Consider the following 72089-nt stretch of genomic DNA (forward strand, 5'->3'; position numbering starts at 1 on the left):
TAATGTAAGCTTAAAAACTCTCACGTATTATTTCTTTGTAAGAAATCCAATGTTTCTGATATTTCTCTCTCTGATCCACACATACCCATCACTTCCTAGTCTTCAAACTGTTGGTGAGTTTACCTGCTATATCACTGGGAGTGTTTTCTCCCATCTCCTCTCCATAAAATCACAGGCTCTTATGTTGCTCAAGAAGTTTTCTCAGGAAACCTTCCCAGATGAATCCCACGTACTATAGTTTTTTGTGCTTTCCTGATATGTTAATTGGCATAATTTGACTTTGTTGCATGTGTCTAAACTATTTTCTGTGCATTTTCTGATCTCAACAGCTGGATAGCTGCAACTTTTCTGAGGTCAAGAACCACAACTTCTCTTTCCTTGGTTTCTGACTCTTCTTGCCATTATAATGCCCAACATTCAGACCCTGGATAACTCTGACTGATTGGGAATGAGCAGGCCTAGCAAACTTAAGGGAGGTGGGGTCATTTCACACACCTGCTGTGGGTTACATTTGCTTTGAGGTGGAAGCACCGGTACTGTTTCTGAATTTTAAAATGAATCCAGCTGGTAAGATCACAGAATCTTGACAAGGATGGCTAGGCTCAGCCTTGAACCCTGTCAACATGGATGATATTTTTTATATGATCATTATGCATTAAGTGATTATTGAGGTGACTCTGAGGTTGAACTGGTGTTTCCATGTGGAAATGGGATGTGGATCTTTGACTTGCCATGAATTTCTTTTCGTGCACTCCTTCCTAAAGCGCTGAATGCCTGCATGTGGTTTGGAATGAATCCGCTAACTCCCTGAATGTTGCCTTGCACAGTGGATCCCAATCATTTGTATGCCACCATGGTTCAGACATGGTTTTCTTAGTAGTTACTAAGAATTCCCTCTTCACCAATCCTTACACCTCTCTGCTAATCTTATCTACCACTTACATTATTCTGTGACTATTTTGTGATCTCCCTCCAGCAGGTACCTTTTATGCCCCATTTCAGCCCCTGCCTCCAGTTCCAGGGGCTGCAGAGGTGACTAGCTACGCATGGGCCACGACCAGCCTCACGCAGGCACCATCTGGCAGCGCCCTGCTTTCCGCCTGTGCCTCAGACCTCTCGCCTTCTATTCTGGGACTTCCCTGTTGATGCTGAGGCACAGGAAGCTGTGGAGCCTCACTTGGGTTCCACACGTACACGCCTGGAACTATGGGGCAAACAATATCCTGTGAAGTGGATCTTTATCTAGAGACGGGAGCTGGTGGATGACTTCTTCCCCCCTTCTCTCCTGGATGAATGCTCCTGAGGCGGATTGTAAATGGCTCCTCTGAGGCCAAGCAGTCAGGTGCACTCCAGCTGCTGCGCCCTCCCATGGCCTCTCCCTCCTTCCATACCTCCCGAGCCTGTCCCTCACTGCTGCCCCATGGAGTGGCACTTTCTAATAAAGGAGAAATGACTAAGCTTTTGCTCTCAGATTCTGCTTTCTAGAGAATATCTTGTTTCCTCAAATCCCATTTCCCATTCCATCAGCAACAGAATCCATTCTTTTCTGTGTTATCTCTGTGAAAAAGGTGAGGTGGGCAATAGCCATCCACATGAGTACTCTTTTTTCCTTTCCCTGAAGGAAGTTTTAACTTCTGCAAAGACTTAGAGGTGCAGGACATTCTCAGAAAGTCATTCAAGCGCACATTTCAATTTAGATCTCACTGATCCCATGTTAGCATGGAGAGAGAGTTATCGAAGTCTGTGGCTGAGTGGTTCCTGCCCTTGCCTCTGTCTCTCCCGGAGGAGCCTGTCATTGGCTTGGGGGAGCCGCAGGCACCAGGCATTCCTCATTGCTCTCAGGAGGTGGAGACATCTCTCTCTAGGGTCAAGCTGATGCGAGGAGAAAAGCCCCTCCCCCACCCCATCCACACCAAAAAATTCCCCTTCAGAGGCTCAACAGGGAAAACCAGCACAAAAGGCACCTTGACTGTAGAGTGCCTACTCTAAATAATAATCAGAGGAAATCTTACCTATTACTTGTTTGACCAATCTTGATTTTGCTTTTTACTTTTTTAATTGTAAAAATAAAACATTACAGAAATTTAAGAAAAAGATACAAGATCAGCTCCAGTCACACTCACCTAATACAGTTCCAGGGACTTGCTGGGAGCAGCTGGTGTCAGTGACCTTCATGGTGCCGCTTGTGTCTAGCAGTTTCGGGGCTTGTCTGTGACTGCACTTCTCTCCCCTGCCCACTGAGTCTGGTGGCATTCCGCCATCACCCTGCTGAGCCCCAGTGCTGCTGTCATCCACTGTGCCTTGGGTGGAGCAGACCCTGGAGCACAGGTAGGGGCTAGTCTGGGTTCGAGGGTCCACTTGCCTTAAACGTGAAAGCCTCTGGGTGTAGGAGCGACTCCCTGCCACGGGGAGGAAATTAAATGTTTTCGATATGATCGTAAGACACATGGGCTTAGGCTTTACTTTTCTTAAATAACTGTAGAAAATAAAGCATAAAGAAGAAAATAAATGAGTGGTGATGTGCACCGTCTGGGGGATGGACACACTTGAAGCTCTGCCTGGGTGGAGGGGGGGCCAAGGGCGATATATGTAACCTAAACTTTTGTACCCCCATAATATGCTGAAATTAAAAAAAAAAGGAAAAGAATCCACAATACCACCATTTAGTATTTAGTGATAGTCATTCTTAATGCTTGAATATATTTTTGTCTATATATACACATAAAGTGTGTGCATCTCCCTCTTGAATTCTGTTCTACTAGATGCCCCCCCGCCTTATTAGTTGGAAACCTCCAGGGGCTTCCTTGAGCTCGAGCAGTTGGATCCTGCTTTTAACCGCCAGGCAGGAGCAGCACCAGACACTAAGGTGGCTCCTTCACTGGCCACTGCTCCGTGCTGCGTCACAGGGTTGCTCTTAAAGAGAGATTCTGTGCTATGAGCACGTGACTTTGGTACCCTCTGGAATATTACAGAGGGGCTTCACACTCTAGCTTCAAGTTCTCAGTCATGGATTCCCACAGCAGGAAATGACTAAGGTAGGACCCAGCTGGGGCATGTAGAGCCCCCTTCTAAGTCCTCAAGGACTTCATTTTGCATCTGAGCTAGTCTAGGCCTCAGAGTGATTTTATATTGTGACCTGGTTGCCCTTTGCTAATACTTGATCTTGCTTGGGGTCAAAGCATGGTTCTCTGACAAATCTCCCTAACTTGAACTTCAGCAGGGATGGGGCATTGCAGTATCTTCTACCCAAAAGGAGCTGGGGCGCTCTATGCTAATCAATCTCGTCATCCCCACAATCCTCCAGTCCCACATACCAGGGGGAGAGGGAGCTTTTACTAAACTTGACAAAAGATAGAGACCATTACGCTCTTTTTCTCCAGGGTTATGGATGATCACCTCCCTACATTTCTATTATTAAAAGGACCTCTTAAGCAGGGGTGTGTTGGGAAATGTTTAACAATTGCTTCTCTGAAAAAAAAATAAGCCCTGATTTGCCAATTTCTGTGATCTAAATACGCGTGCTTCCTTACTCTTATGGCCATTTTCAAGCTACCGATGTGATGTCACTGAACTGAGAGTTGGGAAGAGATGTGCACAGTTAGCACAATTGGCTCTTGCGAGTGGAACCAGCGCCAGGACACCACTGTCGCAAATGACTGGGCACCATAGAGATCTGCGTAGAGGGGATCTTAGGTCTTTGCCTACCAGGGAATTGCCAGAAGCATTTTCTAAGCAAGTAAATACATAAAGTATACCACACTATGCACTTAAAAACTGGAGCATACTGAAAAGTATATTCTCTGAACATTTCTGAAATAAAGCTTCTGATACCCAGGTTTTTGTACTTAATCAAACACCTTAGAGAACTGAATTTTTTTTGTGTGTTTAAATATTAGTTTAAAAAAACTGTGCCCATCACTTAAGGCATCTCCTTCCCAACCAACCCCATCATCGTCTCTGCCTGACCTACCTGTCTACCCTCTTCCCTCCCTCCCTTGTGCGGGCAGCACCAGAATCCACTCCCAGATCCCCAAGACTTGGATTTTATTCGTTGTTAAAAGCTATGCGATATTTCAGTGGAGAACCTCTTGTTATTTACTAAGCATTTAGGTCAGCAGTTGTAATCAATATCTGTAGCATCCGTTTCCTTTAGGGATCTCAGTTATATTTTGACACACATTTGCTTTAATATCAAAATTGAAAGTTTTTTCTCAAAAGATTATCTAGAGATTGTTTTTTAAACAAAGAAGTACTAACTTATACTATAATCAACCCCTTCCCCCCCCTTTTCAGTGGCTATTTTGAAAGATGATTGTTGGTACTGAGCTACTGTTCCCTCATGTCTCAGTAAGCCTCCTAGCACACAGAGAACCCCCCTGGGGACCTCCCTGCCATCACCGTGTTTCCCTTGTCTTCTGGAGATTTTGCCCATGGCTTTGTTAACACAGGTAGTAATGAGATGTAATTTGGTCAAAACAGGAAGCTTATAGGATCTGGGTATTTATTCAATATATTGTTATTCAGTGCTTACAATGTGCCAGGCACTATGTTAAGTGCTAAGATTTATCAGAAAACAAAACAGACAAAATTCCTGCCCTCGTGGAGTTTATATCTGAGTTAGGAGGGACAGAAAATGAAGGAACAAATGAATGAATGAGTGTGGCACAAATGAGGGCCCAGGGCCTGCTGTTGCAGCATTCAGTTTTTGCTTCAGGAAACAAAAGAGCCCTGGAGTCTTTCTGTTCTCCTGCTCAGACTCTTGAAGGGTGGTGTGTGGGGCCAGGGAGGCGGCAGAACAGTGCTCGGCTTTGAGGTTACCCTTCCCATCTCCCCTCAAGATGGCCTGAGCGGTTTGGGAACGTTGGCAGGCACCCTGGTCTGAAGGGTCTCTGGCAGGCTGGCCTCTCCCACCTCTGTCCTCCTCTCACCCTCCAACCCTGCTTTACCAGGTGAGCTGTTCACCTCGCATTAATGTAGCATACACAGGTGACAGCGGAGGGAAAGGTGGAAGGAGCCCTGGGTGGAACAAGAATTGGCTTTGTAATTGACTAGACAGTAAGACATCAGGCAGCTTGTTTACCTTCTATGAATCTATTTCCTTACCTAGAAAATGGGCTACTAAATTCACCTTCAAGATCATAGTGATGCTTACAATAGCCAATACATGAGAAAGTGCTATTATATGCAATCTATTTATGTTATTTTGATTATGAGCTAAACATTATGGTGATAGAAGTGAGTCAGTCTGGAAATTTGTCATTTGCTTTTGTTGGGATTCTTTCTCCCTCTGGCTATGTAAACAGGATTTTCATTACCATATTAGATACTGAAGTTACTTTCCAGTGGAGATTTAAATCGGTGATTAAAGAAGCATGTTAAGTGCCTGATGGAAGTATGGTACTTCTGTTTAAGTCTTAATGTCCTCGCAGAAGGCTGTTGGGATTTGACCTAATAGTGAGATTGCAGTGGGTGCTCCCTGTTTCTGGTTGCTGAAAGGAAGGGATGTGAAACTCTCAGGATGTCATGGCTCAGGCTGAGGTGGGATGAGCAGATGGCAGAATGTTCAGGTGCAAGAGCATTGGGAGAACAACTGCCTCAGTCAATGTGGACAGTGGCCTTACCACAAGTCTGAACCGCTCTGCCATCTTGCATTAAATTCCACTTTCTGGCATTTAAAAGAAAAGCCACTTCTTGAAGTTCTGAACTGCACTCACAAGATATACCTTCTTGTAACTTAATAGGAAACTTAATTTCTGGTGATTATTTGTCTGGTAACACAATTCTACTACCATTTCATAGGAAGCCTTTTTGGGTCACACTGAGAATATTTATTAATGCTCTAAAACTTCAAATTTATGGCAAGGGATTTGCATGTATGAAATTATCAGGTTTTAGTGTGAAATGTCAGTTCTTAGTATGCTCATGGCCGAAGAATGACCAGACACACCAAAGTAAGGCAAGCACGAAAATGAGGTTTATTGAGGAGAGAAAGATAGGATTATAGAGCAAGAGAAAGATATAGGTTTACAGAGCTTGGTACATATGCTACAGATGATGACCAGACCCATTGTCGCAGCAGAGGGAGAGCGGAGAGCAAAGGAAGGGCGCAAAAAGGGGTTGGTCATGGTCTCAGTCTTGTTTTATAGTGCCGGGACCAGGACTTCCCTATGGCTCAGACATCACCATGGAAGCACTTTGATTGGACAGTTGGGAGTTGCATTGCTATGCATGTGGGCTGTTCTAGGTCAATTTCCAGACCCTATGGTATCTATGCTGCTTGGCCTGTGGGCTAGAGAATCCTCTGCATTCTTTTGCAGCTGGTGCGCTAAGTTGATTGACAGATTCGTAGGGTGTTCCCTCCTCCCTCAGGTATGGCAGTTGCTTGGGAGATTAGGGTGGAGCAGAACCAAGGTGGGGGCCTGGGGCTCACCCCTGTCCTTCTTCCCAGGTGGGGCAATTGCACCAAAGCGACAGCACCTACTTTTGTCCCTAGGAGACCCAGAATCCCTTGCTCTCTACCTAACAAGATGAACATTTTTGAAATTTGGTAATTAAAAAACCTTTACAGCTGGGAAGGTGGGCTTGGGAAGGAGAGAGAGGGAGAGAGCAATTGGAAAAGTGTGGTCTAAACTGTTAGGAAATACTATCTGTACTCTTCAATACTATGTCTTTAAAGCGTGTGGCCATATTATGTTTAAAAATATTTGCCACATTCTTAACTATTAAATGTCAACTAAAGTTTAAAGCACTTTTTCTTTCTTTAATGATTATTTCGCTATTGTCTGAAGGAGCCTAAAGTCTTGCTGTAGTCCTAATAGCTTTTGGAAATAGCTTGGGGGTTCTATGAGAAAAGTGAAACACAGAGAGGATATATTATTTTCTTCTCATACAAAATGACAAGCCAGACATAATACAAGAAGTCAGCCTTTCTGACTGAACAGGTATCTGTTATGGCTTCCTAGAAAACGTGTGTACAATCAGTAGGCTGTACTCTCTTCTCAGTTTAGCTCTCTGGACAGCTTGCCCCTTTCTAGTCTGTTTTGAGATACTTTGGGGGTTCTCTTTCTCTCTCTTTCTCCCCCATTAGCACCACCCCTGCTTTATTCTTTTCATCAAAAATGGAACAGTTTGATTAGATCACCAAATGATACCTTTCTGTCAACACCAAAGTGACTCACAGGCAGTTTGTGAAAAGGAGGAACAGAGAAAAATGGCAGAGACTGGATAGTCTTCAGAGTTACTTAGTGGCAGCCTCCATGTAAACAAAACTATCAAAAAGCCCTCTGAGGATTTCCCAGGAGAAATGCTGGGAGAAAAACAAAAACAAAAAACAGCCTAGGTGTGGCCTGTAGGTTATCATGACTGTTTTTCATGCAATTTCTTTGCTTTTTCCTGAAAGGGTTGTCACTTGAGGGCAGAACAAGATTCATCATACCCTAAGTCCTTGGATCTATTAAGTTCTTGAATGACTATTTCATCCTTTCTCTTGTGCTAGCAGCCTCAACTTGAGTATGCAGGGCAAAGTGACCTGGGTCATTGCAAAGAGGAAATATTTTCTATGGTGTACCATTCCTTTTTCAAAATTGAAAACCTCACTCTATGGAAGAGATTCCAAATTGGCTTTTAATTTTACATGGAAATAGCTGGGGCAGCGACAACTTTAAGCAGGGATTACAGTCATGTGCACGTAACAGCTTTTTGTCTTTTCATTACCCTAGAAATTCAGGCTTTAGAGTGGAACACATCTGATGTTATCCTGAACTGGATTCACAATTCAGAAATGACTCAGAGCATGCACACTCGCACACACTCTCCTGAGATCCGGCGTGGCTTGCATTTGGAGGCTGTCCTGTGCACCACCACCCAGTGGGGAGGGCTGTTTTATTTTCTACAGTGACAGTTGAGTTCACTTAGCCAGCTCATTTGCACACCTCCTTCTTTCCTGTTGTTTTAAATTGCTTAGTTACTTGCTTTTAAGTAGCAGTCCAGCAGGTTGCTCACCTGCCACTTTTGTTTTGCCCATTAGGGCTCCCTGTCTTTCTGCCTGGTCAAGTCTGATTAGTTCTTGAACAATGCCGGCTTTTTGGCTGCTGCTGAGGGGTAACCTGCATGCTCCCTGCAGCGTATCTCCCGCCATGATGGCCAGCCATTGCAAGCACTAAGGGGGAGGAAGATGGAAGAGTACAGTGAACTTGGGAGTCCTCTGGGAGAGGAAGGGGCCAGCTGAATCTCTCCAGTGGAGTTACAACCTCATGCAAAACAAACGCTGGTTAGAGGTGAAAGGACTTGGTCAGGTTGGGGAGTGTCTGATTCCAGGCTGTGAAACAGGCCAAGAATGAGTTCATTTTTGGAACTGTGTTGGTTACGTTGAGTAGTAGAAATAAGTGATGAAATTTTCACTACTCCTTCCCCCTTCGTGACAGACACAGTTACACATCTCAAAACACACTGATTAGAGAAAGAGCCATTTTGTCTCTGCAAATCTATTATTGACATCACTCTCTGTCACCGTTGTAAATGGACTTATTTGGTCTCAAATCCCACTGCGAAATAGCAGAGTAGTGGGTTTTGTAATGTGGAAACAAGAAAATAGAACAAATTTTAAAAAACTTGGCTGGTTAACATCGGGTTACTTTTTTGTAGAGGTTGGAGCAGAGGGGACTTCCTTATGCTGGAATCTCCTCTTTTCAGGGAAAAAAAAAAAACTAGTCTATTTTGGGATCTATCTGCATCCTTAAAATTTCAGTTTGATCATGTGGCACTTGGTGTGAGTGACTCCATTTGGGTTTGGTCTGGTCTGCTGGGGCCTAGTACAGGCTGAGTCCAAAACAACGGCCTCCCATAATTTTGTTTAACAATTCCTCACTTTTGGTCAGGCTCTCATCTAGGTGATGGTGTCACCAAAACTTAGGGCATTAGCAGTACTCTCAGTTACCATAATTTTGAGTTTCCAGCCTCAGCACATCATTCATAGGTGTGGTATCCTCACGATCACACTTTTTTTTTTCCAGTTTTTTCATTCTAGTCAAAGGCAGACTATTTGACATTGGACAGATGGCTGCATGTAAACATTTAAAAGTTTTGGGAGAATACAGTGCTCCAGGGAGACTATTATGACTATCAGGAGGATAATTCCAGGAGTTCGGAGTATGTTCCTTAGCCAGAATCCCCATGAACCAAACCAATTAAAATTGAATAGGCCAAAGTGTGAGTCAGATGAGGAGTCTACCCATTTAAACCAATCAGCCTGTTCATTAATCTCCTGCAACTCAGTCTCTATAATACCCAGTGTATTCATCCACGTGCAAAAAGAAGTGTCAGCAACTGCATGGACTCCTCCCTATTCAGCTGCTAGGTAATCTAGAGAAATTTTATTATCCAGTACAATTTTAGCAACAGACTTTAAAGAAAGTCTATTGTGCAAAAATGGCCTTTGCAGTAGAATCTGCTATAAAGCCTATTTTGAGGGATAAATTTCTAATCATTGCCTCATTTACATTTATTCCAAGCCATGGAAAAAAGAACCTAACAAATCATGTCCATTCAGAATGGTTAATGCCTCCTGGTAATGTTCTTTTTGACCTATGACATAGGTTAAGATGAGTGGACCAATGTCCTGTTTTTGACTGATTGTGGAGCAACAAAGCTACCCTTAAAATTCCTATCCCACACTGGCCCTTCGTCTTCCACCCACCAAGGCATGAGGTTGTGCATGCATAAGGTTGGTCAGGAAATTCTCCACAAATAAAAGTATAGCTCTTGGGCATACAAGGCCCCTTCTCCAGTTCTATTGTTCATGGATACATTATTTTTGGAATGGTGGAATTAGCAGTTTCTAGTCAAGGATCTGAGGCAGTAGTGTTACAGGTTTAACACATTAACTACCATGTGAATTGTATTTAACTCACACTAGTTTTGAGCCCGGGGCCTCGTGAAGCATGTGCAACTCACATGTCTCTTTGCTTTGGGAGCTGCGTGGTGCATAGGCAACTCATGCAGCCATCTTGTAGCATACATGTTACATGATGGGTGGCCCCTGGGCAAAACCTTGCAGTTGGTTCGTGAAAATCTTATTTGTTGATGTTCTTATTGTTACAATTAATATCGACAATCTAATTGAGTATAACTCATGTACAGAAAACAATAAAAAATAACAAATTTTTCATTAAATTAGAAAGGATCATTTAGTTTTCAATGTTTTTATTCTATTTTCATAATAAAACACTGTGGCCCCAAGGAAAATTTTTTTTTCTAGTGTGGCAGTCAATGTGTTAAACAGTGCTGTAATACCCTGACATTATAAGTCAGTTTGTAAGAAACTTCATTTGGGCTTTTGGTGCAAACCTGTCTTGTGATATACTTGTTGGTTCTGAGTTTTGTATCCCATTACTGGGTTAAATTAAAAGAGAGAGTGAGAACAAGTCAGTCTAGAAATCTTGCCACTAGTACAATTTGAACAATAGTTATGTTAGGGGTGTTGCTAAAGTTGCCCTCTGGGGAAATGCAAGAATCCCTCAGGTCATGTGCTTGGTGTGACAGATCTAACACTCTGTCAAGTTACTCACAGAAGCTACTGATTGTGAAATTTTAATTAACAGCATTATCCTGCCGAGCAAAAGAGGTAGGCAAAAGCAAGGAAAAATTAAGAGAAGAGTTTCATGATGGCAGAGAAGTTTTGATCCGTAATTTGGGAAAACTGTCCACGCCTAGGATGCCATCAGCTTCTGGAGAGAAACTTCCCTGGTTAGCTTTACCTTAAGGTCTCCAACGGTGTACAGTTCCAAGAATCTGGAGGGGCCCTTCTGAGTTGTGAGGTTATGGACCCAAAGTTCAAGGTACCAAAGTTTTGCTGGAGTGTGGGTGGTAGGAAGAACTTCATAGAATCCCTTTCGATGGGGTTCAAGGGTAGTCTTTCTCTGATGCTGTTTCCAGAAGATGTAGTCTCCAGCTTCTAGACCAAAAGGGGTTTGATTGTCCTTCGTCAGTGGATCAAAAGATTCCTTTATTTGGTGAAAATATACTTTTGGCATAAAGCTTTGTAGCATTTAGTCATATCAGATTTTAGGAGAGCAGAAGATACATGAGGTTTTATTATTAGGGATATAGGCCTTTCAGTGACTATTTCATGAGGAGTCAACTTATATTTTTAGCAGAAGTGGATCTGATTGCTATCAATCCACAATATCTTTGACCAAGGCAATCCAATAGATTCAGTTAGCTTTGCCTAACATTATTGTAACTGTAATACCTTATTTAACTGTTTTACAACTTGCCCAGTAAAACAAGTACCTCTATTACTGGAGATTTATTCAGGAATGCCCCAGGAGGGAAACACATTTTCTAATAATCTTTTAGCTACTGTTGTAGCATCAGCCTTCCTGCATGGGAATGCTTCTATACAACCAGAAAACATACGTTGAAAATGGCAATTGAGTGACGTGTCTCTATAAAGGTTCAAGTGGGCCATCAGGTAGTAGAAACGTATGTGAAGTTTTGACTGTCTTCCCAGGCTATGGGTTTGACAAACCAAACATTGGGCATAAACTATTTTGGCAATTTTAGAGCAGTTACCATACCATTTTTTTTTTATAATTTGGATAATTTTATCTCTTCTATGATAAGTCATGGAGTACAGAGCTTTTAATAATGGAAGCTTTAAGGACTCAGGAAGAACCAGGGGCCTCTGCGTGAGTCCACGCTTAACATTGGATTTACATCCTTTAAAATATCAATTTTGTTTTTCCAATTCAGGTGCATAGCCCTTTTTATTAAATACGTTATCATAGGTAACTTGGATCAATCTCACGGAGTTCATTCAAATTGCATATCTTAACAATTTCAGTACTGGCTGACTTAGCATGAAAATCTGCAAAGGGACCATCAAAGATTTCAAAGGCAAATACAGAAGGTTACATAGTTGAGAACAAAAGAACTTAGCTCTTTTAATATTAAGAAGACTCAGTTTTCTTAAGTTAAACAAAGACATAATAGAAGATAACATGAAGCACAGGAAATTATCTTGGTAAAACATGCTATCTTTATTTCCGAGGCCAATTACCTAAAAGGTAAAGAAAAACTTTTTACTATTTCTTATTAAAAGCAGAGGCTAATATTTCAAGAAAACCTTGTTGTTTTAACAGAGAGGACCAAATTCCAGTTTGCGTTAGTGTACTTTTGATATATAGGCTCACTTAAAAACAAAAACCTTATAATTCCCTTCTAATTTTAGTCATTTTGATCATATATAAAATTTATTTCATGAGATTCATCTTCCACAAACTTTCTGTATTTTTATATCCCTTCAGTTATTTGTCCTATACTTTTTCTCTTTCTCATTTTGGAACAACCAATCTTTCTATTTTTGTACAAAAATTACTCTCCTTTTCCTTAACAAAAATATATTTTTCATGTAAGTTTCATTTACCAAAAAATCTTACCTTTTTATTTCCCTTATTATTTCTAGTTTTAATTACCATAATTGATTAGAATTTTTAACTATTCGTAACCTTAATTTCTAGTGAAAATGTAGGAATTAAGTAATTTTGAACTGTTTTATATCAGCATTTTTTAGAACATATTTTCTCATAACAGTTTTTATGCTTATCAATAGACTCAAATATATTTAGCTTCTCTGTACTGAATAAAAACAAGATGCCAAAGTATATAAACTTATGCTTAATAATTAATGTTTTAGTATTTTAACTTAGAATGAGTCAGATATTTTATGAGTATCTATTACCAATTTATTATGACTTTAAGACTTTAAGTTACTGAAAAAGGATCTCGAAACTACAAGTTCATCTGACAAGTTTTATCCCATTCCAGCAAGGGATTGAGTTAAGGACCCTTGCCTTTTCTGTACTGACCTGATCATTGCCCTAAGCAATCGTTAGCTAGGTTGCTTATTATAATTTCTGTCTCCTGAGTTTTAGAATTACTCCAAACTGGGGTAACTAGAGTAGACTGGTTTGGGGCCCTGTAATGTTGAGGGCCTTGCAGGGGTCCCTCTGGTCTGTTCAGCCTTTGGTAGATTTAGCCTTTGTTTTAACCTCACCACTATCTGCTTTACTTATCCCATTTTTAACAACCATCTATTTTTTTTTTTTACCATAAACTTGCACTTCCTAGGTAAAACAAGGTAGAAAATTTACATCTCAAAAGCACAGAGTTGAGACTTTAGGCCCAAATATTAATACCATGATTTGCCCAAACCAAGGAAAGAGGGTGTAGGTAAAGGCCCAGTTAAGACAGGATGGCCAAGAAAAAACACCTCGAACAAAGGTAAGGCTTGCTGTGCAGTTCGGGTTGTAACAGCATACATACCCGCCTGATATTTTCTTTCTGAGTTTTTGGCATAAACCCCATCGACAGAAGTATTTACTGAGGATTATCCAGTGGAGTATCTTGTAAATCAACACGAGGGGCCACTGATTGTAATACCACACACACAGTTGTAGTCTTCATCATTGTCCAGCAGAGGTAGTAGAGTAGCAGGGTTAAGTAAGTTGCAGTGTTTTAAATTTGGTTTAGAAGAAGACAAAATAATAATTTTATAAGATATGAGTCTACTTACTGAAAGATGCAGTTGGACTGAAATTTAATAGACTTTCCATAGCAGGTGGAACTTGCAAGAAAAGTTAATTCCCTACTAACTTCCCCTTTTTTATTATCCTCACAAAGAAAAGGTAATTGGACAAGAAGGTTAATAGACTCAGAATATTGAGGCAAAGATGGATATAGAGAAAGAGCAGTTGGGGCTATTCAGTCAGGGTACAGTCCTCTTTCGTCACATCCTTAGCTGTTGTTTAAGCTTTTCATCTGCCTTTTGCAAAGAATTTTTTAGGAAAGCAAATTTTGATCCATTTAATCCTTTAGATGCCTCACATACCAGTTAAAGAATGCATCCCATTGTTTCTGTGGGGTTTTTGATGCCTTCTTTTCTGAAGTGCCTCGCAAATAAATAATTTTATCCAAATTAAAACTTTTCCATTGTGGCCATTTTAATTCTGAGTTGTTTCTAGAGAGGTTAATGCCTTGTTCCAAAATGCACACATTCTGGGCTTATAATTTTAATACACAAAGTTAGCTGTAGTCCCAGAAGGTAGAATCCCGGACTTTTTGGATTGTGACAATCCAGTTTGATCCTGAACTCAATTTAGTTTCTGTCTAACCCAGTCAGAAACCTGAGGTCTCCTACCTGAGTCCAATTCAGTTAATTGTCAAATCCAGTCCAACTCAGGAGCCAGTCCAGTTTTTGCCAGTGATCCACCAGCCACCTCAAACCCCCAAATTCACATGCCCTCTCATAACATAAAACCCTTGATTCAAAAGCCAAAACAGACTGGGGCTCAATGCAAACAGAGCAGTATCTGATCCAAGAGGAAGACAGGGGACGTCAGAAGGGGTCAGTGGCACCTCTCCTGTGTTCCACAAGGGATCCCAGAAGTCAGGTCCCATCTGCTTCACTGAACTGTCAAAAGACAAAATTTACACCGAATTTAGTTTAAAGATCTTAATTAGCTTTTATTCATGATTCCAGAATGAAGTTCTGAATTCAGTCTGAAGCAAAAATTTGCTCAAACAAACTTGGGTGGATGGAAACACCATCTGTGGAATGTCAGAATCTGAGAGAGAACTTACTCATGGTCTCCGGTTGCTGTGAGTGATCAGTGGACGCAAAGGGCTGGGTAGGTAGCTCACTTGGTCAGTCATCGTTCCTTGGGGTCTTTGGAAGCTCTACTTGGAATCTCACTTCCGACACCAATCTGTTAAAAGAAACACTTTAGACAAATTAAATTGAGCAGAGTTTAATTGAGCAAGGAACGAGTCACAAACTGGGAAGTCCCCAGAACCAAAATAGGTCAGAGTGATTCTAGGGCCGCCGCACGGTCAGATGACATTTATGGACAGAAAAAGAAAAGTGATGTACAGAAACCAGAAGTGAGGTACGGAAACAGCTAGCTAGGGTGGTTACAGCTCAGCCTTTGCCTTAGTTGAAGGTGATTTGAACAGTTGGCCGCTTGTGATTGGCTGAGACTCAGCCACTTGTTACTAGAGTAGGTTATAGTCTGTTTACACATCAAGTTAGGTTACAGTTCACCGTGTATGAAGAAACTTTTAGGCCAAACTTACAATATCTGTGGAGGCAGCTTTAGGCTAAATGTAATTCAATTTAACACAATTCTTTTGATTATAGCCACCCTCGTGGGTGTGAGTTGGTATCTCACATGGTTTTGATTTGCAGTTTCCTAATGGCCAACGCTGGACAGTTCTCAGATAGCCTTGGCCAACCCAGCTTCTCTCTCCTCTTCTTGCTTGTAATTCTCAGAATAACTGTTGAATGCCCTGGGAATGCAACATCCTGAATTAGGGAGGAACTGCGTGAAATCCCTAAGCTTTGTTCCGGTCCCCATGAGGGAATGTAACATCTTGGGATAGGGAGAAACTGCCTGGGACAGCCTGGGGCCCTGGGGTCTTTTTGTCTCTCCCCTATGAACAGGATGCCCTTCAATGCTTTAGCCCAGTGATTCATATTCTCCTGAAGTATATAAGCCAGGGAGGGCTGGCTTTCAGGGTACCTCAGCTGTGACGCAAGAGGGACATGCTTAATCAAGACTTCATCCACCCTGGGTAGCTTTCCTGAGCCTTGAGGGACTGGTTCTTGATGAATGCCAGGCTTCTTTGGTCCCTTGTTGCCTCTCTGTAAATAATAAATCTACTTCATATAACTTGTTGCATCTGAGTGTGTTCTATCTTACTGAACTTGGGAAAGTGGTAAAACTGCAGCCCAGGATGCAGTAGGCAGAAGTGTTTGGACTTGGTTGGTTGGCATAGTGATGATCTCTGCTACCCTCCGTGCAGTAGGATTCATCCCTTGGGATTGGTAATTAGTAACCTGTTTCACAGCTAATGATGTTGAAGATCTTTTCGTGTACTTATTTAGCTACTTACATATCTTCTTTGGAAAAATGTCAATTCAAATCATTTGCACATTTTAAAATCAGGTTTTTTTAAATTACTGAGTTATGAGTTTTTCATATATTCTGTAAACAAATCTCTTATCATATACATGATTTGCAAATATTTTCTGAGTCTGTAGATTGCCTTTTCTTTTTTCTTTCTTTCTTTCTTTTTTTTTTTTGAGACAGAGTCTCACTCTGTTGCCCAGGCTAGAGTGCTATGGCGTCAGCCTAGCTCACAGCAACCTCAAACTCCTGGGCTCAAGCAATCCTCCTGCCTCAGTCTCCTGAGCAGATGGGACTACAGGCATGTGCCCCCATGCCTGGCTAATTTTTTCTATATATATTTTTAGTTGTCCAGCTAATTTCTTTTTATATTTTTTTAGTAGAAATGGGGTCTCCCTCTTGCTCAGACTGGTCTCGAACTCCTGACCTTGAGCAATCCTCCCGCCTCGGCCTCCCAGAGTGCTAGGATTACAGGCATGAGCCACCACGCCCAGCCGTGATTGCCTTTTCTTGATGGCATCATTTGAAGTGCAAAAGTTTTTAATTTTGATGAAGTCCAACTTATCAATCTTTTATTGCTTATGCTTTTGATATTGTATTTAAGAAATCATTGCCTAACCCCAAATCACTAAGATTTACTTTTATATTTTCTTCTAAGAGTTTTATAGTTTCAGCTTTTACATATAAGTCTATGATCCTCTTTGAGTTAAATTTTGTGTATGGTGTGAGGCAGAGGTCTAACTTTATTCTTTTGCATGTGAATATCCAGTTGTCCCAGCACCATCTGTTGAAAACACTGTTCTTTCCCCAATTGAGTTATCTTGGCTTCTTTGTCAAAAATAGGCTGATTGTAAATTTTAGGGCTCATTTCTGGGCCCATAATGCCATTCCATCAATCTTCAAGTGCCCTATTTCAGAAAAATCTTTTTATTAACTATGATATACATATAGAAAAGAGCATAAATTTTAAATGGATAATTTTGATGAATTTTGCAAAGTGAATGCAACTGTTTAGCCAGCACTCAGACTTAGAAATATGACATTACCAGCACCTCACACACCCCTTTATACCTCTCCTAGTCACTGCCCCTAATGGTAAACACCCTGTTAACCTTTATCACCACAAATTCGTTTCCCCCTTTTTTGAATCATATATAAATGGAACCATGTAGCATGTACTATTTCCTGTCTGGCCTTTTCTCCTTAACATTATGTTTGTGAGATCCATCCCTGTTGTTGCATGTAGCAATAGTCCATTCATTCTCACTGCTGTGTAGTATTCTATGGAATTCGAGTTTTTGTTTATCTATTCCAGTGTTGATGGACATTTGGGTTGTTTCAGGTTTTTGGCTTTTGAGAGTAGTGCTGCCATACATATACTTAAACTTGGCTTTTAGTGAGCATAAATATGTTTCAGCAAGGTATATATACCTAGGAGTGGAACTGCTAGGTCACACAGTCTGTGTATGTTCAGCTTTAATAGATGCTGTCAAACAGTTTTTCACAGTGATTGTATAAATTTACATGTAAATAAGATGCCATTAACAGAGTGAAAAGTTCACAGAGTGAAAGAAGATATTTTCAATACATGTATTTAGATCAGAATAAGCAAAGAACTCCTACAAATCAACAATGAAAAGACAAGAGAGTCCAATAGAAAAACAAGCACATGAGCTGAATAGACACTTTCACAGAGAGCAAATGACCAGTAAACATATGAAAAGGTGTGCAACTTTATTAGTCATCAGAGAAATGTAAATTAAAGCCACAATGTGATATACACACCCACCAGCATGATGAAGATGTTAGCAAGAAGGTGGAGCAACTAGAAACTGCAGTGTACTCTTTAGGTAGTTTAAATAGGCACCAATGGCATTTTAAAGCTTGCTGATTGATAGATTGATTGATTGATTATAGAGACAGGGTCTTGCTACATTGCCCAGGCTGGTCTTGAACTCCTGGACTCAAGCTATCCTCCTCCCTCGGCCTCCCAAAGTGCTGGGATTATAGGCATGAGCCACTGCACCTGGCCTAAAGTTTGCTAATTTATGACCATAAGATTATATTTTCTCTGATCACTATCACAAGATTGTGCAATCCTCCCACTCCCCTCCCCCCACACATCAAGTGTTTCATGACAAATATCAGAGTATTAAGTTGTATTCAGATCTAAAATTATATCCATTTGGAAAATTTTTATGGATTAAGGAACTGGGATAGTGTGGTCACCTAGCCTCCGCCTGGTGAGCATGCCCTTTTTCCTACTCTGCAATGCATTTCTTGGAAAATGACAGAGTCTGATTTTAAGTCCCCAGGTTGTGGTCTTATTTTCCATAGTAGGGACAAGCAATCTTAAAGCAAGTGGGTGTGCAAGCTACTTGGGGCAACACCACCAACCCAGACTTCAGTGCACAGCTTCAGACAACCCCGTGATTTCCACCTAGCTCTCTCTTTGCATGCGCTCCTGTGACTGACAGCATCGTTTCTGGTTTGGGATTGGGGTCTCAGCTCCTGTAATCAGGCTCTCACTTGCCTGCTGCCTGCTCTAGGCTCTGCCTTAGCTTCAGCTCTGCCTTGCCAGCATCATCATCATTTGTAGGTGACCCCAAAGTACTGGGCACAGGAAATCAAGGTGGAGACCAGGAGTGCTCATGTTGAGGTCTGAGTCAAATGTGTGGTGGGGTGAGAGAGCGGGGAGAGCTTAATCAGGGCATAGAGGTCAAGGCAGGTGACCGGGGGGAGGGGGGTGTCCATCTCGTTAATAGCACTTGCCTTAGAAAGGAGACAAACTGCGCAGCAGAGAGACAGAAGAGGGACCAAGTTCCAATGACAGTGTTGGAATTCCTCAGTCCATCCATGCTGAAAGCCAGGACTATCCCTAGCCTTGTCAATTACAGGAGTCAATAATTCCTTTTTATTTAAGCCAATTTGGTTTGGGTTTCTGCTGCCAAAATAAATCTAACCAATTCTACAGGCAAGGATTGAAATGTATCAGTGGTTTTCAAAATGATTTCTTGGGGCTTTAAGATTCAAGGACAGTGCCTGAGCTAGCACCATGAGCGGAAAAAGAGATTAGAATGGGCAGAACCGTGGGCCCCAACTCTTCTGGGGCCACATCGGCTTTGTGTTTGTCAGTTTTGCATGTTGGGATTCCACACAAAATTTCATGTGAAAACCAGATTTTTTATCCTAAAAATTTATAAACCACTGGGCAAGATAATTGAGGAACCACAAGAGGAAACACTGGGATGTGATTTTTTCTAGAATAGTCTATCTGATTTGCCTGTCCTGTAACAGACTTTAATGATACTTTTTCAATACTTAAAGACTTTTCTGATGATATTGGTGGTGATAGTAACTAATGTGATTTTTTGGATATCGTTTTATAAAATATAATATTTTAGTGATCTTTATCATTCAATGAACCCGTATGACCAATGCATGGGAAAGAGTCATCAAAGTACAAGATACAACAATGAATTTTAATGTAACAGATTTGAAAAGTTCCTTGATGTGGTTTTAGTTCTCACATTGCAACTAACCCTTAAGAAATTACCACTTGTGGAGTTTTGGTGTAGTATCAAAGAATAGCCTCAAAGCTATTACATTCCTCCTACCTTTTTCAACTTGATATCTATGTGAGGCCAATTTTTCTTCATATATTTCAACCTAAACAAGGTATCATAACAGGCTGAGTGCAGAGGCAGATATGAGAATACAGCTATCTCATATTAAGCTGGCCATTAAACAGATCTACTGAAATATAAAGTAATGCCACTCTTTTTATGAAATTTTCTTTGGGAAAAATCATAGTTTTTCATAAAATACTATTTTAAGTTAATACATAATAGGTTTTAGATGAGTTTAGATGAGTTAATAAATATTTAAACTTTTTTTCAGTTTTAATTCCTAATAGGATACATATTAATGGCTATAATTCAGATAATCAAAAGCTCTTTGAGGTCCTTGATAATTTTTAATTACATAAAGGGGTCCTGAGATCAAAAAGTTTGCAAACCACTGGTCTAGTGGGTAGCCAGGTACTTAACACATAAACGTACAAATAAGTATATAATTGTAGACCACGGAGAATGATATGAAGGGAAAGAGCAAGGAACTAATAGACATGAACCAGGAGACCCAGTGTAGATGGGGGATGGTGTCAGAGATGCCCCACGGAAGCAGCGGTTTTCAAGCTGAGATCTGAAGAAATAGAAAGGGGTGAAGATCATTGTGGGCAGCGGGAACAGCAGGAAAAAAACCCCTGAGATGGGGAGAAGCCTGGGTTGGGGGGATCATGGTGGTGGGAAGGAGAGTGGCCTGAGGTGAGCCTGGCGTGAGATGATAAAGCGAGGGCTAAGTCCTACAGGCTCTTGTGGGTCACCTGAAGATTTTGGCATTTTTGTTCTAAGTGCATAGAAATGACCATAATATGAATTACTCTAATATAATCAGAATCGAATTGTTAAAAGATAACTGATTGCTGTGTGGAAGAGGGATGGGAAGGGGACAAGCGGGAAGGTGAGGAGAGCCGCTGGACAGCTCCTGTAGTCCCGGTGAGACAGGCGGCAGTGCCTGCACCCGGGAGGCGCAGTGCCAGTGGGGCTCTCGGAGCGGACATTCATGACGCTGCCCCAGTGGAGTGGAAGAGAGGGGACTCCTAGGTCAGAGCAGTCCCGCCCACCATGCAGAGTGACACCAATCCCAAGTTTCACAACAATTAAATATCCATTACATCAATTTTATAAATATTTAAAGTGTGTGTGTGTGCGTGCGTGCGTGGGCAATTAAATTTACTTTGATAATTATGTTTGGTAATGAGATTGAAAAAGTCACTCTCATAGCACCACCTTGTGGACAGTAGTGAAAAGGGTTTTTTTTTTTTTTTTAATTGGGTTCAATCACTGAAACAATTTTTAAAAGATAGAAAGTTCTCCAGAAAGTTTACAAGTTACCAGCCACACCAAGTCCCTCTCGGAAGGAGATAAGATATGAATACATTTAGTAGAGTTAGAGATAAACTGGCTGTCCTGAAAATAACTGGTTAAATTCATTCAAACTTGATCCTCTCTGGTTGATTTTAACATAGTCATTGACTAAAAATACCTTTATTCAGATAGCCTCTGATAGCCAGTAAAAATATTTTTGTTTTTATGCCAAAATATGATTCTTCAATCCATTTACCATTTATTTTCGTGAGATCAGGGTAAGCATCTTTGTATCCACGAGAAGCCTGATAGAAATGGATTTAATTCCTCACTTAAGTTCCAAGCTCACCTAGAATTGCAGGCTCTGAGATTGGGTTTTTCTGTCCCCATCCCGAGTCTAACCTGTTTTTTCCTGTTGTTCTTTCTTTTTTTCTGGTGTCATCTGTTTCCCTCACATTATGCCCTTTATCTAGTCATTCTATCCCATTCTGTTGCTCTGGGCTTCTCAGGAGACCTCTTGCCGCCAAGACTGGCTTCTCCAGGTATGTTTCCCCAGGTGAAGCAGATTCCTCTCTGCCCCAATGGCTGGTGTTAGAATCCCCCAGGGCTCAGTTGTAGGCCCAGTTCTCTTCTTGCTTCATGCTCTCTTAGGCAATTTTATCCCAGACCACCGTGTTCCTTACTGTCAGTGACACCCAGATGTATTTATTTCTCTGGTCCAAACTTCTCTTCTTATTTCTAATCCATTAGTCTACCTCTCCACTTGAGTGTTGCATGTCCAAGTCTGGACTTGTGATTTCTTCTTCTCCAAATCTGGTGTTCTTTGAATGTTTCCAAATTCAGTGAAGGTACAACCTTCCATCCAGTTACCAAACCGGAAACCTAGGAGTCATTCTCGACTGTTCCTTCTCCCTCCCTGTGCCATCTATTTCAGCCTTCTCTGTTTTGCCTACTAAGTGGTACTCCTCAGAGGTCCATGTCAGTCTGCTTTAATCGCCACTGCTCTGTTCTGGCCATCACTTGCCTACACCATTGTTACTGCCACCTAACTCGTCCTTGCATGCACTCTGGGCTCTTTCCAATCCATTTTCCACTCAGGCATTTTTTCCAAATGCGAATCTTACCAGGCCACTTAACACCTTTGCAACGTTTCTCATGCCCTGTGGTCCAGAATGCCTTGCCCTCGCCTGTCCCTCCACTGCTCCTCAGCCTCTCTCCAGCCAAGCCCCGTGAGTTTCTCTGCTCCTCCAGTGCGTTCACCACAGGGATTCACACACCACAGGGAGCATCCTGGTTACCTCTGCTCAGCCCTCCCACCTCAACTTAACCGTCTCTTCCTCAGAGATACCTTTTCCTGTTCTTCCAGTCCTTGACTGAAACACCAAAAATCCCTTCCTTCTGAACACTTACCTCAGTTTTCAAGTTTATATTCATTAGAGTGGTTTTTTGATTAATGCCATCTCCTCAGAAGAGCCTGCATTCCATGAGAGAAGAGGAGGCCATGTCTGATTTTGCTGTGTTTTTCCAGCACTCAGCATAGTGCCTGGCACATGGGGGATGTGAAAAAACATAAAATAAATGAGTGAATGAATGTGTGAATGAACGATTATGGCTCTAAGGCCCTGACAGGGAAGTTACAACAGTCAATAGCAAATTGAGTTCCGGGCGTGACTGAATATTGCCCGTAACCTGGCTAGTGCAGTGTCAGTCCCAGCCAGTTGCCCTTCACGGTTATTTCCACAGTGTGAAGTGAAGGGACCTAGTCCTACCTGGTCTTGTGACATTGGTGAGAATATGCTAAAAAAAAAAGATTCATGCATCTCCTCTAAGAACAAATAATCATTTGGGGGGAGGTAACAGTCCAAGTCAATATTTGAAAAAGAAAAATATTTGCCATCTCCTCAAGGGCCCATTCCCATTAAAGACGCAGTTAATTGAGGTAACTATTCAGAAAAATTAATATCTACATCTTCAAGCAAATAGCTTTCTCCTGCTGTATATTTGAGAAGCTGAAAGGACAATTAAGGTCATTTTTCTCAAAATATAGAAAGGTAAACTGATGGCCCCAGAAAATTTCTAGCTACATTTATTTTTTTTATTTTTAATTTCTTTTTAGAGACAGGGTCTCACTCTTTCTCCCAGGCTGGAGTGCAATGGTGCAATCATAGCTCACTGCAACCTCGAACTCATGGGCTTAAATGATCCTTCTGTCTCAACTTCCTGAGTAGCGGGGACTACAGGCATGCACCACCACACCTGGCTAATTTTTAAAATTTTTTGTAGAGATGGGGTCTCACTATGTTGCCCAGGCTAGTCTCAAACTACTGGCTTCAAACCATCCTCCTGCCTCAGCCTCCCAAAGTGTTGGATTTTGGTTATAAGCCACTGCACCTGGCTACTAGCTACTTTTAAATAACATATCTCCACCTGGAAAAAAAAAAGTATTACTGGGTGCCCTGTTTATTTATTTTTATTTATTTATTTTTTCAAGTCTCCACACATGCCATTGAAAATTAATTAATTAATTAGGGGCCAGGTGCGGTGGCTCATGCCTGTAATCCTAGCACTCTGGGAGGCCGAGGCGGGAGGATCACTCGAGGTCAGAAGTTCGAGACCAGCCTGAGCAAGAGCAAGACCCTGTCTCTACTAAAAAAATAGAAAGAAATTATATGGACAGCTAAAAATATATATAGAAAAATTAGCCAGGCATGGTGGCACATGCCTGTAGTCCCAGCTACCTCGGGAGGCTGAGGCAGAAGGATCACTTAAGCCCAGGAGTTTGAGGTTGCTGTGAGCTAGGCTGATGCCATGGCACTCTAGCCAGGGCAAAAGAGCAAGACTCTGTCTCAAAAAAAAAAAATTAATTAGAGATGGGGTCTAACTATGTTGCCCAAGCTAATCTTGAATTCCTGACCTCAAGCAATCCTCCTGCCTTGGCCTCCCAAAGTGTTAGGATTACAGGTGTGAGCCACTACACCTGGCCTAGGTGCCCTGTTTATAAGATAAAGTAAAAACTTATTTTCACTGAACATTGACAGAGTGATTAATACATTTATATATCAAATTATTATAATTTTACATATAAAACATAGATAATCTTTCCTCCCTTATTTTACTTATTTATAGACTTGTTCCAGGAATAATTTAACACAGATAAATTATAACAACTACATATAAAATAATGGCAAACTAACATAAATTATAAACGAATGAAAAATTCAAAGGAAAGATAGGAGTAGGAACAGAAAATGGACACAGGATTGAGGTCATTTTTAAAAATGCCTTTCATAAGGACCAATACACTGCCAGGCATACACTGCTCGTCGTTTACCCAACAGCCAACCTGCACATCTTCTTTCTACAGAACCCTGATTTTGTTCCAATATCAAGTGTCGTGTTCTCAGTCATAGAGGATGAACCATGATTGATCTAAGAGTCATAGATCCCCAAGCTAGACAATTCTTGTTACAAGGAATGTCTTTATTGCTTGAAACTTTTAGTGAGATCTCTTACTTGCAGCTGAGAACTTCCTCACTAATGCACTTGGTATGGTTTCTAATTTGGCTCTAGGTCTTCTAACAATCGACTCCAAAAGAGACATTTAGCAAGAAATAACTTGGTGTACATAAAACAAACAATCAAACACACAAAAAGGCCTGCACTTCAGGAAAAGCATAATGTGGCTAAGACCAAATAAGACCATGATCCTAGGAATCCACTCATTTGTCCAATGTATTAAAATCCCAAATGAAAACACCAGTGATAAAGATACTATAATCAGCAGTCCAAGCCAAATTACCTTTTTCTTTTGACATAATTTATTATTCACCTTGTAGTTTCATTTCTACATGTTCCTTAAGTTAACACCTTATTCTTTGAGCCAAATGAAAATGCATTTAATAAATTAATTCAGATAATGAGTGCGGAAAAGTTGTTCTTTGGAAATTATCCTTTGGATTGTGAACATCAAGCCCCGAGCCTGTGAGTTGTCAGACCAGTGGGGTGGGCAGGGAAAATGTCTAAGTGGTTCTCATATACTTCTTTCAGAAAGAATATGTGTCTACTCTGTGAATCTCTCCAGAAAAAATGTAGGCATTTAACAGGACAGGGAAAGATCATATTCTAAATAAAATTGTTCTCCCCTTTGAACAATGACATAAGAGTTTATTTTTATATATAATTTTATTTTATGTAGGAATTAGGCTTTTGCTCAGTTTATCTGTTTGTGTATTTATATCCAGCTCATAAAGAAAAGGAACAAACACAGCACGTGTAGAAAGAATGTCTCCTGCCTGCTCGCCTTGGCTGCTTGAACCCACATGTCAACTGCCGTCCCTGCCAGTCAACCAGGAATAGCCCCTGCTCCAAGCCCGGAGAAGCCCGCTTGCTATTTTAATGACAAGAACATGCTAACGTGGGCATGTGAAATGTATCCTTGGAAAGGAATGCTGTCCATACCAGGAAGTCTCTGAGAAGGCTTGAGTTCCTGCCATAACTGAAAATCTGCCGCTGCATTACCGATGACTTCATCCCCAAATGAAAGCTAGCTGCCTGCTTCCGTAATCCTCATGGAAGGATTACGCCGCTTCCATAATCCTCACACCAAGAAAAGACTAATTTGGAAAACATGCAGAAAGGAGACTTCATTTTCTGTTTTGAATACAAGTAAGAAACCAGTCTGTGTGATTGCAGAAAGCCACCAAACAACACTGATAGTAAAGGGTTTACCAGAGAAAAAAATGAAAAAAACTGCTAATGGTGTTTTTCAGTGTGGCTCATGAATGAGGAACGTAGCAATGAAATGGTCTGCTCCGACGTTAGGCTTTTGGGTCCTAGCAGGTCTGACACCTCAGACTTCATTGCACAGCCTAGTTTTCGCTTTAGAAAAAGGGAGCAGTCCCATTCCAGTTGATGGTAGCCTCTCTCCACTTGGTTCTGATCACCATCTCCACAGGAGAAAACCGTCTTCCTGCTCTGTGTTTATCTTCCTGTTGGTCTCTTTCCCAGTGATGGGCGTGAGTATCTGAGGAAGAACAGCCGGCATTAAGACCCAAGCCTGCGGATACCATTCTGGGGAAGCCAGTCAAGGACGAAAGGGTAGGTGCAGGAGCTGGGCTCCGCGAGCTGAGTTCCCAGAACAGGGTGAGCAGGGGGGTTTGAGCAGATGGTACGTTGAAATGCTCCATACAGAATAAGTCAGTTGTAACCTGGATTGTTGTATATTTTGAGACATGAATATTGATAAGTTGTGTAATGCACCTTCCGGCACCATCATGTGACACCTAGAATAGGGGTAGGTGATCGGAGGTTGTCAGAAAACGCGGGAAAAGGGAAAGCTCACCACTTCTCAGTGCTTCTAAGTGTACATTTGCATTTTGGGTAGAGGGGAGGCATCCTAGTGGGGTGTTCAAGAACTGGGTTCAGGGTCTGGGTTTATCTCATATGAGGTGACATTTGAGAACGTATCTAACATAAGTCACCACGCCTCATGTATTTAATTAGTAACTATTTATTGGGCACCTCAGTTTCTTCTCTATAAAACCAGAAATCACAGTTCCTGCCTCATATGACTATTGGGAATTTAGTGGGTTAATGTACGTGAGGCTTTCAACACAGAGTCCACAACAGAATGTGTGTGATGTTTGTGTGCTGATAAAGAAATGAAAGAAAAAAATTAAATAGAAATGACATATTTTAAGAAGCATGTTGTCAATGTCACACCAAATTAAATGAGCTAGTATGTATTTCTCATAATTACTGAAAAAGGATTAAGGGCTGCACAGATAATGTAGTCACTAAGATTCTTTTCCACATGTAGTGATAACAGTGGGAGATTACGTAATGCCAGGTCTGGGATGCTAAATGCAAAGAGTTAGACATCAGCAAGGCCCCATAGATGGAGCCGGGCCTACTGGATACAAACTTCCAGTCTGTCTATTTTTAATACCTGTCCAAGGGGCCAATGTTTAAAGACACCTTAAGGTTACTCTTTTTTTCTTCATGAGTTTAAAAAAGTATGGTTGTGGCTGGGTGTGGTGGCTCACACCTGTAATCTTAGCACTTTGGGAGGCCAAGGCAAGAGGATCACTTGAGGCCAGGCGTTGCGATCAGCCTAAACAACACAAGACCCCATTTCTACAAAAAATACAAAAATTAGCCGAGCATGGTGGTGCACGCCACAGTCCTAGCTACTCAGCAGGCTGAGGCAGGAAGAAACCTTGAGTCCAGGAGTTTGAGGTTGTAGTGAACTGTGATGATACCACTGCACCCTAGCCAGGTGACAAGAGCAAGACCCTGTCTTAAAACAAAACAAAACAAAACAAAACAGTATGTTTGTAATTGAAATGACCTGTTTGTTTTGCTGGACTGGAGGTTTGCTGGGATGGTGCCTTATTCATCGTTGTTTTCCGAGTGTCTAGCCCAGTGTCTGGCACATAGTAGGTCCTCAAAAATGTGTTCTGAACCGATTTGAACAGAAATGTACTATCAGTTTGTTTACTTACATCACTGGATGATCATCTGGGGTTTGGTTGGGGGATGGAATTGGCCAGTTGGAGCCCCTTCTCCCCTTTATTTTTCCAATTCTTTCCTCAGGTATTAAATCCCTCATGCTCAAAGATAAAAGGCCCTGGCGAAGGCTTTTTGGAAATTTAATTCTTACCTTTTGTTTTTTCTCTCACCCAGAAGTCTTTTGTTCCTCTGTGTCATTTCTAACCTCCACACCCCTATTTAAAGCAGGTTCAGATTTCCCACATTGCAGTGCTCGGGTTTAGGCCCACGGGCTCCACGCACGGGCTTCATGTCAGAAGCTGAGCCTGAGCATTTTCCTGCAGAGCTAGCATGAATACCCATACAGTTGTGCGACAGCAGCAGCACGTCTCTTTTGAGTACATTAAAGTACACAGCACTTGGGGTCTGAAATGCTCACCTATTGTAAGATGCACAGGCTTTCTCTGGGAGGGCTGGCCACTGTAAAAGTACAGATCAAAGAGACGCTCCATTTTCCAGTCTGACAAGAGCTGCCTGTTTGTGCAAAAAAGGATGCTGTAATTTCCATTGATGTTGCACAGCCAAATAGGCAATTTGGGAGTCTTCAGCATGCTGCCCACCTGGAAGGGGAGAGGGGAATGCAGACGAATATATAGATTTTGCCACAGTGTGACAGATGCTGATACATCATCATGATCAAAAAGCAGCTCTGAGGCTTCTCGTTGCACTTGTAGCTGTGCAGGGCACTGTACCTGGAGTAAGATTTGAAATGAAAGCTTCATCATGAATGAATTTGCATTTATGAATGATCCGGCATAGTGGTGATGCTGTACTTTTTCTTTAATAAATTACATTTTTTAAAAAATGTTAGTGGCCTCATAGAAGGGGTGGAACAACTTCAGTTTGGTTTTGAGGCAAGGTAAAAAACAGATAGATAAACTGAAATATAAGTGTAGGGGAAGAATAAGAGAACTCCGATTCTGCCTTTGTCATTGACTAGTGTATCTGCTCCTGTTTCCAAGATAGGGCAATATTTCATTCAGCAGGTGGTGGTCAGACTTCTGGCAACACCAGCCATTTAGAATATACGAAAAAAGCTTCTGGAAAATGAGGGGATGCATGCACACATCACACACACACACGTATGTCTACAGCATAACAGTTGTGAAGATGTCCTTAGAGTGTACTGGTTTAATACTACATATAAGATGAAGCTTACTATTTCAAGCACCTTATTTGTTTTTTCCAAGCAACTGTCAATTCAGCCTTGAATTCTCATCACTAGTGAATTAGATTCACGAAACCACCACTCTGGGGATGCCGTGCAGTAAAAGGGGAGTGGTTCTGTACACTTCAGTAGCCCCTGAAGGGACCATGATATATTTATGTGCACTTCTGTAACTGATATCCATCATTTTGCTTAAAGAGGCAGAGAAGCACATATTTTTTACAAAAGATTTCCATCAAAATTCATTCAGAAAATTTTTTTCTACTTAGGTAAACATGAGCTACATGGAAAAACCCATGATTTCCATGTGATGCCAAGGAGAGTTACTAAGCCCCTCAGCTTGGCCTCTCTTCTGTTTTTCTTCTTCTCAGTCCTTAGAGTTGTACTGTTTGTTCAGGGAAAAATTCTGTTTGGTGGAAAATCCAGCTTTGAGAAATTATCACTGTGTTTTGTAAACCCAAGTATTAAAGGCTAATAACTTGACATTTTGATTTCTCAATAGTTCTATTCAAATCTCTTTGTTTTTCTCAGTTTAAATTCTTCAGTTGTGGGTGAGTGGGTGAATCAGAGACGCTTTTGTCTTTAAGCATTTTACTTTTAGCTACCATAGAGAAATTATATTACTGTGCTTAAAAGAAATGATTTCAGCTTTGGTTGGTAGTTTAAAAAAGGGTGCAAGACTAGCTCCCCCAATTCAGAACATGCTTATAGTGAACACAGGATTTACCTGTCTCCTCAGACTAGAATTAGTCCCTCGTGGCTGAGTGTACCCTGAGCATCTCACATATCAAACTCCTGGCGAGTCTGCCCACTGGCTACATCTGAAATCAAACACAAAGGATGTGCCATCGAAGCAGTCCCATGTGTTTAAACTCCAGACATCTACCTCTCAGTTCCAGATAACTTTGTAACCATCCGTGAGTTATAAAATAATCACTTCCCTTCTTAGGACTTCTTGCTACGGCACCCTTCTGTACTAAGATTACATAATCAAAATATGACAGGCAGGAGGACATGGGATTATTAAGGTTGAGTAAAACTTGGATAACCTAACTAGGAAACTCAAGGCTATTTGTAATAAAATGTCATTCCATTTGAATTTCAGGGGATATTCTGGCCAATTTTAAACTAATCAAAGTCCCTGTAAATTATGTCTGAGTGGATGCAATAGAATATACACATATATGACAATCATTTCACAGAATATTTTTAATGTAGGCAAAATTCAACTGGCACTCAAATGGACTATGCTGCCAGGTGCCGATACCACACAGTGGTTACTTTATGCCACAATGCAACAGTTTTCTTTCCTTCTCTTGCTTGCCTTGAGAGATTCTCGTGAAAAGGGAAATGTCATGCATGACTATCATGGTACTTGGGGTATTAACTCTAAGAGGTAAGCCTTAAGATTACAGCTGAGAACACATCTAGATTAATGTGAGTCCTGTAAAAACAAAACGAAGGGCCAATTGAATCCAGCCAGATATCATATCCCTCTCTTTTCTTGGCATAGCATGTAAGAGTTTGATTGGAATTTTTCATTTAAAGCATTTGTACTGCTTTTGGATAGACACAATTTACCAGATACCCCCCAAAAGCAAGATTCTAAATATGTTTTATTGGTGAGATTCCACCAGTGCTGAATTTGTACATGTTGCCATGGTAAAAAAATTAAATTGTGATACAGTGGTTCTATAAATAAAATACCTTTCTCCTTAAGTTCACTCATTGTGTAATAAGCCCAGTAGTTTCAGCATGACATGCAGCAATCAAGCCTTTCATAACATATATCATTTAAGCCAACGTAAAATTACAAGGACAGGATGGAGGATGGACGAATTCTACACACCAGAGGGCAAGAATTGAGTCCATGTAGTTCTTGTTTTATGCCGTCTAGAACACGGGGCTCAGAATGTGCCTTTGCATAATGAGCTTGACAGTTGCAAGTCCCAAGGCCCCAGGCTGGTAATCTGAACAGGAGAAAGGTGTTGGAAACGGTGTGCTTTATTTGCTGATTCCTGGTGACAATTCCTGTGCATAACTGTTAATGGCCTGGCTCTCATTTCTGCCACCTGGAATACAGACTTGATGTAACTTCTTTCACTGAGCTTGCAGGTATGTTGTAAAGACAAATTAGTTCATGTTTGCAGGGTGCTACCTCTGTGACTTAGTGGCAGAATGCAGAGGGTAGAGTTTCATTTGGTATTTTTATGGTTAGATTTCTTCCTATCAGACTCTCTAAAGGGAAAATGTAAAGATGGAAGAAGGTGCAACCGGGATGGTGGTGTGCACTGCCAAGGCTGCCGTGGGAGTGATTCTGGCAAGACCTAAATGGCTTCTGTCCCTTCTAAAAATCAGAGTTGATTTTTCTTCTCAGTGGCAGGTGTGAAGATAATGTGAACCTCCCAAGGCTTTCCAGATGGTGTTAGACTCAAACTGCTTTATGTTCTCACTTAGGTATTGGAACCTCACACTCAAACCTGTGCATTCAAATAGAAAAGTAACAGAGAAACTTCGAAATAGTGCCTCATCTTGTAAGTAGCTGGCTGTGTCCTACAGGAACCGTGAGTCTGGTGGGCTCCGGGGGGTTTGACATGTCATCTAATGAGAACTTCATCTTTTTTTTTTTTTTATTCTCACCCACTGGGCTGTGACATTGGAATTGAAAGATGTGCATTTTTGCAATTTCTGCAATTTTATCGCAGAGTAAGAAGAGATTTACTTAGGGAAGACAGAGGCAGCATTACAGGATGGATTTCACCTTGACAGCAGAATCTAGCTGTCAGGCAGCACATTGGTTTTCTTTTGAACTTAGAAATCTTTCTTATATTAGGTTTTTATTATCAGTACATACATATAATCTTCAGATTTATCATATCCATCCCAGGCAGAAGCCACTAAATACCCTAGAGCACTTATATACGTAGTTGGCATTTTCAGGGGTCTTGTGCGGAATCACCATGCGTTTGGAGCAGGAAAAAAGGGCAGTGGCTTTTGGGATCTTCAGTCCAGTGATACTTACAGCACTGTTCTAGAACCACATTGTGTTCTTTCCTGAGCAAACTTCTACTCTGCAAGGTGTTTCAGTTCTATGCTAGGGTATTACGAAATGCTAGACTTCTGGGTACAGTGCAGCACAATCAGATGGTCTTTTGGTTAGCCTGTCTCTGAGTACCACTGGGCTTGTCCTCCTAGGGGTGAGGATTTCCCTACACCTGACAGATGCGATCTGCAAACCAGGAGGTAAAGGAGGGCAAACACTTTAGACAGTGCATGCCCCAAGTACCCGCAGTTCACAATCAACACAAACTCACAACTGCTTTAACCTAGATGTCAGCAGATGGAATGCTTTTTGGAATGCTTTTTGAGCATTCCAAAACCTAGCTGTGATTTGCTGACATTTAAATGTTATAGTCCAACTCAGGGTACCTATAATTGATATTATACACTAACATAAATCAATATCTATGTATAGATATAATAGATTATAAAAGCATTGATGATATAAATTGGCATTTATATATCTACCAGTTCATCAGAAAACAAACAAAGATGATGATGGCAGGCAGCATGGCACAGTGGCTAGAATGTGATCACTGAATGTAGATAAAACTGGGTTCGTAACGCTGGCTCTGACACTTGCCTAGCTGGTGGCTCTGGGCAAGTTGCTACACATCCTTCAGCCTGGCTTTTCTCATCTCTAAATTGAATGACCAAGCAACAGACATTGGACTTAACGCTGATTACAACTTTGAGTGGAAGTGGGGGATTAAATGAAATAAGATATCATTGCACGTGGCTCACAGAGGGCCTGGCACATAATAGATGCTCTATGCACATGATTTTTTTGTTTTTTTGAGACAGAGTCTCACTCTGTTGCCCGGGCTAGAGTGCCGTGGCATCAGCCTAGCTAACAGCAACCTCAAACTCCTGGGCTCAAGCAATCCTACTGCCTCAGCCTCCCGAGTAGCTGGGACTACAGGCATGCGCCACCATGCCCGGCTAATTTTTTCTGTATATATATTTTAGTTGTCCAACTAATTTCTTTCTATTTTTTTGGTAGAGACAGGGTCTCGTTCTTGCTCAGGCTGGTCTCGAACTCCTGAGTTCAAATGATCTACCTGCCTCAGCCTCCCAGAGTGCTAGGATTACAGATGTGAGCCACCTCGCCCAGCCTCTATGCACATGATTATTAGCACTACAATGAATAAATAAGCTTCATATATACTTCCATTGATTACCATCTGTCAGGAATGGTGAGAAATACACACACATGTGTGCATAAAATTATTTCAGTAATATATATGAATTATGGATTGCTTTTATCCCAAAATAATGAACTGATATAGAAAGAATAAAAAAGCACCTTCAGATAAAATCAACTTTATATGCATGAGTCTAACATATTCATACATCTCAGGAGTTCAAGTAAGAAAACAAACTGCCAACCTGTATTTGCTCTTTAATACTATTTTTCTGAAACCAAACTCCAAATGCATGACAGAGACAACGTAATAAATATCCTCAGGGTTTCAAGCCATTAGTGTACAATTTCAGGCAATTTTCACTGGGATCAGGATTCATAGGTGTCTCCCTGGGGAGAGAACACTGAGTCCAAGAAAAAAGGATGAAAAGCCACATTAGTCACTTTTCAGACTGATGGAAGCATTGTAGGTTTGATTTCTATGTAGATTTGAAAGCCAACCTGGGCAGTTTCCATCCTTTGCCCTACTTCCAATTCGTGAACACGCATTTGGATGGGGGTCCTATTGTTTGGTGCATTTTGCCTTTTTCCCAGAAGGAAAGCTCTTAATTTTTACCTTGTGCTCTGGCCTCTTGACTGACTTTAAGTTCTCAGCAAATATCCACTTTATCATTGGAGGATATTTTAGGCTTTGCAGGTAATTTTCCTTAGAGCATGATTTAGCAGCTCTATTGGTCTCAGCCAACTTGTGCAGAAAGAAATGTGATCCAGAAAAAATAGTAGCACTGGATCCCTGTGAATTTTTGACTCTCTGGTGCACTCTCTCTCTCTCTTGCTCTCGTGGTATATTCTCTGACGTAGTCCTTTTTCTCAGAGCAACTTAGTAGCTATTTCACAAATACCTGTTTAATGTTAATTTAAGATAAAGCCTGAAACTTGTTCCCAAAGCCTTGCAAATGTTTAAAAGGAACAGAAAGCTGTCAGCCTTTCTGATACTGATTGAAAGAACATATACTTTCTTGCAAGTTCAGTTGAAATAGCTAGTTTCCCAATTCTGCACACCATGGATTTAATCAGCTACACCTAAAGAAGTTTCTTTTTTCCTCCCTCTAGAGCAGTGGTTCTCAAGTAGAGGCAATTTTGCCCCCCAGGGAACATTTGGAAATGTCTGGAGACATTTTTGATTGTCACACTGGGGGGCAGTCCCTCTGGCGTCTGGTGGGTAGAGGCCAGGGATGCTGTCCAACAGCCTACAGCGCACACAACAGCCCTACGACAAAGAATTACCCAGTCCAAAATGTCAGTAGTGCTGAAGCTGAAAAGCCCTACTTTGAAATGAGGTTTCCGATCCTTGCCGCACATTAAAATCACCAGTGGGCTTTAAAATTTTTAGATGGCTAGGTGCTTCCCAGCCCAAATAAAACAGTCTTTGGTCAGAACCGGCTATATAATTTGTGGGGCCTAGTCCAAAAAGAAAATGCAGGGACCCTTGTTCAAAAATTATTAACAATTTCAAGACAGTGACACCAGGCACCGGAGCAGTAAACCAAGTGTGGAGCCTTCTAAGTCCGGGCCCTGTTTGATTGCACAGGTCCCACACTCACGAAGCTAACCCTGTTCTGGGAGTGACCTGAGCATTCATAGTGTTAAAAGTGCTCCAGGTGATTTCAGTGTGCAGCCAGGGCTGACGTCACTGCTCTCTAGTATTTAGTGCCTATGTCCTTCCTATGGTAATCAGTGTATGTGTTGAGATGTCCGTGTGTAGCCAAGTATGACTCATCTTTGTATTCGGTCACGGACCCTCACAATTATTAGATGCCAAACGAACACAGCTGAATAAAGTACTATGATGTTATTCCCTCTTACCTTCTATTATAAAGTCTTGCGTGTCTATAGGACATTTGGGCTATCCAACAAGCTTCAACATTCATGGTTTCTTTTGCTCTTCACATCAGTCCTGTGGTTGCAGGGCAGGTGTATGTGGGTACACCTACTTTGTAGGTGAGGAAACAGGCTCAGAGAGGGCAAAACTGGTCCAAGACACACCGCTGTGAGTGGCAGGGCAAGGCCACTAACCAAGTCTGCTGGTTTCCAGGCCAGGGCTATTTTGCATATGCTATGGGAACTTCATTGCCTTTAGGCCGGGTTTCCAAATGGGTATGTGTGGCCATGGGTGGCGTGTGGCATGAAAGTGGGTGGCACAGGGAGTGAACTTTGAAAAACAAATGCTTATTTATTATTTAAATATCTATTAGGAAAAAAAGCAGTTAGCACATCAAGCCCATGGTCTATATTACTGCTGCAGAAAAGATTAGAACCAAATTTTAAATGAGTTGATTTAAAGAAAAACATTAAGCAAGTAATAGGAGAGGTGGCACAGAGACATGACAAAGCTTATGAATTACCTACTCAAATAAATCTTTCTAGGTCACAACAAGGATCTAGTGAAATACTATTGTGAAAGAGCTTTTGTGACAATAGACGAAACACTAAAATTACTTTTGTCATTTTTGCACCCCTATCCCTTGAAACTTGCTCCACTTTTCTCCAAATTGAGTCTTGGCATATTACTGGGCTCTGATAGATATAGATGCTACCATCAGTCCTCAACCTTTTTGGCACCAGGGACCAGTTTCATGGAAGACAATTTTTCCGTGGGCCTGGTGGAGAGAGGTGTGGGAGGGATGGCGGATGATGGGGAGTGGCTGTAAATAGAGACTAAACTTTGCTCGCTAGCCTGCCGCTCACCTCCTGCTGTGCAGCCGCTTCCTAACTGGTCCACGGCCCGAGGATTGGGGACCACAGTGCTAGACCATGGATACCAAGTAACCATGCATGGTTCAAAGAAAAGAAAATTACATAAAATGAAATCTATAAATCTCCTAAGTATTTCTGGCTTAGTTTTCCTTTTCATTACATAAACCAAATTATAAGATAAATTTCCAAATTATCTGGAAAATGGGATTAGGAATTTTACAACAATAACCAATCCATCCTTTGTCCAAGGTGTATTCAAAGCACAGGCTTTCACATCCACACGATGGGACACCTGCATCCATTAAATATAATATAGGTCATACGCTCACGGACGTATAAAGATATTTGTGTTAAATGAGAAGAGTAGGTTTCAGAAGAGCAGAGTAAGACATTGATGTAAGAAAAAGAGAAGCAAGTATTTCTGCAAGGATTGACCCCAGGGTAATGGGATTTGGTATATTTCTTTTACTTTTACCTTATCTATCACTTCTCACTTTTCTATGATGGACCAAGATTACAAACTCAAGTAATAAGCAAACATTAAAACACATTTGTATGCAAAATATGCCAGTTCTGCTAGAGTTAGACACTGTATTCCTGATGCCATCAGACACATGATAGGTATGCATTGCATGGTCCTGACTTCATGGATAGCACACAGCAAGAGGAAAGACAGATGCAGATATGGATATGAAAGTGCCTTGTAAGGTGTGAAGTCCTGCACTCATGGAAGGCATTTCGAGCGGGAAGCAGCAGAGCCAGAGGACAGGCTAGGTGCTGAGCAGTGAGGCCTTGTCTGGTGCTGCTGGTTGGGAGAGGTTGGGCATGGGAGGCCTGGGGGTTCTACGTCCCCCATCCTATTGAATTACATCCTTACTGGTTTCAAGGCCACCCTGGAGAAGTGTTGCTTTTTACAGAATCTGCCTCGCCTTCCCTAGGTTTTAGGATGCAAATTTTTTTGTGAAAAATATCGCACAAGCAGATTTGACTTGTGGTTTGGGGTGGGAACATTTGCTTTCTCACTCTCTCTCCTGTTTGCTTTTGGAGAATCACATCTCACTTAATTCTCTGGCTGTCCTTTCCAACAGGACATTTTACTTTCTGGTTGTCAGAGGTTGTAAATCCCCTGAGCTGGAAAGCTTTTTGACAGACATTTCATAGGTAGGGCCCCCGATTTTTTATTTAGTGTTTTTTTAAAATAAAGCTTTGGGCAATACGTAGAATATATGCACTCATTTGCATAAATAAAGGATTGGGAGGACACCCATCAGCTGCTAGAAGTATTTATTTCTGAGAAGGTGGCCTGTGGCTGGGTGCAGACAAAAGAGAACTTTCCCTTTTTTTCTACATTTCAAATACTGGGTTTATTTTGTTTTTGTCTCATGTTCCGCTATATGCCATCAAATATTGTTATAAAAATTTATCTATTACTTGTATTAGCTATACCCTACATACATAAAACTATGTAATACAAAATATGAAGGGAGTAGACAGATATTTCCATTTAGACCCTGAATGTCTCTGTGTGGTGGGAAGGAGGTGTACAGGAAGGCAGGAAAGGAAAAAGTAGGCTCAGGTTTGAGTTATCTTAATATAGAGACTTAAAAAATGCTAAAATATTGACATTCTGGTGGTGTGGTTAAGGATTGGAGCACACTCACCTGGGAGAGTCTGTCATCTTCCGAGGTGTCCTTGCCCCACTGCAAATAGCCGACGTCACTGCGGGTGAGGACGCCGTGTAATGTTTCCTGAGACCTGCCTTTCTCACAGCCGTTGAAGACATGGGGACTTGCTCTTCCAGTTAAAATCATGTTCAGAACTGCCTAGATGGTGTATTTTACAAATATGTATGGTTTAGTTAGCAGTGAAACAAGGACTTAATTTTTTTTCTTTTAAAAATTACTACTTTTACTGAAAAGAATGAAATCACGCAATATATAATTCTGGAAAAACATATGTCCCAAACATTTGGTAGAGTTAAAGCAATAGTTCACTGAATTTTTTTCTTGAACCTTACCCCAAAGTTCCCTCTGTGCCCCACTCTGATCTTACTGACCTTCCTCCCTTTACACTTCTTTTAATGTTGGTTTCCATGGTTGTGATTTAAGAAGCATGAAGCTAAGATGTTTTTATAGCTTTTGTAACTTCTTTTTCAGTTATTAAGGATTCCTGGTGGGCCTTATCAAGGTATCTTCTTTTTTTTTTTTTTTTTCACTGGAAAACAACTTTTATTGAGATCCCACCAGCTGTATAATCTGTTCCTGACATTAAGCTCCTTCTTCCTTGGCAATTCGGTCCTTCTTAAGTGGTCCCATGAACGCCTTCTTCTCCTCCATAGTCTGGAAGCGGCCATGGCCAAACTTGGAGGTGGTGTCGATGAACTTAAGGTCAATTTTCTCCAGAGCCTGGCGTTTGGTCTGCACCAACAAGGACTTGCGGAGGGTGAGCACTCGCTTCTTGGTTCCCACCACACAACCTTTCAGCATCACAAAGTCATTGGTCACTTCACCGTAGTGGACAAAACCACCCAGAGGGTTGATGCTCTTGTCAGACAGGTCGTAATCGGTAGAGGCATTGTTCTTGATCAGTTTGCCATCCTTGATGAGGTAGCCCTGGCCAATCTTATAGATCTTCTTGTTGATCTCTGTGTGGTGATGGTAGCCTTTCTGCCCAGCCCGTGCCACAGAGAAAGCCACTCGGGCAGGATGCCATGGCCCGATACAGGCAACCTTACGCAGCCCTCGGTGGGTCTTGCGGGGCAGTTTCTTGGTATGCCAACGACTGGTAACCCCTTTGTAGCCTTTGCCCTTGGTCACCCCGATGACGTCAATCATCTCATCCTGCCCAAACACTTGGTTCACAGGGACCTGCTGCTCCAGCCTCTCCCGGGCCCAGTCCAGTTTCTCGGCCACGGTGCCTCCGTTCACCTGGATCTCCATCAGGTGGGCCTTCTTCTGGCGTAGAGGAAGCAGGCGCATCTGGGTGTGGGCAATGATGCGAATGACTTGGCAGTACTTCTTCATGCTGCTGAAGTCCTTCTCCAGCTGCTTCTTGCCATCCTCATCCTGCCATTTCTTGCAGTACTTGGTGAAGGCCTTCTTCTTAGATTTATGCCAGTTCTTGTAGAAGCGCCTTTTGCACTCATCGCTGATATGCTCAGCAAAGATGGTCTTAAAAGTCCGGAGGCCTCGAGGAGTTTCCACATAGCCCACCATGCCTACGACCACCATGGGTGCCGTCTCCACAATGGTCACAGCCTCCACAACTTCCTGCTTGTTCACCTTGGATCCTGGCCTATCGACTTCCCGCACGATGTGGGTCATGCCAGCCTTGTATCCCAGGAAGGCTGTGAGGTGGACAGGCTTGGACGGATCATCCTTGGGGGAGCTCTTCACCTTCCCACGATGCCTGCTGCTGCGCTTCCGAGGCAAGAAGCCCAAAGATCCATGTCTGGGAGCTGAGAACTTCCTATGAGACATCTTGACGCCAAATCACGCCGCTCAAGGTATCTTCTAATGTTTCTAGAATCGCAGGGACGTGGCTCTCAGAGGTAAACTAGGGAGGACTATTACAGAAATTGAAAGGTGGATATTCTGATATAACTCAGATTCATCTTCTTAGTCTTTCAAAGATAATCACTCTTTGCTTAAGGGAAGAATATACTTAATTAGAAACAAGCCTAATTCTGATTCTACAATAGAAAGGCAAAGTCTTCCAACCCACCTGCCTGCACAGGAAGCCTCCAGCATTTGGGTGTAACAGGTGTGTGGTGGTGACATCTAGGTCCTCTTGAAGCCTGTAGAATGGGAGAAGCCATCAGAGGCGATGACTGCCCTGGAAGCCTGCAGCCCCTCCTCCCTCCATCCCTGGCACAAGGCAGCCGTACGTGGGCCCTGCTAGTCGCTGTCCCTCATACGTGCCTTGCACATTTCCGTCTCTCACAGCGAAAGTCTCTAAGAGGTAGTTAGGAAGCCGTGGATGCAGGTGGGGGAAGAGCCTGATGAGTGGTAGGGGGCGGGGAGAAGATACAGATGTCTCATACACTGGAATCCCCATGTGTGTGCTCTGGGTGGATGCTGGGCTCAGTAGAGACCCTGTTGGCCTAGGGATAAGGAATGCTTGGCTCAGGGTGGTGACACACAACCACACCAGAGAATGCTAGCCCAAGGCAGAGCTGAAGAGATGGAAAACACCAGCGTGGCTGTTGAGCTCATTTCTTGGCTACAGAAGGGCAGCCTCCACTGTTGGCCAGGGGCCGGGGGCTTGCCCTTGACAATACAGGATCAAAGTTGAATGTGGCTTCTGTTGTCACCCAGGGGAAAGTGCTGAGTACTGCTGTGTGAGCTGTATATATTCTTAAATGAATATATTCACAGGACTGGAGGTCATGCCCTTCTGTGAACGAGACTTAAAGACTTGGGTCAAGCATGGTGAGTGCCTTGGTGGCATCAGATATAAATCAGGGCAGTGTTTCCCCAAGGATGGTATGATTTCAGGTGGTACAGATAGGAACATTTTATAGTTTTAAAAGTGATGCATTTATTTTAATGTTTTATCTTTAGCATAGCACATTATATATTATAAAGGATATTAATGTTTAGGACAAGGTTGATATTTAAATGTGTGCTGATCTAAAGAAAACTGTTAAGCAAATAGTAACAGACCATAACAATGTGATGGTGGTATATAAATGACAAGGTTCAGGAACACTGCTTCAGGGCTTGTGATTCTTTCCTACTGAGATTTCTCTCTCTTTCTCAGACTCTCAAAAGCTTATCTCTCAGGGCCCAGAAGAAAGTCCATTTCTTTCCTGCAGCCTTCCCTGACTACCCTAGCTGCAGGGGACCCTTCTGCCTCTGGAGTCCACTAAGACTCATTGTCTTCACACCTCATTTGACATGTCGGGCACCACCCCGGACTCGTCCAGCATCTTGTGTGTTCACCTCTTGTCCTTCCCAGACTGGAGCCTGCAGGAGGTCAGGCCCATATCTTCTCTTATTTGTACTTTCCACAGAACAGAATTTTTCATATCATAGAGACAAAGTAAATATCTGAGGATATATTTTATTGTGAATCTAAATAATAAAATATATTTAATTATGAAACTTTTACAAATAAGTTTAGTGTCATCTGCCAATATTTACAACCACAAGAAGGAACCTGCTACTGTTCTATAAGAACAGATTCAAACTTGACTAATGATATCCACTTGCCCATTAAGATGGCCAAACCAACTACAGGAAAGGACCTGGGAACAGGAGAGTATCCACTAGAAAAAAAAAACTGTACTCATGTTTCCAGTAGGAGGATGGCAATATTTTTCAACACAGGAGTACATTGTTTATGTGATTCCAGTCCTATAGGACATACCTGTGCGAACGTTTGTAGAACTTACCTTTCAAATGTTCTGGAGAAGATCAGGCTGTACAGAAATAGGATGACACCATGGCTTCCTTCCCCTTTGAACTATTTGGGAAACAAAAGCAAAGCACATTTGCCTAAAAGCAACACACATGTATATAACCGTGGGTATGAATTCAAGGCTTTACAGCCTGAGTTTCTTTTCCTCCCCTAGCTGCCAAAAGAATAGAGCTCTCTCTGCTTCCCTAAGTCTTCCTACTCTCATATTCCCCTTCTTTGCTTCATGCCTGCCAATGGCACTGTCATTCTCTTGGTCTTCAATTTTATCCTTCTTTCCTGCACTTCTACCATGAGATTGTCTTCAAATCCTGGCTAAGGTGTGGTGTATCTTTCCTAGCCCACCTCAGTGCTGCTCTTGCCTGGCTTCCTCCTTATCCAGCCTCTCCTCACAGAGTATCCCTCCTCATTGCCCCATTCAACTCAGGGGGAGCAGGGAGACCTTGTAGAAATAGCTTTGGAGTTATACAACCTAGGCTCAAAACCAGTTCTACTACTTACTAACTCCTACTTACTAACTTCTCTGAGTTTCAATCTCATCTGCAATCATAGATAAAAATAACCTTTTCCCCAGGTTTGTTGCAAAAGGTAAATGAAATAATTAATGCACGGTACCTTCCTGGGTTGTTGGAACATGCTAGCAAAATTAATATTTGTTCCTCTCTAAGGCATTTCTCCCCTGGCTCTTTTCTTGGCCATGTTTCTTTTCTTCTTAGAACTTTCTGTAGGTGCCCTGTGATCTCTAAGATCAAACCTAAATTACCTAACAAACATTTGGGGCCTCTCATTAGTTGGCTTTATTTTAGCTTTATGTCAATACTCTACCTGCTGAAAAGCAGAGTAGCCTCCCTGGCTGGCTTCCCAGGTGCACAGGGTTAAAATCTCTCTCTCTCTTTTTTTAAAGGCATCGTATCAGGAAGATTTTTGCTAAAATGCATATGCTTTTACCTTTATGGATTAATTTGCCCATTTTGCTCTCTGTGACCTGGCAGGGGGCAGGACTCTTAGGCAAGAGAACAAATTCCAGTGCCATAGGAGCCGCAATGAGTGTACTGCAAGGGTATGAGAGAAATGGGGAGAGCTGGTGCCCAGTGCAACTGCAGAGCATGTGTGGAATGGTTTCCTATGGCTGCTGTAACCAAGTACCACAAACTTGGTGGCTTAAAACAACATGAATATGTTACCTTACAGTTCTGGAGGTTAGAAATCCAACATGGATCTCACTGTGCTAAAATCAAAGTGCCAACAATCTTGTGTTCCTTCTGGAAGCTTTAGGGGTGATTCTGCTTCCTTACCTTTTCCAGCTTCTAGAAGCCGTCCCCAGTCCCTTTGGCTAGTGGCCCCACATCACATCACCTTTCTCCCTCTGCTTCCCTGGTCCCTTCTCTTTCTCTGACTCTCCTGCCTCCCTCTTTCCCTTATAAAGACCCTCATGATTAATTGAGCCCCTCTGGATAGTCCAGGATAATTGCCCCATCTCAGGATCTTTAACTTCTTCACATCTGCAGAGTCCCCTTAACCAGTGAGGTGACATACAGTAGTCCCGCCTTAGCCACGGGGGATAAGTTCCATGACCCCCGTGGACGCCTGAAACCATGGATAGCACTGAATCCTATATCTGCTATGTTTTTTCCTATACAAACATACCTATGATAAAGTCTAATTTATAAATTAGACACAGTAAGAGATTAACAGCAATAACTAATAATAAAATAGAATGATTATAACAATATGCCAGCATTATTATTCTTGAGCTTTAGGGCCATTATTAAGAAAAATAAGGGTTACTAGAACAAAAACATTGTGATACCCCAACAGTCAATCTGATAACTGAGAAGGCTACCGAGTCGTGGGTGGGTAGTGTATATTGTTTATTACTGGAATTTTCCATTTAATGTTTTCAGACTGTGGTTGACCTTGGGTAAATGAAATGGCAGAAAGCAGGTAAAGGAAGGACTACAGTATTCACAGGTTTCTGGGATTAGGATGTGGACAGCATTCAGCCTATCAAAACCTGTCTAAAGGGGGAAGTAGCTGCCTCCTATGTCAGCTAATTGAGGAAATGTGAGCATATAGACCCTGTATGGCCAGATTTCCTGATTTTTTGGTAAAAGCCTGAAATCCAGGTTTTTATGTGAAATTTCCTGATTGTTTTTGACATTCTTTGATTCAAATTTTTAAAAAACAACACTGTATAGGGTAATGCTGCAGATCGTATATGATAGGTATATTTATTTCTAGAGCTGCCATAAAAAACTACTACAAATTTGAATTACTTAAAACAATAGGAATTTATTCCCTCACAGTTTTGGAGGCTAGAAGTCTGAAATCAAGGTGTCAGAGGAAGGGAACACTCTCTCTGAAGGCCCTATGGGGAGGTCTTTCCTCGCATCTTCCTGGCAATCCTTGGTGTGCCTTGGCTTGTATCACTCCAATCTCTGCCTCCCTGGTCACATGGTGTTCTCCCCCTGTGTCTGTGTCCGTGTCCAAATTTTCCCTCTTCTTATAAAGATATCAGTTTTCGGATTAGGGCCCACTCTAATCCAGCATGACCCAATCTTAACTTGATTACATCTGCAAAGACCCTATTTTCAAATAAGATCATAGTCACAGGTACTGGGTATTAGGACTTTAACTATCTTTTTGTGGGGACATAATTTAACCTATAACAAAATGTCTGCTGCCCCCATATAGCCCTCAGACCTCTAGCCTGAGATCTCGAACCAAATGGAATGGGACACAGGACTGATGCATTTCGATAGTCAGGGGGGTTTGGTAAAGTTCTGAATGGGGTGCCCATCCAAACGTACAGCCCTTGCTGGGGGGATGCCCTCAAGAGGAATATGTATCCCGTCAAGTTCCCCCTCACTTGTGACATGGTGGCAACCCTCCCCCAGTGTGGCCAAGGCGGTGCTCGGCTCTTGTGCCCAGGCCGCCTGCCCTGTGGAGTCCGCTTCTGCGTAGGGCCTTGATTACTTATTCCAGCTCGACTCTTAGTCTTTGGGAAAGCATGTGCATGGCTTCAGCTCTGCTCCTCTGATCTCAATCGTGGCTACATTTAAGGATTTCTTTGTGTGTGTGGAGGGTCCTTCCTATTGAGTTAGACTCTCCCACATTTGAGTTGAGGAGATGGAAGACAGAGAGGGAGGGGTTGCCCCTTTTTGCTGAAAGGGTCATTTCTTAAATGGATATGCTATATCGGTATAATCCCATTCAATATTTCCTGCCCACAATAAGGAGTCCCTAAGGAGCCTTCTAGCTTAGCGTTTCATGTCAAGTACTTAAAATCTATCATACAGGTTTTACTAGTTTCATATAAAAATGTAACAAATTACCATAAATTTAATAGCTTAAATAATACAAATTTATTATCTGACAGTTCTGGAGGTCAGAAGTCTGAAATGGGTCTTAATGGGCTAAAATCAAGGTATCAATAGGACAGCTTTCCTTCTAGAGATGCTAAAGGAGAATGTGTTTCCTTGTCCTTTCCGATTTCTAGAGGCCCTGCCCACATTCCTTGAGTCGTGGCCCTCTTCTATCATGAAAGCCAGCAAAGGCAGGTGGCAGTCTTCTCACATCACATCGCTCTGACTTCTGCCTGCCTTTTCTACATTTAAGAACATGATTACATTGGCCCACCTGGGTAATACAGGGTCATCTCCTTATTTTAAAGTCAACTGACGACCAACTTTAATTCTCCTTTGCCACGTAATGTAACATATTTACAAGTTCTGGGGCTGACTTTGGACGTCTTCAGGGGGACCATTCCTCTGCCTGTCATGCAGGTTAACAACCAAGCTATGAGCTGGTGGGGAGCTAGGCCTGGAGTAACCGGTTTAACCCATATTATATAACTAGCGTGTGGCTGAGAACCCATGCCCAAGTTTTTTGTCTCTATAGCCTTTGAAAAAAAAATGTAACGGTGAGTTTCATCCATCACGTTTCCCCTCTCCATACAGTCTACAGTTGACAGCTTCATGGTTTTCTGGCTAATTGTCCTCTGCTTTCACGTTGTAGATTTCTGATTCTTCAGAAAAATCAGCTTTTATTTCTTTTTCCACTGAGGAATCTTTAAAAAGCATTTTCCCTTTTCCATCATCCCTGCCCCCTACTCTGTCCCCTCCCCACACTGGGAGTAAAGAAGAATCATTGCATTGGAGAACATTGTGTGAGATGTGCTGACAGAAGAAGGGAAACAGGATCCCTTCTTAAGGCCAGAAGCCATCCACCTGGAATCAGTGTGAATGGTCATTTTAGCAACTTAGACGAGGACCTTAGTTTTTTTTTTTTTTTGGTTACTATTTTTGTTTTTCATCCACTAGATGAGACAAGACTGCTTTAACCTTCTCTCTTGCCACAAAAGAAATACTGTTATATGCCCTCTAAAGTATTATTCCCTGGGTTTTATTAACCAAGGAAATAGAGGCATTTGTGAGTGGGCCTGTGTGTGATCTGCCTCTTTCTAGGTTGTGAGGAGGGAGAGGCAGGCTTCTCATTCTCTCCTTCTGCCCTTTCTTCGCCTTTAAAATGACCTGGTTTTCCTAACAAGCATCATTAGAAATACACTTTATAAAAGAAAAAAGATCTTTGTAAGATCATTTCAACATAAAGGAATTATCTTAACACTTAAGCACTTACACATTGTAAATGATCATAGATGAATTTCTCGGTGGCTTCTTTCTCTAAAAATTCAAACAGCTGGAGCTATAAATCAGGCACAGAAGATAAAAATGAAGAGGAAGATGAAAGTTACATCTAAGAGATGTCAACTCACTGTTATTACCTCAAGGGAGTTTTTTTTTTGTTTCATTGCAAAATCACATTACTAAAAACTGACATATTATCTTACACAAGGCCATGCAAAACATACACGGTAAAATCGGCTGGCCACCGGCAGCACTTTCACATTTCTCAGTTTTAAATCAATATGATATTTTGAGCAGTAAAACCACAAAGAGATTTTTTTTCTAATATGTAGAATTTAGCTATCTTTAAGACAGTGGCTATAGAAATGCAGTTTATGATTATTTCAGGTATAGAATATTCTTGATCATGGTGACTTCTGGAAGGAGTAATTCACAGCAGGACTGCCATTTTAGCTGCTTGGATCACTTAAGCTCTTGGGACTTGCCTCATTGGAAGGTGACTCTGGTCACATCTGGATCATCGATGGGGCGCTACCTCATTCCCATGGTGAGTCTGGCGCATGCTTAGGCCTCATTGGCCTTTTGTCTGGCAGGATGGGGAGGAGTGCACTTACCCGCTCAGTGACATCGTCCATGGAGTAGTCAGGAGTAGAGGCAACATAAGTGTCCTCAGTGACGAGACAGATGGTGGCCTTCTGAGCAGCTCCTGCAGCCCACAGGATGCCAGCAAGCACCGTGGCCAGGGCTCGCTCCTGCTCCTGCTTGCTTATTTCACACAAACTGCAATGCGGGGGTGGAGGGTAGGAAACCATCAGAATGGACAGTCACCTGGCTGTGTGCTGAGGCATCCAATTGCATGTTCCCTTCTGAATACTGGGGACTTTATCTGGTTCCATCATCAACCTACAATGTGAGAATGTCACAGGAGGGCCTTGTCTTCTCTGCCGTGATTGCTACTGGAATCCTCACTGCAAGCTATGATTTCCCTAGGTGATATCAGCCCATCCCACCCTGTGCACTGTGACCTCTGATGAGTCCTAACACTGTCCTTCCTCCTGAACTCCAGCAGGGATCAGTCCAGATTCTTCAACCCAGTAAAACAAGCCCTTCTCAAGCTCAACCTCAAATATCTTTTGCAGTTTTGTCCTCAGGCTTCCATTTTGCAAACCCTATTCGCCAGATGGACCAGTCCTCTGAACATACGTTCCACATTCCCCCTCCCTGCCTTTTCTCATGCACTTGTGCCTTTAGCAGACACCTCTGTCCTTTCCACCTAATCATGTCCTACATGTCATCCGAGGCCTACTTCAGATCACCCTTATTAATCTGTAGCTTACGCTTGCCTGGCACTCGCTGACTACGTCACACCTGTTACCTACTTGTCCCCACAGCAACCCTGTGAGGTAGGTGCTAGCATCATTCCATTTTAGAGGTGAGGAGAGTAAGATAGGAGAGGTGCAGTAGTTTGCCCCCGGTCGTTTATCCGTAAGGTGACACTGCAGTGACTGGAGCCTGGGCTGTCTGTCTCCGACTCCTGCTCTCAACCACCGCACTGAGCGTGCCCTGGGGCCGTCCAGCCTTCCAGGAGGAGCCCAGCTTTCCACAGGAGACCTTTACTCTGCTTATTTTACAAATACTTAACATTGACACTCTTGCCTTTATAAAGAAACATGATGGAGGTTTATAATGAACTTAGCAACAACTTATACAATCCATCCACCTCTGTGGTGATACAGAAATGAGTAACAAGGAGGCTGGGACTCCAAACTGTTTTGCAAGATCTAAAGGAGCAGGTCTATAGGAGCGGTTACTCTTTCACATTTATTTCCTATTTGCCACAGGCCAGCTACACTGCTGTGCTAAGTGCTTTGAATTTACGTAGCAAATGTTGTATGTGTGCCATTTGATTCCCTGGGATCTATTTTACTCAGATGGTGGACTCGTCCCCTACCTGATTTGGGTACAGCAGCTAGTGGCTCCCACTTTTCAGCTTTCTCCAAGGGATTGGAGTCACCTTGCTTAGAAGTGCTGGGGGTTATGCCCGTTCCCTAAGGATGGCCAATGCCTGCCTGGGGTGGGAGGTACAGAAGCCCTGATCCCTCATCGGCAGGTGCGGCAGGCTCTGCAGTGCAGTCTGCATGCCTGAGCTCCCCATGGCCCCAGGCTGGCGCTGCTGGAAACCGCATTCTTCCTTAGCTGCTTCTCCTTCCCCGTCCTGCTTCCCTCATTCCCTGGTAGATTTCTCCTGAGGGCACTCCCTTAATAAATCACTTGCACAAAGAATCCCCATCGTGGGCTCTGCTTCTAGGGAACCTGGTAATTCATGATCTTAGAATATATTATACATTTAGTTCCTGTTTTGGGTGATAACATCTCCTGCCTCAGGGTAGATATATTTTTATTTCCTCAAATATCTAGCATTAGGCTTTGCACATGATAGGGGTTTATGAACTTCTAAGGATAAAGTAAATTTGAATAAATCTGGACTGATTTTTTAATTTAGGCAACTACCAAAGATACCTGGTCAGTCTGGTTAAATAGGAGGATTGATCCTTCATTTATTGGATTTTTAATCACCTCTTTTGTTCTTTCTTAGCATTGTTAGGTTAGAGCTTCCCATCAAATATGGACAAGTAAGCCTACCTGAGACCCAGTGCTTAATTCCACCTGACAGGGTGGTCTGCAGTAAAGCATAAAACCTGTCAACATTATCCCTGCAACTGAACATTGAGAGTGACTCCAGAAGAGCCCTCCCCAGTGGCAAAATCTAGCTTCTCTGGGACAGACGGAGCCCTTTCTGCCTTAGGAGGCAGATTTCCTTCCTGAGGCAACTTGAATTTTTCTGTTGTGATTATTTAGCATATAAAGGTTCCAGTGAAACTCTTCCAAGTACTCCTCACAGTCCTCTTACCTGCGAAAGTTACAGTCTTTAACCTTCCTAGTAAACAGCAAGTATTTGATGATGGATCCTTGTACAGCCATCTGAATGCTTCGGGCACCTCCCTGAAATGGGGAGGGTGAACAGTAAGGTGTGAAGGCCGGGGGCAGGCTGCACAGTCGTAATGAAACCACTCAGACCAATAATAGTATACAAGAGAGGACTCTTAGAAATGGATGTTGTTATCTATCTTCTGTGCAGCCTTTTCCTTCCTGGTACCCCCAGGGCTTAGTGAAAGGACACTCTAAGTACGCCAGCCCTCCCTGACTTAGTTTCTTTTTAGAGCCCCACAGACTGGAGTCTGGGATGGATGTCATCCTCCATCCTGCCTCCCCTGTCACCCTGCTTCATAGCAGACTTTTAGATTGGTAGGAGGTAAGGAGCTAGTTGGCTCGACCTTGAAATTTAGATGTGACTAATGATCAGTGACATAAATTATTGATATTTCAAATAAGCCAGAAAGAAGTTCCTAGATCTCCTCCTGCCTTTTAAATCCTCAGCGATGCTTAGAACATGGAGAAAAGAGGCAGGAAAACTAGAATTCAGAGCAGGATGGGATGAAAAAGGAATTTAGGACTTTGTTTCAATTCAGACAGTATGTTGTAGTTTTAAACAGTTTGTTATCATTTAAAGTTAAACTTTAAATTAGAAATGTGTTTCTGCATATGATTATAATGAAAACATGCATTCATATGACATGGACAGGAAGGAAGCTCAGATAAGGAACATGGGATTAAGATTTTTTTAAATTACAAACTGGCTATTACCTTTCCCACTTCCAAGGCGAAAGCCAGGTCAGAAAAAGGATCATGGAACCTGAAATAGGCCTTTCTCCAGTTATAGCTGAAGACACGGACTGTATTTCCAAAGAGGACCTGTCGTAGTTTCTGAAAAGAGGGGAAATAAATGATTCAGCCAAAGATAATTCTTCCTAGACATACTTGTCTTGGTGGCATCAAGGAGGTGGGCCTTGTCCCTTCTGCATTCAGGTTCACATATTTTTCTAGCCCCCAGTCTTAATTGTGTGGAGTCCTAGGCAGAAGAGTCACGTTAGGTTCTCTTAGGATGTTTTATCCTGAAGGCTCAGTGTGTGAGCCCCACACCTGGTTGTCCCTGTTTGATCTCTATCCCTTGTGCCTGGCTTTCCATTGCCTGCCAGGCCCCTGTAGGCCACCATAGGCTGCTCCTGTTCCCATGCCTCTTCCCCATATCTATGACTCTGCAACCCCTGCTTCTGCCACCTTTGGGTTTTTCCCTCTTGCCCCAGAAATAAAGAATGGACAGGATCTCATGTTTCTAGCCTGAGTGCAGTAGTGCTTTACAGGATATTAAACAAGCATCCTCTGTGTTCTTGTACCAGGACCTTTGAAGGGTTTTTTGGATACTCTACAGCACATTGAAATTCTACAGGGTCCTTTAGAGCTTCCCAGGAAAATGAGAACAGGTCTTTATAAACCAAACACATGAAAAGAACAAAAGGGAATCCATGCATAATCAAACACTTATTAATCATTTAGCTTGTGCTGAGCCTGTGGGGAATATAGGTATGTAAAAAAAAAGACTATGTACAAGATGGAGTCTGTGACATTCCATAAGACAAGTATAAAATGTCATGAGAAAACGGAGAGAATAAAGAGGACCCCTGATTGAAGTGCTCAGGAAGGCTTCATGGAAGAGGCAGCACTTGAACAGGCTGGTGATTGGCATCCAGATTTACTGAGCATTTTCTATGCACCAGGCACTGGGAGGCGTGTTATAGTCATTACTTTAATTCTGTGAAGTAGGTACTGCTGTTATCCTCCTTTTATCCAGATATGAGATTGGAAGCACAGAAAGGTTAAGGTATTCGCCCAGCTAGTAGAAACAGAGCTGGCGTTTGCACCCATTCTCTTAATATTTCTGCTGTAATCCTGTATGTGCTATTTTATGATTTCTATCATTTTTGTGTACCAATCATTATCTAATTAATATTTTTCATTAGCTTAGGCCACATTTTGTAACTTAGAAAACATTTATTTTAAAAAGACACTTGATATCACTTTCTTAAATGGAAATCAAAATGACTTGCCATACATGACAAAAAAATAATGAAGATAAAACAGTGTCATGAATTACAGCTAGAAACTATTGCGTGTGGAAGCTCTGACTGAGCCCTGCACCCTTCATAGTTTAAAAGAAAGTAAGAAGTATTAAAGAGGTGTGGACATGTACGCCCTTTACTGAGTCTTTCTCCCTGACCTATCAGATAGAGAAGCAGGTATCTTTCTCACCAGGTAACTCAATGACATGTAATATGTCCCTTGATGCCATACCCCTGAAAGCACCCCATGTTCCAGCAGAGGCACACATCCCACTCTCTGGGACAGACAACGCAGTAGCCTATTGCCTGTAATAGTGGGGAGCCCAGACAAAGGGAAAGGTCTAGTGTCCTGGAATGGGGAGTAAGTAGCTCAGTGTGACTGGAACAGCGTGTGTGTGTTTGGGGGGCCAAAGGGCAGGAAGGAAAGTGGAAGCCAAGACTGGAAAGTACCTTGGGCCTGATCCTGGAGGGCTTTGAATATCATATTCAGGCTTTTGGAGCCGGTTAAAGAGTGTGAACAAATGGAGCGTGATGCCCAGTTGGTCCAGAGCCTGGTACTTCTTCCCAGTTGTGCACGGAGCAGGCCCCGAGGGCAGGTCCTAACGGTTTCCAAAAAGGAAAGGCGCAGGAGAGGCATGCATCTGGAATGCTCTTCCGCATGATGGCTCAGGGTCTGGTTTTGTAGTTAGAGTTCATTTCCTGGCCATTTCTACTCCCACCCTCAAAAGAAAAGGTTTTCTCCACAGAGAAATAGAGGCAGGTGCATTTCAGTGTAAGCAAAGGCCTAGTAATGCATTTGAAGAAAAGCTCTCTGTACTGTGTGTCTCAGGGTAACAGCACATCGAGGAGAGGCAGCAAACAGGTACGGTGGCTGCTCTTGGAAGACACAGACTCAGAGTGTACCATGGCCAAAGAGGGTCATCAGCCCAGAGTATCTGCTGGAGAGGCAATGAAAACTAACACAGTGTTTCCCTGGTGGTGAGATTGCACAGCACAGAAGAAAGACTGACCACTCCCAACTCAAGGGCTGGGAAGCCCCAGCTCTACTCCTTATTGATCCTGTGAACTTGGACAAATGTCCAAACCTCTCTAAGACTTTATTTGCTTATCCAGAAATGGGGATAACCCTTGCCTGGTCCACATCATGGGCTATTACTGAAAGAGAAGTACGGAAAAGGTCTTTGGGAACCGTAAGTACTGGGTAAATGTAGTGTTATTACCTTTGTGAAAACACAGCTTGTCTATGCAGGAACATCTTGTGCAGTATGGAAGAAAGTCCCAACACAGATGGAAAAAGACCAGAGACTGGCAGCAATAAGGGAGGAAAAGCTGTGTATAAATGTGGAAGATTAAGACCGTTGAGACTAAGCAGGCTTAGAATTTAAATTCAATTTAAAAAAACTCTGCAAGCCAAACCACACTGCTGTTTGTGTTGTCAGTCACCACCTTCAACTTAGAGAGCCTCACCCCCTGCTGCACCTGTGGGAGGCCTGGGACGGGGGGCTGCAGGTGTCTCCAGCCAGATCCCATTGGCCAGTGTGACAACAAAGATGACCCTTCTTACCCTGTATCACACTTACTTTCGTATCAAATATAATCTGTATTAAGATTAACTGGACACATATTTAATGACATCCCTAGGTTCTTGTGCTGCTTGGTAACTAGATGCAAATGGTAATTAGTCCTAATAAATGATTGCAGTGATTATTATTATTTAACACAATCAAGCATGGTTTATAGCATTTCTGTTTTCACTTTACTAGTTCTCCAGTATTTGTAACGCGTTCCACTCTTTCCCAGCACTACGTTTCATGTGACTCTTGTCACAGTGATAAGGGTGATGATCCTTCTTCACACAGACATGCACACTCACACATTGCACACACACAGACAGACGTCCTCAGTCATTCTTTCCGAGAGGTTTAATGTTCTTCCCCTGACGGCCTTGTCCCTTGTCCCTGGGCTTAGAGTTTCCCTGTGACCACCTGTCCCTGCCCAGTCTTCTCCCACCCCCTCCCCCTAACTTGAGGTGGAATAATCCTCTTTGAAGCTGCTTCGTTAAATCTCTTTTTGCCTCATGAATCACTAGATCATCATGGAATCAGAGATTTTAGAATTAGCCAGTCCTAAGAAGACATTTTTATGCGAAACCGTCTAATAGAGTGGTAGACTCTTGGCTCTACCGTGTTCACCATTGATTTCTCAGCATCTGGTGCAGTGCCTGGTGTGTAGTAGAATCACAATAAGTAGCTGTTGAATTAAAAAAGATCTAATTCAGTCCTTTCATTTTATAGTTAAAGGACTTGAGGTCCAGAGTAGTTAAGTGGCATGTCCAAGGTCACATATATAATAAATTGCAGTTCTGGGACCCAAATGCAAGTCTTTCAACTTGTACCAGCCAGGGTCCCGGCAGGAAACAGATGGCACTCTCAAGTCAGGATAATTAATTTAAGGAATGTTTAAGACAGGGACTATTTATAAAGATGTGGGCTGGGTGTGGGGACACCATAGTGGCTAATGCAGTGTCCCAGGGCACAACAGTGGGGAGTCGTTATGATCCCTAGACCTGGAAGAGCAGAGGAAGGAGTCCTGAACCAGGAAGGAGAGAGCCCTGGGGAGGGGACTTCCATGAGAGGAGAGGGACTCAGTCAGCCATGAACAGCCTGACTTCCTTCCCTCCCCTTCCTCCAGTCTCCTTCAGGGCTCCCCAAATTCAACAGGAAGCCAGAGGAGGAGGGTTCCCTATTGATGGAGTCCCTACAGGTCAGCCCCTGAGCAGGATAGAGAAGGGTGGATAGTGCATCTGGAGGGGTACATGGAAGAGAGCCCCCACTCCCACCAGAGATGCCTCTAGGGACTGTCCAGAGATGATGAATTAATTAACACCTATGAAGGCTCATTGCTGAGCTCATGGGTGGGACACTAGGCTATGTCTACTACTCCCAAAAAGCATCCCTTGCCTGTTATCCCTCTGTTAGAGTTTTATTCATTTGTGTCTGCCTAGAATATTTTGGTTTCCTGGTATTACATTTTTATTATGATAGTGCTTGCTGGCATTTTAGCTACGCCAGGGGTTTATTTACTGGCTGGTGATAAAAGAGGCTACAGGAATATGTTCCAGGCTGAGTCCCAGAGAAAGGCCTGGGAGTGGAGGAGGATGGGGAACTGCCACTGGAGGGAAGGAAGGCCCTTGGGTGGCCTGGCAGAAGGCCCAGAGAGGATGCTCACCTTTTCTACGATTTCACCTGGGCCAGCAGCCTCAGCCAGAGTTCATTCTACCACACATGCTATAAGATGTCAGGTTGTGGGAAGGAAGAAAGCTGTAGTATTGGAGAGAGGGCGAGAAAAGGTGAGAAACAGGAGAGGTGAGGAAAATGAAGGTATATAGGGTGCTTTACCCAACCCTTACTTTCTGAGCAGGTTCCCAGCAAAGAGGCAGTGTATGCCCATGTCAGGAAACACCATGCATCCCTACTCCAGAGAGGAATAAAAGAGTGATGACAAAAGGCTTTCTCAAGTCAGTATTAGGATTCAATAGCTCTGACAATTTGCCAGGCGGCTGCACTGCTGAAAGGTTGATTAGAACTGGTCAAGCTTCCAAACTGCCTCCCTGGAACAAACCCTCCCTGGAACAAACCCTCCCTGGAACAAACGTATTTAGAATCCCAAGGCATATCATCCTGAAATCCCAGGATGTGTTTAATTAATACTACTACTATTTAAAGGACATACTATTATCTGGCCCATATAATGGGAATAAATGCAAATTCATTTTTAAAAAATCAATTTTCTCTACTTCTGGGACTTTCTTAACACCTTATCAACTTTCTTTCAGGCTACAGTGGTCCGATCCTTTGTCTCCCAGCCTTTTCCAAAGGGAGAGAATTACCCAGGAGATGTCACTGGGGAGGTCTCCAATTGCATCACGTTTGTGTTTGTAGACAAGAGGGGGCATTCAGTCCCAGACTCTCCTGCCTCCCCAATATAGAGAGAGACCAGAAGACTTTGTAAACGTCTATGAGTGCTTGTACTATTTGTTAGATTTGTGTGTGCTTTCAAAAATAGATGGTGCAGAAACCAGAGAGTACAAAAAGTTTTGCTGGGAAGACTCCCATCCCTCCTGTCCATGTCTCCGCTGCACCTGCACCCCTCACTGTTGTGTCTTACGAAGACTTCTGGAATTTATTTCTTTGTTTGCAGGCAAATGCCAGTATAGAATCAGAGTTTTCTTTCTCTTTCACATAAAAGATAGCCTATTTTTCAGATACATGTAAATTTTAAAATGATGTTCTCCATAGAAATTCATTACAGAGGCCACAATACATTTTTATTAGAGATTCCTAATTAAAAACATTATCTTGTAAAGTGAAATGCAGATAGTTGCTCTAGCTTCTGGTCTACACCTACAGTAAAGGCAGCATAATCACTGAGGCCTGAGGGTGCTAACAGGATTACATATTACCCATGTGCATTGCTTGAAAGGAGAGCGATTAGGTGTATGAGGTGTATAGGTATTTAAGACACAAGTTAAGGCTCCATCTAGGGGATTCAAGGCCAATGAGCCAAGTGCCCTGTCTTAGAAGAGCTCTGCTGGCCTGCCAGTCTTCCTGTGACATCAGGCATTTGAGCAAAGAGGGAAGGAAGGTAGGTTAAGGTGAATAGATTTTCAACAACAGGAAAGAACAAGTGAGGCCTCCCAGGACGTCTGAACTGCAAGTGTGATGGTGGAGAAAGTTACTCTGTGAAGCCAGATCCAGAAAGGGATCTGGGGGCCAGAGTCCCTACATCTGATTACGTCTTGTCCAGGGAGCTTAAAGAAAGGTTATATTGAGCGTTGGAAATACCTCAGCTGGGGTCACCAGACTTCGTGCTCAAAATGCAGATGGAGACTTTGTATGAAGGTTTTGTGTGGCTTCCCTGGAAGGCGTTTTAGTCCCCACTTATCCTCTCAGCTGGGATCTTATGTGCAGGGAACAAACTGTGCAACTGTGTGTACACAGCAGGCCTGATTGCAGGGCAAATATTGTCGATCTTTGCCCAGATGACGAGGCTGCTCCCAGGTTGTTTCTGAAAACATGCCCAGGTGTGTGGAGGCGTGTCCTCAGGAAGGAAGGGCCTCTTGCGACTCTTGTTCATAGGGCCCTGAGGAGAGGTCTCCGCTTGAGGGGAATGGGGTGACTGTGGGGAAATTGCCTGGAGAAGCCCCAAGTTTCATTATGATTTAAAGGGTTACTTTGGGGCACAGTCCCAGAGATGGGACCCTTTATCCTATCTGGCACTTTCGCCTTGGCTTGACCCCTGCCTCAGCTTCCCCAGTTTCCAGTCTCATCTTTTTGACCATGACAGCTGGTATTCTGGACATTGTCCAAGGCATTGCCTCCAGCTCTGGCCTATATCAATAGTCCCCAACCTTTTTGGCACCAGGGACGGGTTTCATGGAAGACAAATGGAGGTGGGGAGAGGCGGAGCTCAGGCGGTGATGCCATCAATGGGGAGCAACTGTAGGTAGAGATGAAGCTTCGCTCCCTCACCTTCCTGCTGCTCACCTCCTGCTGTGCTCTGCCCTGTCCATCCTCTCCCACCCCCACACTCCGTTCATTTTCATGGAAGACAAGTTTTCCATGGATGGTGTGGTGGGGGGGAAGGTGGCAGCCTCGGAGCTCTGTGGCCCGGTCCCTAACAGTCCACAGCCCGGGGGTTAGGGACTGACGGCCTGTCTCACTAGTGCTACCTGTGGTTTTGCCTCCTGGCTCGATCTCTGCCTCAGCCTGGTCAAGTCCTGCATTGAGCAAATGGTCGCTGGGACCAGTAACTTACAGACCCACTTGGATCCTCAAATGTCAGGTTCTTTTCGAATCTGCATATTAGTTGGCAGCCCCCCAAAACATTTCCTTTCTGAGATCAGCTCCTTGCCCCGGACAGGGCCTGGCACATTCCCCAACCTCTGTCCCTCCTGTCCACACGCAGGTAGGGGCCTTTCTTGCACGTGGACATCGTTTTACATATTGGCAGCTGTCCATGGTCTGCGGCTTAGAGGGTCTGTCCTGTCTTACCTTATAGAGTGAATTATTTAACCCACTCTCTCCCTCAAATTTAACTGTCGGATTAAGGAAGGATGTAAAGAGAGACACTCAGAGTTTGGAAGGAAAGAACTGCACCATCACCAGTGTCCTTGAAAAATACTATAAATAAGTCATTTTAATTATATTCTCCTTTTACCAATAACAACTGTCTGTGGTCTTATCTTCAATAATACTCTCACATGACAGCAGATAAGATTCCCCAGCCTGTTGTTTTGGGAAGATTACGTTTCCTTTCATGTTTAATTGACAAGCTATACTTACCGTGGCCATTGCTAGGGAGATAGGAGAGCCGCCCAATTTTGAAGAGATGATGGAGGGTTTGGGAATAGAACAAAGGCTACTTGATGGCAAATGTCCTTGTCCTTTAGGCTGAGGTATTCCTGTTCCAGCTTCTGTTTCATCAGCAGATATATGGCTGCCTTCAGGATTCTGTGTAAAATACCACCCCCCAGAAACAAAGCAAACAGAGCTGGTGATGACCTTGTTTTAAATTTTGTCTTTCTCTCTGAAATACCAGCATTCAGAAAATGTTGTCTCACTTTTAAAGATGTCTGAAAATTGGGATAAATAGCAATATAAGAGGCAGAAAAATCCATGTCTGTGTCAAAGAGGTTTCTCATAAGTTTTATGTGACTTGGAGAGGTTAAGTGTAACTATGGAAACATAATTAATGCTATCAAGACCTTGACTTGAAATTTTGTTTAGAGAAGAATGTAAATGTCACTGTCTCTTGTTTTGAGGAGACATTTCATAAACATTGAATCAATCTTTCTAGTCTATACAGGTATTTCTCATTATCTTGTTAACTGGTCAATAAATGAAGTTAGGTTATCTCTTTTTAATTCTTTCAGGTTCCTATTCTCCAATAAGTGAGTATAACAATTTTTTTCTTTAAAAAATTCACCTTCCACCTTTTAAAAAATCTATTTTTACTTTTGTTGACTGATTCTCATGACATTTCAATATTAATTGGCATCAACTCTTCTTCCAATTTTCTTAGCCAAACGAATCTGCCCTATTGGTAGCTGAAACATGAAGGAAACTGCCTGCGTAGTTTTTCTGTATTCTTAGAAGCAAAGATGCATTCTTATCTCAGAAACTCAGCATCCAAATCACAGACTACTGATAGGATAAGACGCATTTTGTAAATCAAATGGAAAATCTTTACATTTGTGCCAATGGGTTTCCCCCACCTTGTGTAAAGCATAACTTGACATTTTTTTCCTTTCAAAGATTGTTTTATCTTTTGAATGTTCTATCCCCTGAAATGGTAGCTATCTTCATTTAATACTTCCAGAACTGAAATAGAAGCATTTATCTCTTTGATTCTAATTTAGACTATGGCTAAGAGAGTTTTAGTACAAATAATGCTTTAGATTACAGGCTACTTGCAGCAAAATGCTTTAGCATTTTAGTTAAAATATTAATAATTCAAGTGCTTGATCATATATACTAGTGCCAGGAAAATCACCTTAATATATTGTGCCGTGTTTGCTCAGTGATTGAAATAATATGTGAAATACTAAGTTCATCACCTTCTAACCTTCAGTCTACATGAAGGACAAACATCTTTCATCTTATATTGTATATCAGATTTTAAAATATCTTTTTAACACCTGAATTCAGTCATTTTTCCCTTATTTGAAAATGATGAAGGAAGACAATTTTTCAAAAGCTGAATAAAGATGATAACTATTTTCAAAACTACTTTTCTTCAGGGGCATTGAAACACTTGGTTGTCAAAATCTAATGTTATTTCACAAGTGCAGGAACTCTAGATTTTAATATCACATTTTTTCTAAGATAATAACATGATGCTCTTAATGATAAAAAGTAGCTTTTAAAAGTAGAAGGGGAAATTTGTATAAAAAAAAGAAAGCACAAGAAAAAAATCTTCAACAGGCTTTCTAGTTTTATGTTTTCAGACATTAAATGCCAGAGCCTGAGTGACATTATGCACATAGAATAAATGCAGATTACGCTGTTAATGTGATTGTTTGAAGAAGCAACTAGAAGAAAACTCTTTGGCTTTGAGAAAAGTAATTACCTGAGGATTTATATTATTGGTTCCCAGCCTATAAATGAAAGAGAAAACATCAATTAAATTACTCTGCTCAAACCTCACATCCGAATACCTCCCCAAACCTCAGCTTTGCCAGGGAAGTCTCTGCCTACAAATAGTTATACCTGAAGCATTTTAAAGGTAAACCTGTAATGGAAGCTTCTCAAGCATTAAAGTTGATTACTTAAACACCGAAAATCTCCATTTCTAGAGAAATGAGAAAACAACAACATCTTACCTGTGATAACTAAAGATTTGCCTCCATTTGTCAAGAAATGAAATTTTCCTAGTTATCTCCTCCAAATCCAGTTCTTGGGAGCTTTGTTCTTGGCCTGAAACCTCTGTGTCCATTTGGATAACCGGAGGAATTGGAAAGAGGAAGTGGTTAAGTTGGAAAAGAGAGATCTGTTTGTAGAGAAGCAAGCAAAGTGGCTGTTAGGGATGGCTGGATGAAGTTGCAGCTCCTGCTTTTGACCAGCAAAGAGATCACTCCACACAATAGCTGTTCTGAGCTCACTGTAAGCTCCTGCTATCCGATCACAATTAAATTTTCATTAGAGGTGAAATACTTTGTGTGTTTTTGTTCACTGTATAGGCATCATGAATGTTTAATCCAAGACACAGATTTATAAACAAAGGGATTGCAATTACTTACCTGTATCACAGTATCTGAGATAATTTAATTGAGGAGAGATGGCATGATGGTGGTGGAATGTGATAGTTCCTTATGCTGTGATGCCTCCTCAGATGTGTTTGTGGAACAGAAATACATAGCCAGAGTGGGTAAGCGCCATCCTGCTGACATTGAAGAACTTTATCAACTACTGTTGGATAATATATAGGCCAAGGAAGACACTGGTCAATGGGTGTTTGATGTAGAGTTTAGTACACAGAAATCTTGCACGTTGAAGAAGAACTGGTCTGATTTGTTTCAGGGAGAAATCCAAATGTTCTGTCTCTTCCTACTGGCTGAATGAATTATAGCTGCAGTGACTGGCATACTAAAGGATGTTGATGGTTGTGATGGTTAATTTTATGTGTCAACTTGCCTAGGCTATGGTACCCATCTAAACTCTAGCCTAGATATTGCTGTGAAGGCATTTTTTAAAAGATGTGATTAACATTTACATCAGTAGACTTTGAGTAAAGCAGATCACCCTTCATAATGTGGGTGGACCTTATCCAATCAGTTGAAGGCCTTAAGAGAAATGACTAGGGTTGCCCCAGGAAGGATTTCTGTCTTCAGGTAGCCTTTGGACTTGAGACTGCACCATCAACTCTTTCCTGAGTCTCCAGCCTGCTGGCCTGCCCTGCAGATTTCAGACTTGCCAGCCTCATAATTGCGTGCACGTGTCTGTGTGTGTGTGTATGTGTATGTCTCCTGTGGGTTCTGTTTCTCAGAGAAACTCTGACTAATTAATGGTGTTTATCAGAAACAAATACTGGTTACTAATAAAAGTTTCCTTGCCTCTTCTGACTCAGTTGAATATCAGAGTTGGACCTCTTCAGCAGGAGGTCATTTTCTCTATAAACATTCCTGATCATGAGTTATATAAAATCCTGAGAATGCTAAGAGGTCAAGGCAAAGAGGCTGTCTGGATTTGTCATGTCAGGGCTGATGGGATTGGTTATTTATAATATTGCAAAGACCTTGAAATATAGCAAGGCACTAAATAAACCAAAAGGGAATTTAGGTGTCCACACTTTTGCTTGGGCATGCTCTACCACCAGTTTCTGAAGCTAATCTTTGGTGGTTTAATCATTTCATATTCACAGGTCCCATAAATGTCCTTCAGAATTAGTATTATTATAAACATAAGAGGCATAAATAAATCCTTTCTTATTTCCCTTCTCTAACCATAAACCCTCCCTTTTTTTTTAAAAAAGCATTACTTTTTTCTTCTTTATAGTTTTAATGGTGGCATAAGTATTTAATATTTATTGGGCACCCTTGGTGTAGCAAAAAATAAAGTACATGATTCTTGCTCTCAAATAATAAAATAATGAGAAATATCTGGAATTTCCTATTTAGAAAGTCATATTAAAAAATAAATTCTGGATCTGCTATTTAAATTATTTAACAATCCAAAACCAGGAAAGAGGAACAGCTAAGAAAACTATTTTTCTCAAGAATCACTATTAAATCTGTGTATTTTTGGGCACGTCTGTGCCCTAATTTATAGATAATTCTATAAAGGTAGAAGCATAAATCCCAATAATTAGACAATTTACCACTAAGCCATTCTGTCGGTAGTATGTCAACAGCATATTTTGAGTATTCCCTACATACCAGGCACTTGGAGATCCCAAGGTGAATCAGATATGGTTCCTGCTCTTTCTAGCGGAGGAACAAATACTCAGGGGAAATGCTGTGAGCACAGTGGATTGTGGACTGTGGGACCCTGGGGACAGGAGAGTGTGTGGTTAGGAGCACGGTCTCGGGGGCCAAATTGCTTAGTTTTAAATCATGGCTCTACCTCTTACTGGCTGTACGGCCTTGGACAGATTATTTAATCTCTTCATGCCTCAGTTGCTTCATCTGTGAAATGAGGATAATTTTATATATTGACCATATTGAGACTTCTAATCTATGAACATGGTATATCACTCTATTTATTTAGACTTTATTTATCTTCCCGTTGTTTATTTAGTCTTAATGCCCAGAGGTGGAATGACTGACTCAGATGATGTCATCATTTTAAAGACTTTTGATACATATTGACAAGTTTCATCATTGCTTGTGATCATCCCTTGCCAAGCCCCTCTTATTATTTTAATCCGCAGCTTGGAATTCATGGTCCCAGTCTTGTCAATAAAGAGAGTGCTGCCTGAACTTCACCTCCTTTTCCTCCCTTTTCAGTAGATGCTGACAAGGGCCACACAGATGGAAAGGGTTGGTCTCTGGGATGCACCAAGAGTTAAGAATGTGATTCAGCCACATCCAGAGGAAACCTCTGCTCTCTTGGGCATTTCATCAAAAGACTTAGAGTACGAGGCCTGGGTATAAGAAGTAGGGTAGAAGGAAAAGATGGGATTGGGGGATCCTGGGCCAGGTCTGGAGGGTTGAGGCCAGGGAGGGTACAGAAATATGTGCAATCCGAGACTTTCCTCTTCAACATTTTTATGCCCTTGCCCCCACCCCACAGCATATGAGTTCACCTAAATCTCTTGTCCCAAGACTGCCTCTGATGCAGCAAAGGATTAGAGCTGAATATGGGATCTCAGGTAGCAATGGGTCCGTAGCAGCAAAAGGAAAGAGAAAGCACATATAGGGGGCCATGGGGTGGGAGGAGAGTTTTTGCACCTATGCAATGGGACGATGGGGGGCAGTGGAAGGTCCAAAATCATTCGCCTATAAAGGAAACGCACTATGTAAGTGCAGAGATCTGCGCCCGAGTCTATTTGCTTTCTTTGTTGATAAATTAAAAAAATAATAATAATAATGATATCATGAGAAAAGCTAGTATGTATTCCAAACTTAGAAATTAGTATATAAAAATTCAGTGTCATTAACATAGTCTCCCAGAAAGCTATGTCTGATCTTTGCAATCATTTACTCAATTCAGCATTACAGTCAAATTCGAAAACCTTAGGCTTGCAAGCATTTTGACTAGCTTGCAAAATTATCCCCAACCTTTCTTCTTGCTGTTTTCATGTGATGAGTCATAAACAGAAATCTGGAAGGAGAATTTTAGAGGCTTTTGATTTTTTTTTAAACAAAATCTTGTTAGTGTTTAATTAACCTTATCCCTGGAAAGCTCTTCCTTAGGATTAAGTTAAACCGTTTATGGCTTTAATTATCATTCATTTTCTTTAGTTCTACTTTCTGTGGAGATGGAAATTTCCTGATTATATTCCCTCCTAAAAGAATTCTGCCAATCCACTGGAAACTAGAAGATGGCTGATGTATTCTTTTGTTGTTTGGTGGTGTGCTGGGGAGGAGGAAAGTGGGGTCAGGCCCAGGGTCAAAGCCTAGCCCCTCCTCCATGGCTGTGTAGCTTGGAGAAGATGTTCAGTGTCTCTGAGCTTCCTTTCCACACTCCTTTGACTTATCTCATGGAATCATAATGAATATGACTTACATGAAAACTCCCAAGTTCGAGTCAATGTTTTCTTGCCTCTTATATGTTAGAATTTTCCTTTAAAAGTTTTGTTTTTTATGCTTTATGTATTTTAGAGGTGGTAGCATGGGTCAGGGATAGAGCTGGAAGTCAAAAGTCCTGAAGTGAGGATACACAGGCTTTGTTCCCAACTCAGTACCTCAGTAATTCACCTTTGGTTGGTCCCTCAGTCACTGGTATGGACCCCGGTCATCATCTGAAAGGCCTAAACACCGGTGTGGTATAATGGGAAATGCCTATTTGGTCTTTGTCCTTCCTAGTTCCTAAAAGCATTGGAATTTCCTGAGTGATAAGGGCAATAGGAATATCTTGGGTAGCTTCAGAATAGAGTTTGATTGCCAGAAAGACCAAGCTTTGATTAGAAGTTTGAAACTTTCAGCCTCACTCCCCATCTTCTGGGGAGGAAAGAGAGGCTGGAAATTGAGTTAATCGCCAGTGGTCAATGACTTAACCAATAATGCCTATGTAATGAAACCTCCATGAAAATCCCTAAATAACAGGATTCAAGGAACTTCCAAGTTGGCAAATGCATCCGTGTGCTAAGAATGCGGTGCATCCTAATTCCACTGGGGACAGAGGCTCCTGCACTTAGAACACTTCAGACCTCACCCTATGTACCTCTTCATCTGGCTGTTTATTTATATCCTTATAACAAACTGGTAAATGTAAGTGGCTTCCTGAGTTCTGTGAGCCATTCTAGCAAATTGTCAGAGAGTCATGGGGCCCCCTGATTGCTAGCCAGTCAGTACAGGTGACGTGATGCTCATGACTGGCATCTGAAGTGAGAGCAGTCTTGTGGGTCTGAGCTCTTAAACCCCGTAACTACTCTCGGTAGTTAGCGTCGGAATTGAATTGAATTATAGGACAACGTACTTGGTGTTGGGGAATTAGAGAATTGGTTGGTGTGTGTGTGGGGGGGAAACCCTCTCCTTTGGTGCCTGACAACCAGCACTTATCACAGGTCCTGAAGTCAGACTGTCTGGGTGGGAATCTTTGCTCCTCTTCTGTATCAGTTATGTATTTCTGAATAACAGATTAACACAGAATTGGCAGCTTTAAACAACACCCTTTGTTATCTCAGAGTTTCCATAGGTCAGGAGTCTGGGCATGGCTTAGTTGAATCTTGGGCCCAGGGTCTCACAAGGCTGCAGTCGAGGTGTTGTCTGGGTCTGCAGTCACTTCTAGGCCTGGGATCCTTTCCTAAGCTCACGTAGTTCTTGTCAGAACTCATTTCCTCATGACTATAGAACTTGTTTCTTCAAGGCCAGTAAGAAAGAGGGAGTCTCTACTGCTTGAAGTCTCTGTTCCTGGGGAAAGCCTGTAAGAACTCAATTGATTAGGTCAGACCCACTCAGGATAATCTCCCTTTTGATTAACTCAAACTGATTAGGGACCTTAGTTACATCTGCAAAATCCCACCCCCTTTGCCATATATTGCCATAGGAGTGATGTCCCACCCCCTTTGCCATATTCCACTGGTAAGAAGCAAGTACGTGTACCACCATCAGACTCAGGGGACAGGATTCCACAGAAGCATGACTTGTTTGTGTACGGTGGTCACCTCGGCTGTGTTCACCAGTCTACTCACTGTTAGTGATCTTGGATCAGTCATTTCACCTCTTTGTGCCTCAGTTTCTACTCTTGTAAAATGGGGATAACAATATTACTGTCTCACTGTGTTGTTTTGAGGATTCATTATTTTGTACCTAAAAAGCATTTAGAACATTGGCACATAGCAAGAGTTCAATTACTTTGAGCTATTTGTCTTCAAAATAGGGACGATTCCTCCCTGATTGACCTCTTAGAGTTATAAAACTCAGGGGGATGTAAGGTCTCTGTTACCTGAAAGGACCATGAAACAAGGTGAGTTATTGTTTTAGGGATTATCTTTGATTTTATTTTGTCTTTCTTGTTTAACCATAACTCTCTTCTGTAAGCAACAGAAACTCAGTTTAAACTGGTTTAAGTAAAAGGAGAATTTAGTGTCTCATTTAGTTTCAAGGGAGAAATCTAGTTTGGGTATGATTGAATACACATGCTCAAATGACACTGTTAGACTCCAGTCTCTCTCCACCTCTGGACTTGCTTTCCCCTGGGTGGCTTTATTTTTAGGAAGATTCTTCTATGTTAGGAAAGGTGGCAGCTCCAGGCTTACTTGTACCAGCTAAGGCACTCCAGGAAACATACCACTATGTCCAATAGTTCCACCAAATTCCCAGGATTGGTCTTACTGGGTCATTTGCCCAATTTCTGTGACCAGAGCAACGGGAAGCACTGATTGGCCAGGCCTGGCTTGTGTGCTCACTCCTGGAGCTGGAGGGTGACATCAGACTCCCTAAACCACAGAGACTGAGTGTGAGGAAGGATGGATCTCCAACAGAAAATCGAAATGCCGGTACCAGACTGGGGAATGGATGTTTGCTTGTAAAAAAGGCTCACTGTACTCTTATAAAGTATGGACACCAAACTGGACCTGCCCTCCAGCAAAGAATAAAAATAATGTAAGATCTATTTCTGAAAATACATGTGCTCTTCTCCTGTTGAATCAAAGACTGTCACTGATGAAGGGACCACAGATGCCATCTAGTCAACCTTCCCTTCCCATGTCCCCTGGGATACTGTAAAGCTGCTTTGTTTTTCTTTCACTCTTTCTTCTGTATAAAAGCCCTGCTTTTCTAGGTCTGTTCATTGGCTTGCCCAGCACCCTCCTGTCCTGGTTGGCTTGGCCCTTATTACCCATCTTGCAGGCCTCAAGTGTACACGGGGTGTGATGGGGGAAAGTGCTTGGTGGGGAACTGAATGGCCAGTGTTCGATTTGCTCCTAAAATAATAATGGATGTTATCATTAATATATAGCTGCTCACTTAAAATATATATGTGTATGCATATTATAAAAAATACACTCCAAGCCATATTGCATCCCGAATTGAGGATAGGGAAAAAGGCAACAGTTGCTTCAAACAAACTGTACAGCATTCCTGAGTGGTTGTTCATTTCTTTTGTCCAAAGAACAGATACCCCATGTGTACTTCCAGAGCTCAAGCTGAGCCTCTAAAACTAAGAACTACATTCTACAAATGATGTGTTTGAGGCATCCATTGGGTGTCTCCAGCGACTGGTGACCCCTAGTCTCTTTTTGCTCCTTATTTTAACAAATGCTGCTGCTTCTCCTATTTTCCTGTAATTGTGCAATGATACATAATTGTTTACATTTGTGGACAGAAGGAAGTGAAGGCTTATGATTCATCATGTTGGCATTTTACATCTGTCCATCTGTGTGCTCTAAGATATTTTCTGCCTTGTTTTAGAGGCTGCTCAGGCATCAGAAAGGTCACGAGGCAGTGAATAACAAGATCTGGGTTTGTTGAATTTGCTGTGTGATATTTCTTAAGTCACTTACCCTCTCTGGGCCTGAGGAGGTAAAATGTAAGGTAGGACAACACTAGATAATCTCTAAATAACCCCTTCTTGGTTTACCATCTCTGATTTTGGCCTACTTTGTCAATTCTACCTAACTCCACCTGGAATCTCTTGAGTCCTAGAGGAGGCCCAGGAGACCTCTGCTATTTACAGACTGTTTGTGATTTTGTAATGCTTTGTGCCCCCTCCCTGGACTTCAGATCATCCAATGGAATCAAGAAAGCCCCTTCAGAGGCAGCAGAATTCATGTTCAGGGAACATAATTCTGGGAGCCAGAAGTGAAGTAATGCTAACAAAGTCAAAAAGGGAGGCAAAATTAACAGATGCTTTGAGTAATGAACAAGGTGCAGAAAGGTTTTCATAATGACTGCCTCCGTAGGGTATAAATAGGAATCCATCCCTTTCCTCCCTGTCTCCCCTCACACCATCTGTTACTTGTGTCAGGCAGTCAGTAATTGCTATATGTGACCCTTGTTGTTAGTAACAGGGACAACACTGTACATTGCAGCTTTCTTTGCTTTCTCCCATCTCCCGGCAGCTGTGGCTATAAGGTTTATATCTATCCTAAGATGGTAGATCAGGATTTCCCTGGCTCTTGTAACTAAATATAATCAAGTCACTCACCCTCCCTATTGGGAAATAAGATATAAATAACAAGTCAGAGCAGTCTTTCATCAGAGAGGCTGTGGTTACTAGGAAACGAGCACTGCAGTCAGGCTCTCTGTTGTCGTTCTGCATCCATATGGCTTGGGGTATAAGCTCTGGTTCTCTGTCTTTGGCCTTTCACATGGTTCTTGAACATACTGTTCTTTCACATTAAAATACTCTTTAAGATACAAAGACTTAGGTTCTAATTTGGCCTTTGTCACCAACTTGCTGTGTGACTTTGAGTGAATTAATTTACCTCTCTGGTCCTCAGCTTAATTCTCAGTAAAAGAGATGAGAACATTGGGCTAATCAAGGATTGGCAAACTATGGCCCATAGGCCAAATTTTTTCTGCTGTCTATTTATGTATATGTATGGCCTGAAAGTTAAGAATGGCTTTTACATTTTTAAATGGTTAAAAACAAATCAAAAGAAGAATTATATTTCATGACACAAAATATTATACAATTTAATATTATTATATAAAATATGTAATTATATGATATATAATAATATATTTCATGAAAATTATATAAAATTCAAATTTGTGTCCATAAATAAAGTTTTATTGAAACACAGCCACACTCATTTGTTTACTTGTTGTCTCTGACTGCTTTCACACTTAACGGCAGAGTTGAACAGAGACTGTATGGCCCACCAAGCCTCAAATATTTACTGTCTGGGCCCTTTACAGAAAAAGTTCATGGACCCCTGAGTTAGATGGTCTCTTAGGTCCCTGTAACTTTATTTCACAAATTGACTAATTCTCAGCCTAGCTCCTTCTCAACCTGGAAAGGAAATTCCAGGCTTTAGGTGAACCAGGCCCGGGCTGCCCCTCGAGGGAGTCTGGCACTTACACCAAGTCCTGAAAAGGACTGGGGAGTGTGTTGGCTAGAGATGGGATTGCATGCTGAACTCCGTCCCTGCTCTTGCTCAGGGTCAGCCCAGGCCCGGGGACCAGGATGATGAGTCACGAGCTTTCCGGAGGACGGGGGGCTGCAGTGGTTCTGGACTTAGGATGTTGCTGTTGTGTCACAGAGATCCCAGGTAACAAGCCAGAAGCTTATTGATCTTTCCCATAAACATCCAAGTAACCTATGCATTAAAAGGGACCTATCAATTGATTGTAATATATGGAATTTATTTGGATCCTGCAAAAAAAATAATGAGATAGTTGGGGAAACTTAAACATGGCATGTTTGATAATAATAAGGAATTACTGATTCTTTAGTGTGATAATGGTATTGTGATCATGTTTTTAAAAAGGAGTCCTGAGATATACACTAAAATATTTATGGATGGAATGATATGATGTCTGGGATTTGCCTCAAGATAATCCAGATGGTGAGGGCCGGAAGCAGATCAGGCCATAGAGATGAATCAAAATTGGCCAGGAGTTGGTAGTTGAAGGTGTGTAATGGGTACCTGGGATTCACTATACTACTTTGTCTAATCATACGTATATTTGACATTTTCGATAAGAAAAATTTTAAAATATTTAATGTTCAGAACCAGTAATTAAAAATTTATACTTTAAAGGAATTTAGTTGAAGAAAAATCTCACATTAGTGCCAAAAGTATATAATTACAGTCATTGTAGCTGCGTTTATAATAGAAATACCTGGGAACAAGTTTACCTATGAGAAAAAAATTCTTTGAAAAGGAATGGTTGTGTCAAATTTCCAAGCATTTAAACATTTTGATTAATAGAATATACTTTATTAGTAATTTTATTGTTGATATATAATCATTTAAAATTTTAAGTAGATAAATAACATAGGAATTACTATTAATTTTTTAATCAAATATACCTACTTTTTCTTTTATATTCTTAGCCTATCATGAAAACATTTAGCATTTATAGAATGCTTACTATGATACTGTGCACGATACATAGCATTTTATTATTTCTTCAATATGACTGTTATATAATTATTTCTTAGGCTTGAAAATAAGTCTGGGTCGGCAGTGGTTGCTATGATGGCTTCTCAGTCATCAGGCATCCAGGCTCCTTCTATTTTGTGGCTCTGCCATCCTTATAGTGGCTTGCACCTCATGGTCCAATATAGCTGCTTTGTCTCCTGCCATTAACTCTGCATTCCAGAGTATAGAAAGGGGAAAAGGGGAAAGAACATTCCCTTTAAGGGCATTATACAGAATTTGCACATGTCACTTCTGCTTAGATCCCACAGATCGGAATCGTGAGGCCCCTACTTGCAAGGAAGGTTAGAAATGTAGCCTTAGCTGGTCAGCCATCCATTTTACTAAGAATATTATTACTACATAGGAAGAGGAGAATAACTTTTGGGAGACAAGGAACTGCCTCTGCCTTGGCTACCTTACAGATAACTTTACATGTGGACTCCAGGACCCTCCCTCTTGATCTGAGCCTATGTCTTGCCTTTCACTCTCTTCTATCTGCATTCTGATCCCTCCTCCCTTTCTCCTTGTCTTCTTGTCCACAGCCTGGTTTGGGGGCCCAAGTGACTACATTTGCTTAGTCCTGGTGCTTCTGATACAGACTCACCTATTGTTCTTGCTTTGCTACCCACTCAGTCCCTTGTCTCCCTAGCACCCTCACCCACATTCACATACTTGGTTTTATAGCCCAGGAGGTGTGGGTTTAAGTCCCACCTCCTTTATTTAGTCTACCTGTGCCCTGGGTAAGCTGATCAACCTTTGTAAGCTTCATCTTCCTCATCTCTAAGGAGGCATCATTACATCACAGGAAAGAGTCCCTGCTTAGCTTACCTCATGTGATAATTGTGAGGGTCCAAAGAGAGTTGTGGAGACTCGGGCTTCATAAAGGGTAAAGAGCCACGTGGCTGGGAAGTAATGTGTGGAGAGTGCCCTGGTGCACTGTGCTCCAGTCTGAGCACACTCTTTCTCGCAAAGGGAGCCCCAGGAACTGTGCCCCTGCACGGGACCCGTCCCCTGGCCACAGCTGGTTGGTTCCAGCATAGAGTCTTGTCCCAGACAGGCTTGACTGCTTCTTTTGGCAATACGGCATTTTAACTCAATAGGACTCAACTCAGAGTCCTATTAGTGGCTGAGGTCTGTAGGCACCATCCACAAACCCAGGGTACTGGAGTTTTCCTTCCTGAGTCCTGGAGGTCAAAAGTCCTTGTATTCTGTGAAATACCTTATTTCTTCAATAAATTCCATTTCTTTGCTTAAGTTTGTCAGAGTAATCACTCTTCCTTACGAGAACCTTAACTAAGCAATTCTATTATTGGCAAAATTGACAAAGTTTAACATTTGGTTCTTTAGTCTTATAAAGCTGTGCCCTTTTCACCCCCTTAAGGTGAAAGGTAAATTGTGGTTTCTTCCCTATTTCCATTCTCTTCCTCCAATCAAAACCAGCCGTTAGAAAAGGCTCCAACAGCAATCCTTAGTGCTATAAAAAGATGAATTTATAGATCTATATACTTTCCCCCAGAATAACCTTGTAAGCGTTAATTCTAATTACATGATAAAATATATTTTTCCCTAATAAAGGAATTTTACGTATCAGGAAAGAGATGAAGAGGTGGGCTTTTTAGAGAAAGGGAAGCGCTTTCAACCCTCTGCACCTCTGCTTAACACTGTATGATGCGGGTGGCTACCTAGTTCACTTGTGTGCATGTCCACATGTAGACATCCACACGCTTGCACACACCCGCACCACACTGTGTGCCATAACAGGCAAGCTTAGCTGCACTGGATTGGAAGACAGAAGACCTGGCTCCTCATGTGTTCGTCTGGCTTTTTCTCCTCGCCCTTGGAGGCACCACCCAAGCATTTCAGCCTCTTGCGTGGTATCTCCAAGTGCCTCACTGAACTTTGGGCCCCACCTTTGAGGTGCCAGTTCTACCTTCTGTCTTTTTACTCCTCATCCACCTTGTAATGTTTGGGTGGCATGTCAGTGCGTAATAAATTTTTTTTCACCAGACATTTGTTTAAAACAGCAAGACACAGCCTGGGCAATATAGTAAGACCCCACCACTAAAAAATAGAATAAAATTAGTAGGGTGCAGTGACTCACACCTGTAGTTCCAGCTACTCAGGAGGCTGAGGTGGGAGGATCACTTGAGCCCAGGAGTTTGTGACTCGCCTGGGGGATATTGCTTCTTAAAAAAAAAAAAATAGCAAGGTAGATTTTATTTGAGCTACTTCAGTAGTAAAGAAAGACTTCAATACAGAACTGAGCTCAACTCCAGATGCAGCAGACAGCCTGTTCCTCACTCCTCACATTTGGTCAGTTACCAAATCCCAACTACACATTATTAGCATGATACACATTTCTGCATCCCTCTACTGCCTGAGTTAAACTCACAACCTCCTGGGTGAGTTTCTGTAAAATGTTTTTATTGGTTGACCAGTTTCTATTCCTATCCCTCCTTGACAGTCCCCAGTATCTTGTTCTGTAATGCAAATCTGACTATGTCATTTCCCTTCAATGATCTGCTGGATAAACTCCAAGTGCACACCCCCCACCCTCCCGGGGATCTGCGCTTGCATCCTCTATGCTGCTGCGCAGAGTTAGCCTCCACCAGGACGCTGAGCTCTCTCCACGGTTGGGTAGATTTAAATCAGCACTGCACATACCTTCCTCAGGCTCTATCAGCTTGCTAAATCAACACGGTCCTCCCTAGGTGTCAGGATGATACCTCAGCTGAAGGCAGTGATTAATTTGACTTGGAATCTGGAGTATTTGCAACTCATGAGGTACCGAAGAGATAGCTCTGAACTTTCTGAGCAGGGAGCTCGGATTTGGAAAAGCCCTCAAGGTGCCCTACACAGAAACTTTCATTTCCAAAGTGAGGCATTTAAAAAATATAATATAAACCTTCCGCTGCTTGAAGAAAAATGAGAAGTACTACAAAGGAAGTAGTATAAAAGAAGAAGAAAAAAAGGGAGGAAGAAAGCTTAAAGATGAGTAAGGAATAGCAAGGCTTAAAATACTGACTGCCACCTTCTCGTCTCTTCGCTCTGCATGGTGGGACCACGCACGGAACAGACTCGCAAATGCCCAGGTCGTGAGACCGCCAGGTTGTGGCAGGCGCTGGTGCCTTCTGCTCACCACTGCTTGACAGAAATATATGCTCCCAACGACGCGCTGCAC

General features: G+C 42.1%; 2 protein-coding genes across 2 annotated transcripts; both read right to left on the bottom strand.

Moving 5' to 3' along the window:
* Positions 1-25773: 25773 nt before the first annotated feature.
* On the bottom strand, positions 25774-59149 carry MINDY4B (MINDY family member 4B). Its single transcript, XM_045539470.1, has 12 exons — positions 59037-59149; positions 58784-58811; positions 56998-57165; positions 49341-49460; positions 48547-48638; positions 46250-46415; positions 45628-45693; positions 40967-41037; positions 39295-39367; positions 37233-37394; positions 27822-28002; positions 25774-25916 (listed from the first exon to the last, which is right to left on the bottom strand). Exons 1-12 carry the CDS (start codon positions 59147-59149, stop codon positions 25774-25776), a joined length of 1383 nt encoding a protein of 460 aa, XP_045395426.1.
* On the bottom strand, positions 37761-39072 carry LOC123630179 (60S ribosomal protein L3-like). The gene has a single exon (XM_045539471.1). It carries the CDS (start codon positions 39048-39050, stop codon positions 37839-37841), a length of 1212 nt encoding a protein of 403 aa, XP_045395427.1. The 5' UTR covers positions 39051-39072; the 3' UTR covers positions 37761-37838.
* Positions 59150-72089: the final 12940 nt, after the last annotated feature.

This window comes from Lemur catta, chromosome 1 (genome assembly GCF_020740605.2).
Source record: "Lemur catta isolate mLemCat1 chromosome 1, mLemCat1.pri, whole genome shotgun sequence".
NCBI classification, from domain to species: Eukaryota; Metazoa; Chordata; class Mammalia; order Primates; family Lemuridae; genus Lemur; species Lemur catta.

Excerpts from the sequence above, each read along its gene's own strand:
- LOC123630179 (XM_045539471.1), bottom strand. The coding sequence starts at position 39,050 with ATGTCTCATAGGAAGTTCTCAGCTCCCAGACATGGATCTTTGGGCTTC.
- MINDY4B (XM_045539470.1), bottom strand. The coding sequence starts at position 59,149 with ATGGACACAGAGGTTTCAGGCCAAGAACAAAGCTCCCAAGAACTGGAT. Across the intron at positions 57,166-58,783 it reads CCAATAATATAAATCCTCAG|AATCCTGAAGGCAGCCATAT; the intron begins GTAATTACTTTT and ends TATTTTACACAG. Across the intron at positions 41,038-45,627 it reads TCTATGATCATTTACAATGT|TTCAAAGGGGAAGGAAGCCA; the intron begins GTAAGTGCTTAA and ends TTTCCCAAATAG.